Here is a 72,089-nt window from a genome sequence, read left to right on the forward strand (position 1 = left end):
CTGGTTTCGGCGCGCGGATGAGACGTGGGACGCTGCCCACGTTCACCTCCAGCGCGCCGTGCATCGTCAGAAGGCCAACGCTGACCGTCACCGCAGTGAGGCTCCGGTCTTCATACCGGGGGATCGGGTCTGGCTCTCTACCCGGAATCTGCCCCTCCGCCTGCCCTGCCGGAAGCTGAGCCCACGGTTTGTGGGGCCGTTCAAAGCCGTTAACCGACTCGTTTCATGTGTCTCTCCTCAGGCCGGTGGTGGTTTGTCCGCTCCAGGAGTCTGAGGTGCGGGAGGTTCCTCCACCTCCTCTGGACATCGAGGGGGCCCCAGCGTACTCTGTCCGTTCCATCCTGGATTCGAGGCGTCGGGTGGGGGGCCTTCAGTACCTCGTGGAGTGGGAGGGATACGGTCCGGAGGAACGGTGCTGGATCCCGTTGAGGGATATCCTCAATCCCTCCCTGTTTTGCGGGATTTCCACCGTCGCCATCCGGCTCGCCCTGCTCCACGTCCTCCTGGCTGTCCCTGAGGCTGGGGTTGGCGCGCTGCTGGAGCTGCGCGTCAAGGGGGTACTGTCACGACTTCCGCCGAGGCTGCCTCCCCTCCTTGTTCGGGCAGGCTTCGGCGTTCGTCATCACCGGCTTATTAGCCACTTCCGCTCCATCATTCATCATTCCATTTGTCTTGTCTTGTCAATTACACACACCTGGTTCTTATCCCCTCATTAGTCTGTGTATAAGTGTTCCCTCTGCCCCCCTTGTCCTTGTGGGTGATTATTTATTGTGAGAGTAGTGTAGCTCGGTGGAGCTACTCGTACCTTGTTATTGCCGGGGTAGATATTTCCCCTGTGCCTGTTTCGTTTGTCGCTATCCAGCGCTATTTGTGTACAACAGAATAAACTCTGTATTCAGTGATTACCCTCCTGCGCCTGTCTCCTTCTATCACAGATGTGTTAACTCTAGTGCTGCTCTACACACACAGCTAGCTAATATTTGCTCTGGTCCAACGTTAAACCAACTCGGAAGTTCAAAGACATTCAAAGTTCCTCCATAGAAGCCGCTCCTCCGTAGGTATAATTCTGTGGGCCTAATTCAGATGATTCATCATAACAAGATGCCCAGCACTTCAAGGCAAGCTTCCTCCATCCTCTCTTGCTCTCCCCTCACCCTAAAATTCTTAGTTGCATCTCGCGCCCTACACTGTAACTGGCAAAACAGTGTGTGTGTTTGTCTTTCATTATGATTAAATCATGCTGTTACGGCAAAATACAATTTGCTCAACGACTTTCCTATATAGATTAAATCACTTACCCGCTCCACAGCAAGCTGCTCTATCCACACTGATTGGTGAAGTAATTTAATGTCGAGCTTTATATATATATATATATATACACACATACACAGTTGAAGTCAGAATTTTCATACACTTAGGTTGGAGTCATTAAAACTTGTTTTTCAACCACTCTACAAATGTATTGTTAACAAACTATAGTTTTGGCAAGTCAGTTAGGACATCTACTTTGCGCATGACACAAGTAATTTTTCCAACAATTGTTTACAGACAGATTATTTCACTTATAATTCACTGTATCACAATTCCAGTGGGTCAGAAGTTTACATACACTATGTTGACTGTGCCTTTAAACAGCTTGGAAAATTCCAGAAAATGATGTCATGGCTTTAGAAGCTTCTGATAGGTTATTTCAAGGCCTACCTTCAAACTCAGTGCCTCATTGCTTGACATCATGGGAAAATCAAAAGAAATCAGCCAAGACCTCAGAAAGAAAATTGTAGACCTCCACAAGTTTGGTTCATCCTTGGGAGCAATTTCCAAACGCCTGAAGGTACCACGTTCATCTGTACAAACAATAGTACGCAAGTATAAACACCATGGGACCACGCAGCCCTCATACTGCTCAGGAAGGAGACGCGTTCTGTCTCCTAGAGATGAACGTACTTTGGTGTGAAAAGTGCAAATCAATCCCAGAACAACAGCAAAGGACTTTGTGAAGATGCTGGAGGAAACAGGTACAAAAGTATCTATATCCACAGTAAAACGAGTCCTATATCGACATAACCTGAAAGGCCGCTCAGCAAGGAAGAAGCCACTGCTCCAAAACCGCCATAAAAAAGCCAGACTACGGTTTGCAACTGCACATGGGGACAAAGATCTTACTTTTTGGAGAAATGTCCTCTGGTCTGATGAAACAAAAATAGAACTGTTTGGCCATAATTACCATTGTTATGTTTGGAGGGGGCTTGCAAGCCGAAGAACACCATCCCAACTGTGAAGCATGGGGGTGGCAGCATCATGCTGTGGGGGTGCTTTGCTGCAGGAGGGACTGGTGCACTTCACAAAATAGATGGCATCATGAGGAAGGAAAATTATGTGGATATATTGAAGCAACATCTCAAGGCATCAGTCAGGAAGTTAAAGCTTGGTCGCAAATGGGTCTTCCAAATGACCCCAAGCATACTTTCAAAGTTGTGGCAAAATGGCTTAAGGACAACAAAGTCAAGGTATTGGAGTCGCCATCACAAAGCCCTGACCTCAATCCTATAGAAAATGTGTGGACAGACCTGAAAAAGCGTGTGTGAGCAAGGAGGCCTACAAACCTGACTCAGTTACACCAGCTCTGTCAGGAGGAATGGGCCAAAATTCACCCAACTTATTGTGGGAAGCTTGTGAAAGGCTACCCGAAACGTTTGACCCAAGTTAAACAATTTAAAGGCAATGCTACCAAATACTAATTGAGTGTATGTAAACTTCTGACCTACTGGGAATGTGATGAAAGAAATAAAAGCTGAAAGAAATAATTCTCTCTACTATTATTCTGACATTTCACATTCTTAAAATAAAGTGGCGATCCTAACTGACCTAAGACAGGGAACATTTACTAGGATTAAATGTCAGGAATTGTGAAAAACTAAGTTTAAATGTATTTGGCTAAGGTGTATGTAAACTTCCGACTTCAACTGTGTGTGTATATATATAGTGAGGGAAAAAGGTATTTGATCCCCTGCTGATTTTGTACGTTTGCCCACTGACAAAGAAATGATCAGTCTATAATTTTAATGGTAGGTTTATTTGAACAGTGAGAGACAGAATAACAACAAAAAAAATCCAGAAAAACTCATGTCAAAAATGTTATAAATTGATTTGCATTTTAATGAGGGAAATAAGTATTTGACCCCCTCTCAATCAGAAAGATTTCTGGCTCCCAGGTGTCTTTTATACAGGTAACGAGCTGAGATTAGGAGCACACTCTTAAAGGGAGTGCTCCTAATCTCAGCTTGTTACCTGTATAAAAGACACCTGTCCACAGAAGCAATCAATCAATCAGATTCCAAACTCTCCACCATGGCCAAGACCAAAGAGCTCTCCAAGGATGTCAGGGACAAGATTGTAGACCTACACAAGGCTGGAATGGGCTACAAGACCATCGCCAAGCAGCTTGGTGAGAAGGTGACAACAGTTGGTGCGATTATTCGCAAATGGAAGAAACACAAAATAACTGTCAATCTCCCTCGGCCTGGGGCTCCATGCAAGATCTCACCTCGTGGAGTTGCAATGATCATGAGAACGGTGAGGAATCAGCCCAGAACTACATGGGAGGATATTGTCAATGATCTCAAGGCAGCTGGGACCATAGTCACCAAGAAAACAATTGGTAACACACTACGCCGTGAAGGACTGAAATCCTGCAGCGCCCGCAAGGTCCCCCTGCTCAAGAAAGCACATATACAGGGCCGTCTGAAGTTTGCCAATGAACATCTGAATGATTCAGAGGAGAACTGGGTGAAAGTGTTGTGGTCAGATGAGACCAAAATCGAGCTCTTTGGCATCAACTGAACTCGCCGTGTTTGGAGGAGGAGGAATGCTGCCTATGACCCCAATAATATCATCCCCACCGTCAAACATGGAGGTGGAAACATTATGCTTTGGGGGTGTTTTTCTGCTAAGGGGACAGGACAACTTCACCGCATCAAAGGGATGATGGACGGGGCCATGTACCGTGAAATCTTGGGTGAGAACCTCCTTCCCTCAGCCAGGGCATTGAAAATGGGTCGTGGATGGGTTTTCCAGCATGACAATGACCCAAATCACACGGCCAAGGCAACAAAGGAGTGGCTCAAGAAGAAGCACATTAAGGTCTTGGGGTGGCCTAGCCAGTCTCCAGACCTTAATCCCATAGAAAATCTGTGGAGGGAGCTGAAGGTTCGAGTTGCCAAACGTCAGCCTTGAAACCTTAATGACTTGGAGAAGATCTGCAAAGAGGAGTGGAACAAAATCCCTCCTGAGATGTGTACAAACCTGGTGGCCAACTACAAGAAACGTCTGACCTCTGATTGCCAACAAAGATTTTGCCACCAAGTACTAAGTCATGTTTTGCAGAGGGGTCAAATACTTATTTCCCTCATTAAAATGCAAATCAATTTATAACATTTTTGACATGCGTTTTTCAGGATTTTTTTGTTGTTATTCTGTCTCTCACTGTTCAAATAAACCTACCATTAAAATGATAGACTGATCATGTCTTTGTCAATGGGCAAACATACAAAATCAGCAGGGGATCAAATACTTTTTTCCCTCACTGTATATATATATATATATACACAGTGGGGAGAACAAGTATTTGATACACTGCCGAATTTGCAGGTTTTCCTACTTACAAAGCATGTAGAGGTCTGTAATTTTTATCATAGGTACACTTCAACTGTGAGAGACGGAATCTAAAACAAAAATCCAGAAAATCACATTGTATGACTTTTTAAATAATTAATTTGCTTTTTATTGCATGACATAAGTATTTGAAACATCAGAAAAGCAGAACTTAATATTTGGTACAAAAACCTGTGTTTGCAATTACAGAGATCATACATTTCCTGTAGGTCTTGACCAGCTTTGCACACACTGCAGCAGGGATTTTGGCCCACGCCTCCATACAGACCTTCTCCAGATCCTTCAGGTTTCGGGGCTGTCGCTGGGCAATACGGACTTTCAGCTCCCTCCAAAGATTTTCTATTGGGTTCAGTTCTGGAGACTGGCTAGGCCACTCCAGGACCTTGAGATGCCTCTTACGGAGCCACTCCTTAGTTGCCCTGGCTGTGTGTTTCGGGTCGTTGTCATACTGGAAGACCCAGCCATGAAACCATCTTCAATGCACTTACTGAGGGAAGAAGGTTGTTGGCCAAGATCTCGCGATACATGGCCCCATCCATCCTCCCCTCAATACGGTGCAGTCGTCCTGTCCCCTTTGCAGAAAAGCATCCCCAAAGAATGATGTTTCCACTTCCATGCTTCACGGTTGGGATGGTGCTCTTGGGGTTGTACTCATCCTTCTTCTTCCTCCAAACACGGCGAGTGGAGTTTAGACCAAAAAGCTATATTTTTGTCTCATCAGACCACATGACCTTCTCCCATTCCTCCTCTGGATCATCCAGATGGTCATTGGCAAACTTCAGATGGGCCTGGACATGCGCTGGCTTGAGCAGGGGGACCTTGCGTGCGCTGCAGGAATTTAATCCATGACGGGGTAGTGTGTTACTAATGGTTTTCTTTGAGACTGTGGTCCCAGCTCTCTTCAGGTCATTGACCAGGTCCTGACGTGTAGTTCTGGGCTGATCCCTCACCTTCCTCATGATCATTGATGCCCCACGAGGTGAGATCTTGCATGGAGCCCCAGACTGAGGGTGATTGACCGTCATCTTTAACTTCTTTCATTTTCTAATAATTGCGCCAACAGTTGATACCTTCTCACCAAGCTGCTTGCCTATTGTCCTGTAGCCCATCCCAGCCTTGTGCAGGTCTACAATTTTATCCCTGATGTCCTTACACAGCTCTCTGGTCTTGGCCATTGTGAAGAGGTTGGAGTCTGTTTGATTGAGTGTGTGGACAGGTGTCTTTTATACAGGTAACGAGTTCAAACAGGTGCAGTTAATACAGGTAATGAGTGGAGAACAGGAGGGCTTCTTAAAGAAAAACTAACAGGTCTGTGAGAGCCGGAATTCTTACTGGTTGGTAGGTGATCAAATACTTATGTCTTGCAATAAAATGCAAATTAATTACTTAAAAATCATACAATGTGATTTTCTGGATTTTTGTTTTTGATTCCGTCTCTTACAGTTGAAGTGTACCTATGATAAAAATTAAAGACCTCTACATGCTTTGTAAGTAGGAAAACCTGCAAAATCGGCAGTGTATCAAATACTTGTTCTCCCCACTGTATATATACATATATATTATATATATATATATTTTTTTAAAGGAACAGAAAGGAACTGTCACGCCCTGACCTTAGCTATCCCTTTTATTCTCTATTTGGTTAGGTCAGGGTGTGATTTGGGTGGGCATTCTAGTTTTTCTATTTCTTTTTTGGCCGGGTATGGTTCCCAATCAGAGGCAGCTGTCTATCGTTGTCTCTGATTGGGGATCATACTTTTCCCACCTTAGTTTGTGGGATCTTGTTTTTGTATGGTTGGTTTGTAGCCTGCAGAACTTTACGTTTGTGTGTATTTTATTGTTTTGTCTGTGTTTCATTTAATAAATTAATATGTTCGCCTACCACGCTGCACCTTGGTCCGATCCTTCAATCAACGAACGTGACAGAAGATCCCACCACAAACGGACCAAGCAGCGTGGCCGGGAGGAGCAGACGTTTTGGACATGGGAGGATCAACGGCGACTCCAAAGTTCACGACCACGACAGAAGTCCGAGAGGCAGCGCCAAACATTTTTTTGGGGGGGCACACGGGGTGGTTGGTTTCAGACCGGTTTCAGACCAGAGCCAACTCCCCGCACTCGCTTTGGGGAGCGTGTGACTGTTCAGGCATCATGTTATGCGGTGATGCGCATTGTGTCTCCAGTGCGTTTTCATAGCCCAGTGCGTCCGGTGCCAGCGCCCCGCACTTGTGAAGCCTTCGGTGATGATCCATGGCACGAAGCCTCCAGTGATGATCCATGGCACGAAGCCTCCGGTTATGATCCATGGCACGAAGCCTCCGGTGATGATCCATGGCCCGAAGCCTCCGGTGATGATCCATGGCCCGAAGCCTCCGGTGATGATCCATGGCCCGACGCCTCCGGTGATGATCCATGGCCCGACGCCTCCGGTGATGATCCATGGCCCGACGCCTCCGGTGATGATCCATGGCATGAAGCCTCCTGCGATGGTCTGCAGCCCAGAGCCTCCCGCGACGGTTTGCAGCCCAGAGCCTCCTGCGACAGTCTGCAGCCCAGAGCCTCCTGCGACAGTCTGCAGCCCAGAGCCTCCCGCGACGGTCTGCAGCCCAGAGCCTCCCGCGACGGTCTGCAGCCCAGAGCCTCCCGCGACGGTCTGCAGCCCAGAGCCTCCCGCGACGGTCTGCAGCCCAGAGCCTCCCGCGACGGTCTGCAGTCCAGAGTCTCCAGCGACGGTCTGCAGTCCAGAGTCTCCAGCGACGGTCTGCAGTCCAGAGTCTCCAGCAACGGTCGGCAGTTCAGAGCCTCCGGCGATGATCCACGGTCCGGTTCCTCCGGTGACGATCCACGTTCCGGAGCTTCCGGTGACGATCCACGGTCCGGAGCTTCCGGCGACGATCCACGGTCCGGAGCTTCCGGCGACGATCCCCGCACCAGAGTCGCCACCGAAGATGGCGGATCCGCGAGCGGAGCGGGGTCTACGTCCCACACCGGAGCCGCCACCGAGGCTGGATGCCCACCCGGACCCTACCCTAATGAGTCAGGTTTTGCGGCCGGAGTCCGCACCTTTGGGGGAGTACTGTCACGCCCTGACCTTAGATATCCATTTTATTCTCTATTTGGTTAGGTCAGGGTGTGATTTGGGTGGGCATTCTAGTTTTTCTATTTCTTTGTTGGCCGGGTATGGTTCCCAATCAGAGGCAGCTGTCTATCGTGGTCTCTGATTGGGGATCATACTTAGGCAGCCTTTTTCCCACCTTAGTTTGTGGGATCTTGTTTTTGTATGGTTGCTTTGTAGCCTGCAGAACTTTACGTTCGTGTGTGTTTTGTTGTTTTGTCTGTTTCATTTAATAAATTAATATGTTCGCCTACCACGCTGCACCTTGGTCCGAGCTTTCAATCAACGAACGTGACAGGAACGATATAAACCTATACTTTATTTGTTTCGAACAGGTTCAGAACTTTATTTTGCTGGTCGGAACGATTATATATATTTTTTAATGGTTCGGTTCAGAACGAAACGATTGGAAAATAATTTCGGTTCCAACCCCTGGTATCTAGACAATACACAAACTTGTTTGAGCTATGACCTAACTAAGTTGTATTGAGGTAGCTAGCTATCTCGCTAAGCTAACGTTAGATAGCTTGCCTCGTTTTATCAAAAGATAGCTACCTACATAACCAGCAATAACATTGCTGAGATGTCATTATATTCTAGTGTCTCTGGTTATATCCCAGATAACACATTTTGATTCTGGGAATGTTCTGGGAACGTTCCCTGAACGTTGCACCAATGTTCCCTAAAGGTTCAAACGGATGGTTTTCTTAAAGTTCTTTGACCGTTCTCTTTTGGTTGTATGAAGGTTACAAAGTTGGGAACACATACACTCCCAGGATTACACAATTAAATATGAATAATTAACACAATTATAATTTGAGTTATCAATTTGTTCTGAGAAATCTGCAATCTGATTGGCACACACACACACACACAGGCTGGCACAATTAAAGAAAGAACTGAAGATATATAAAAAAAAAAAAAGTATACTGACTTTATATGGGCAAATAAAACTCATAGAATAAAAAGGAAAGTTAAGTCTTTCAAGACTTAAAAATAACTGATATTGGCACAAGATGGAGGGAATGTTGGAAGATCATTAACGAAATTAGTTAACAAAAATGTACACTTAATCCAGTATAAACGAATGTATAAAATGTATTATACAAGAGAAATATCACAAATTCTACAGCACAACGGCAGAGTCATGTCTTAAGTGTAAAACAATGGGTGCGTTCATAAATTCACTCTCGTCAGTGTGCCAGAGTGCAGAATAACTGAGGGATTTACGAATGCGCAACACCTGTTGAATATGACCGGTATCAGTAAAGTTGGCATAATTAAATTGTTGCCAGCAGCACAGTTAGTCACCAACACTCTAGATAACATGAAAACAGCCCAACCAGCTCTGCTAGGGCAAGTAAAATGGTCATAGTGAAGTGTTCTCTCATTTGTGTCTGGAAGTAGCAAGCAAGCAAGCCAATTATTTGCCAGTTAGCTTGGGTGCTTGACTGCTGTTGTGTGGTCAGAATGCTCGGATCAACCCTACTCCTCGGCCAGAGCGTCCAGTGTGCGCTCTTAATGTGCCAACAGCGAAACGCTCTGAATTTACAAACGGACAATCTGACAACGCTCTGAAATTATGAACGCCCAGAGCGCACTCTGACATTCCAGAGTGAATTTACGAACACACCCAATGACTCAATCCATGCCTTCTGCGAATGCTATAAAGTCAAAAAGTTATGGGTGGCATTAGAAAGTTGTCTGTCAGAGGTATCACAATGTACATTTATTTTTTAATCCGTCTGTCTGCATATTTCAAGACATGGCATATGAATGAGCAGTGAGATACCCGACTGGTTGGATGATACTTTTTTCATCAATCATCTTAACTGGAAATCAACCAATCCTCCATCGCAAACACAATAGAAAGGTCAAATACTTTATTATCTAAATGTTGAAAGTGCATGGGTGACGGAGAGAAACAAAATGGTGCAGTTTAAGGCCATGTGGCGGAGATTGATGCTGGCGCTGGAGATGGATGAAGGTGTGAGCAGGTAGGTCTGGCCAGGTGTGATGTCGTTGAGGTTTGTGTATGCTGTATGCTGTTGTTTGTATGTGCATGTTTTGTATTGTTTGAAAAAATGTTAACCTTACCAAAAAAATAATATTAACAGTTAACACATTTATAATTTTAGTTAACAATTCCCGAAATCTGCAATCTGATTGGCACACACACAATTGTCTTGTCTGAACACTGTCTATGGTACAGGGGAGTCAAGGGCTCACTCCTCCACAACCTCCTCTGCAACCCTCTCTGCAACCTGTAAAACAAAGAGTTCTTAATTAGTTAAATATTATTATCAGGGTTCTTAAGGATATTGTGTCCTTCGCAAAAGTTTAACATTGTGCATTGGTAGTTCATTGGTATTTAACTTATGTTTTTAAAAAATGTCAGTGCTTTGACCAGAAAAATCTGAAATCATATGCATTTGCTGGGTTTTAAATCCAAACCAGAATGGAAAAATAAAACATGACTCAATCCAATGCTTTAATGAGGGGTGCCATTGGTGCACACACAGGGAGGGAGAGCAGGGTTTCTTAAACTATGGGTCAGGACCCAAAGTGGGCGCTGCGTATGTGAGAGGTGGGTCGCAAGTTAAAACATTTATAAATCACATATAATATTATTTATTCTTAATTTGGGTTGTTGGAGGACAGTTAATTCCTAATTTTGGTCTCGAGCTGATCCCCTGAGGTAGAAAATCAGGACATAACACAAATCATGTCACATACAAACAAAGGTGAACAGAGAGAGAATGCTGTATTGGTCACAAAGCAGACTAGGAGCAGGACCTCAGCAGAACCCTGACCCGGGAAAGACAGTCACCACCTGGGCCAAATGATTGTCACTGACTGTTTGTGTACTTTGTAAGAGCCATTTTGCCAGTCTGTGGTCAGGATTCCAGAAAACTGCACAGCGCTGAAAGCGCACTGAGGATGATTACTTTCTGTGTAGCAGTGACATTGTGATGTAAGTGCGTCAAATTCTGCAATCAAAGGATCAAGGAGGGGCAGCCTTTATCCTGCATCATCAAAAGTCTCTGCACTCACAATGACTAATGCAGGGATGGCAACTCTTGCTGTACATGCTCCTGCTCTTGAAGAGAAACTTGTGTTGAAGGAATAAGAGAGAAAACAGAAGGAAAAGTAGGCAGCTTGAACTGGACATCAAATATCTAGCAACACTAGTGCCCTCAATGTTTAGTCTCCCGAGTGGCGCAGTGGTCTAAGGCACTGCATCGCAGTGCTAGCTGTGCCACTAGAGATCCTGGTTCGAATCCAGGCTCTGTCGTAGCCGGCCGTGACCGGGAGACCCATGGGGCGGCGCACAATTGGCCCAGCGTCGTCTAGGGTAGGGGAGGGAATGGCCGGCAGGGGATGTAGCTCAGTTTGTAGAGCATGGCGTTTGCAATGCCAGGGTTGTGGGTTCGATTCCCAAGGGGGGTATGGAAAATAAAAAATAAAATAAAATGTATGCACTAACTGTAAGTCGCTCTGGATAAGAGCGTCTGCTAAATGACTTAAATGTAAATGTAAAATGAGAGGAGCGACATGAGGGACGACATGAAAGCTCCCACTAGGATCGACTCACAACAAAAAACCTCATTGCTCAATGGCTAACACTGACAAAAAATTAAACTCATTCCATGTCACACGCTCAGATTGTGCAGCCTAAGGATAGGATATACACACAGGAGGACCAAGGACAATATTAATCCTCCTCCAGACCCCCTGACTCTCTTAGACCTCCGGCCCATGTCTCAATCAGGCCTCAGACCCATGTCTCAATCAGACACCCAGAAATGTTTGGGCTCAACCATGTATCTGTCAGAGCCCTTGATTCCACCAGTAGACTCAGGGCTCTCTTAGACCCCATAAGTCAAACTCAACTAACACTAACTGAAAATACACCCCATGTATCTAGTTTGATCTGTGATGATGGTCACTCAGTGGAGCAGTGTACGAAATAAAATAAATGCAAAAGGAGAAGATCACCATTCTACAGGAAGAGGGATCTATTCTGGCAGCTCATTGGAACCTTTGCTGCCTGCCTCTCAACCAAACCAATAGCCAATAACCCTTGCTAACCATCAAACATCTGGTCATGTTGGGGCCAGGAAGCAAGTGTAAGAATTGGACACACGCACTGAGGAAGGCGCAAGCTGAAACATATCCATGTGGTGTATTAAGATATTTTGCTACTACAAATGTAAGAAAATAAACACGCTTTAACTGCAAATCATATCAATTGAGTGCTGGTCCTTAATTCTTATCTGAACCATCTGAATCTAAGTTACATTACAAAAATGGGCTTTAATCTATATCTATATTTTATCAAATACATTTTACATATTTCTTTACACCTAAAGGGCTCCTAAAATTCCAAATCCAATTTTTGCCAGTTAGCTTGGGTGCTTGACTGCTGTTGTGTGGTCAGAATGCTTGACTCAACCCTACTCCTCGGCCAGAGCGTCCAGTGTGCGTTCTTAACGTGCCAACAGCGAAACGCTCTGAAATTATGAACGCCCAGAGCGCACTCTGACACTCCAGAGTGAATTTACGAACTTTGACAATGCCCCCGTGCAGGCCAGTCAACTTCTTCCACACCAATCTCGACAAACCATTTCTGTATGGACCTCGCTTTGTGCACAGGGGCATTGTCATGCTGAAACAGGAAAGGGCCTTCCCCAAACTGTTGCCACAAAGTTGGAAGCACATAATCGTCTAGAATGTCATTATATGCTGTAGCGTTAAGATTTTCCTTCCCTGGAACTAAGGGGCCTAGCCCGAACCAAGAAAAACAGCCCCAGATCATTATTCCTCCTCCACCAAATTTACAGTTGGCACTATGCATTCGGGCAGGTAGCGTTCTCTTGGTATCCGCCAAACCCAGATTCGTCAGAATGCCAGATGGGTGATTCATCACTTCAGATAACGCGTTTCCACTACTCCAGAGTCCAATGATGCTGAGCTTTACACCACTCCAGCCGATGCTTGGCATTGCGCATGGTGATCTTAGGCTTGTGTGTGGCTGCTCGGCCATGGAAACCCATTTGATGAAGCTCCAGACAAACAGTTCTTGTGCTGATGTTGCTTCCAGTGGCAGTTTGGAACTCGATAGTGAGTGTTGAAAGCTAGGACAGATGATTTTTACACACTTCAGAACTCGGTGGTCCCGTTCTGTGAGCTTGTGTGGCCTACCACTTTGCGGCTGAGCTGTTGTTGCTCCTAGACGTTTCGCTTCACAATAACAGCACTTACAGTTGACCGGGGCAACTCTAGCAGGGCAGAAATTTGATGAATCAAATCACATTTTATTTACCACATGTGCCGAATACAACAGGTGTAGACATTACAGTGAAATGCTTACTTACAAGCCCTTAACCAACAATGCATTTTTTAAAGAAAAATTGTTGGAAAACTGTTAAGTAAAAAAAATAAAAGCAAATAACTAAAGAGCAGCAGTAAAATAAAATAACAGTAGGGAGGCTATATACAGGGGGGTACCGGTGCAGAGTCAATGTGCGGGGGCACCGGCTAGTCGAGGTAATTGAGGTAATATGTACATGTGGGTAGAGTTAAAGTGACTATGCATAAAAAAATAGACAGAGTAGCAGCAGCGTAAAAGAGGGGGGTGGGGGTGGGGGGGGCAGTGCAAATAGTCCGGGTAGCAATGATTAGCTGTTCAGGAGTCTTATGGCTTGGGGGTAGAAGCTGTTGAGAAGCCTTTTGGACCTAGACTTGGCGCTCCGGTACCGCTTGCCGTGCGGTAGCAGAGAGAACAATCTATGACTAGGGTGGCTGGAGTCTTTGACAATTTTGAGGGCCTTCCTCTGACACCGCCTGGTATAGAGGTCCTGGATGGCAGGAAGCTTGGCCCCAGTGATGTACTGGGCCATACGCACTACCCTCTGTAGTACCTTGCAGTCGGAGGCCAAGCAGTTGCCATACCAGGCGGTGATGCAACCAGTCAGGATGCTCTCGATGGTGCAGCTGTATAACTTTTTGAGGATCTGAGGACCCATGCCAAATCTTTTCAGTCTCCTGAGGGGGAATAGGCTTTGTCGTGCCCTCTTCACGACGGTCTTGGTGTGTTTGGACCATGATAGTTCGTTGGTGATGTGGACACCAAGGAACTTGAAGCTCTCAACCTGTTCCACTACAGCCCCGTCGATGAGAATGTGTGCGTGCTCAGTCATCTTTTATTTCCTGTATCATCTCCTTTGTCTTGATCACGTTGAGGGAGAGGTTGTTATCCTGGCACCACACGGCCAGGTCTCGGACCTCCTCCATATAGGCTGTCTCATCATTGTCGGTGATCAGGCCTACCACTGTTGTGTCGTCAGCAAACTTAATGATGGTGTTGGAGTCGTGCCTGGCCATGCAGTAATGGGTGAACAGCGAGTACAGGAGGGGAGTTGTTGAAAAGGTTGCATCCTATGACGTTGCCACGTTGAAAGTCACTGAGCTCTTCAGTAAGGCCATTCTACTGCCAATGTTTGTCTATGGAGATTGCATGGCTGTGTGCTAGACTTTATACACCTGTCAGCAACGGTTGTGGCTGAAGTAGCCGACTCCACTAATTTGAAGGGGTGTCCACATACTTTTGTATATATAGTGTAAAGTTAATAGTCAAATTCATTTACATGTTTTTCTACACTTAGTTAATAATAATAATAATAATAATAATAATAATCTCACCATAACATCCTCACATCCTTGTCAAAATACACTAAGAAAGTTAGCTGTGATCTGTGATTATCCAAATTAAATAGTGTCCATGATACTTTTATGCAGTAGGTCTTAACCTAAAAACACGCTGCAACTCTTAAGATTAAAGATAGAATCGTTAGTTGCTACATCAATTTTTGGACTTATGAATGAATGATGTATACCCATTGATTCTTGAAGAATATACCTTATAAATGCCTCATGAGCTTAGTTCAACTGTTGTACCACATCAGAACCCAAAATATACGCTTATTTTACTAAAATGTTTGTAAACAACGTAAATCTAAAGAAACACTGTATAGCCTCAAGGCATGGTGAAACAATTTTGATATCATGGATCAGTCCTTGCATCCATAGCTCTGTCTATGAATTTGAGTGGTTACATTTCTCCAGGCACATCCCTCAGCTTTTCACCAAAACGGAGGCAGGGTGACCGCTTTGTTATTGTTTCTATTAAGGATTCTAGCTTTAATCTAACAAGGAACATTATAATTTTACTCAATATGTATGCTACAGTGTTTATTTACTGTCACAGAGGACATGTCCTCCTCTTAGGGATGGAGAGACTGCGGGATGAGTGAAGAGACTTTGGTACTGTGTTACAGTACGGTTGGGTGGAGAGATGTTAATCAAAATTAATCACATGTTAACATTAGACTTCTAATGTATGTCAGACTTCATTTGAAAGTTCAGGCTCCAAAGTATGACACTACAAAATAAGGTCCTTGTTTCAATGTTACTGTAGGCCATTTACCTCTGCTCTGTGACACTTCCAAGTGAGCTTGTTGGAGAAACTTCTGTGAAACAAAATGAATCACATGTTAACAATAACAGACATCTAATGTACGTCAGACTTAATTTGAAAGTTCTTATTCCAAAAGTATGGCCCAATCCCTAGACCCCGCCCCTCTAATCAGAGACTGATTTAGACCTGGGAAACCAGGTGTGTACAATTAATTATCAGGTAGAGCAGAAAACCAGCAGGCTCCGACCCTCGTAGGGTAAGAGTTGAATACCCCTGCCCTAGACCCTACTCCCAATGCACTTGAGGAGATCTGAGAGGATTTGACAGGTGTAACCAATTTGGTAATAATTCAAATGAGCCCTCTGATAGGCTAGGTGGAAGTTCCAACATATTGTTTAGACCATCAAATCATTTCAGATCTCCACAAGTGCATAGGGTTCCATTTGGGATTGGGCCTATGACAACAAAATAAGGTCCATTGTTTCGATGTGAATGCTTGTTACAATTGTAAAAAGTTTGGACATGTGGCAAGTGTTTGTCGCAGTTATAAATATGTAGTAGTTGAAGAGTCAGATGAAGCATGTTGTTGTAATTGTGATGGAAATCATGTTCCAGAGTGCCCTGTATGGATGATGGAGGTCGCAGTAGCTAGGGTCAGGGCTATCCAGCAGGTCTCCTATGTGGAGGCAGTGAAAATAGCTGAAGGAGTGAGTAGAGATGAGATGGTAGTGGATTTCCCACAGTCGGCAGTGAATGCAGGAGAAGGATCCCGACACACTAACAGTGAAGAAGGTGGACTTTGTTGTGTTTATAGCGCAAGTGATAAATTGCACTAGTCAAACTAATAAAAAATCTAATAAACTAGACATCATTGTGAAGGCGGCAAATAGATTTCTGGATTTCCAGGGCTTTACAGCCAAAATGTTACAGGGAGTACTGCATGAAGAGGTTCCCCCTTCCCAGGTTCCTGAGCCTGTGTAGGGATCTGAATAGAGACATTTAAATCCAACTGAAGGAGTACAATTTTTTATTTATTATTCTGGGTAGTAGTGTGAATAGGGCTGTGGCGGTCACAAAATTTCGTCAGCCGGTGATTGTCAAGCAAATAACTGCTGTTCTCACGGTAACTGGCCGTTAATTAACATCAACGCATTTAGCATCTTCTGGCTTCCACAGATAGCCTACAAGCCACTGATGCAGACCTTTGGAACATCTACATTTAAAAAAAGTCTAATACATCCATGTAATATAGCCTACACCTTCACAATAAATCCATTATTTATTTTAGACAGGTCTAAAGAAACATGATATAAAGAAAATGTAGTCTATTTCAGAAGAACAGAATAGCATACACTGAGTTGTCCTTATGCCAGGTCCTGATCTGGCTATGCCATATGGCTGTGGGCCACACTAGTTCATTTAGCAGACAAGATTTGCTTAGAATTCCATGGCATTATTTTATAGTATGATGAATACAATTGAACAAAGCTGAATAAAATAGAAAGGATATTTCCCCAAACGATTTGAGGTAGTGTGCATTCTGTGTTGAGCGGTTAACAAAGAAACAGGTACTCCTGTATGCTTAATTTAGAGTTATTTATGTATCTTTAGTTGTGATACAAACATTGGGCTATATGTTTAGATGTTTAATACATTCTAAGGCTGCATGATGCGACTCTAATGATGATTTGAAAAAGTACCATGAAAGGCTGTGCAGACTTCATCAGTCTCTCATTCACAATTTGACAAGCACTTGATAATGCATCAATTTCCCGGCGGCATCCCCTTTGTGTCCGTAATGCCCCCTAAAAAAATCCATGCCCTTTGCAGCCAGTGGCTGTTGTGCCCTTGGGCTGAATGTAATAATTATAATTCCCTTCTCCCTGCGTGCTCCGAAGCACCTCTCACTCACATGGCTGTCCGTCATGTGATCGGATCTTTCTCACAGGCTACAAGTGAAGATGGACACGTCGGGAACGCAACTGCGCACGTCCTTATCCAATTCCGAGGCGCATATTGAAGATATTGGAAGAACTGTCCACATTTACTTTTCATCTGCCAACAAGATGAGTAGGCCTAACGAAAAGCAAAAGCACTAGCCTATGTCAATCTACTATCCCCCATAGTGCAAAAGTTGACCTATTCTATTCTGTGCAAAAAATAAATATTCCAAACATAGTCTGGGACAGTTGTGGGATGCGACAGATCCCAAATTAATACAACCACTAGCATCAAAAAACATTTTTTACGCAATGAGGCTGACGCAACAGATCAGAATGTTTAGCTTAAAATGTTGATCAACTATTAGCCTATTTCTTCACATTTTAGGGGCAGTCGCTCTTCAATGCTCCACAGAATTGATGGCTCTTTTTAGCAACGTTTCGATTTCAAAAGACATTCATCGGTTTAAATCAAACATGAAATCTAAAACTCATTATTATCATCCTACCTCTGTAACACTTCAATTTAGACAAAGGTTTTTCTATCATTAAGACATTAGGCCTAAGTATAATGCCAGAACATCTACATAATTCTTTATTCCACCGTAATTGCAGTATACATTCTGCATAATAGTGTACAGTGCACATGACATTTCTACATAGATTCTAGACAATTCCATATGGTGAAGCATTAGTGTCTTCTAAGGTGTCTTACCATTGTGTTGTGTGTCGGCAGGTGAGGGTTGTGTGTGTGTGTGTAGCTCAGCTGGTAGAGCACGGCGCTTGTAACGCCAAGGTAGTGGGTTCGATCCCCGGGACCACCCATACACAAAAAATTTATGCACGCATGACTGTAAGTCGCTTTGGATAAAAGCGTCTGCTAAATGGCATATTATTATTATTATTATAAAAGGGAAGAGCTCATCACAGCCTTTTAATACCGAGCAAACACAGTGACCTTTTTTTAATCATCACAAAATAATGCCTGGATCAAAGTCAAATGGTTTAACATTGACAGGAATGCAATGATCTAGGTTATATTGGTGGAGGTTAGATATTAGTCAAAACAAATCTCTGGCTTCGCACCACATCTGGTGATTTCCATGACACAGATTCTAGATCAGATTTAACTCAAACAATTCAGCAGAATAGCATCAAGGTCCATTTAAAATTCCACTTTGTCATTTCTAGTTTTCAGCTACTCCCATTAAGCCACAAAAAGATAAAACGGATGTAATTTTGTCCCAGATAACTATAAACCACATGGTGAGTCAAGGTCACAACTTCTTGATACATTTATTTAAAAAAAAATACAGAATTACAGGGCAATCATTCTGGAGTACGCCTCCAAAATCCATAGAATAAACAGTCAAACTTGCTACCATATACAGTCAACCCAAAATAACATTATGCTGTATTCATCTTACATTTATGTGCATACATTGACATTACTTCAATTTAAGCATTATACAATAAAACAACACTACAATAGATGAAAGTTATAATTCAGTGTATGAAGCTGGTGAGATCATGTGAAGAGGTGTTTGTGTCGGCAAACTGTGTCTTTGACTGTACAGAGGCTGAGATGGCCAAACTGGTAGCGCACAGTTGCAAACAGACTACTAGCACCAACCCCTGGGCCCATATGGTTCTGGTCAAAAGTAGTTCACTATGTAGGGAATAGGGTAACATTTGGGACACACCCTTAGCCTATACTGGAGATCTAAAAAGTCTCAACTTGCCCTCTGATAGGCAGGGTGGAATGTCAGCCATATTGCTTGGATTGATTGCATATTGCAGAGCTCCCTGCCATCCAAGACCTCTATACCAGGCGGTGTCAGAGGAAGGCTAAACATTGTCAAAGACTCCAGTCACCCAAGTCATAGACTGTTCTCTCTGGAACCAACAGGACCCCGAACAGCTTCTACCCCCAAGCCATAAGACTGCTGTACAGTTTGTTAAATAGTTAACCAATAGCTACCCGGACTATCTGCGTTGACCCTTGCTGCACTAACTCTTTTGACTCATCACATACGCTACTGTTTATCTAGCCTGTTGCCTAGACACTTTATCCCTACCTATATGTACATACATTGCCTTCAGAAAGTATTCATGCCCTTAGACTTTTTCCACATTTTGTTGTGTTACAGCCCGAATTAAAATTAATACAATTTAGATTTGTTGTCACTGGCCTACACACACACACACACACACACAATACCCCATAATGTCAAAGTGGAATTATGTTTTTCAAAATGTATTTTAAATGAAAAGCTGAAATGAGTCAATAAGTATTCAACCCCTTCGTTATGGCAAGCCTAAATAAGTTGAGTAAAAATGTGCTTAACAAGCCACATAATAAATTGCATGGACTAGTGTCTAACATGATTTTTGAATGACTACCTCATCTCTGTAACCCACACATACAATTATATGTAAGGTCCCTCTTGTCGAGCACTAAATTTCAAACACAGATTCAACCAGGGAGGTTTCCCAATGCCTCGCAAAGATGGGCACCTATTGGTAGATGGGTAAAACAAAGCAGACATTGAATATTCCTTTGAGCATGGTAATTATACTTTGGGTGTATTGATACACCATCCAATCACTACAAAGATACAGGCGTCCTTCCCAACTTAGTTGCCGGAGAGGAAGGAAATCACTCAGGGATTTCACCATGAGGTCAATGGTGACTTCAAAACAGTTAGAGTTTAATGGCTGTGATAGGAGAAAACTGAGGATGGATCAACAATATTGTAGTTACTGGAGCTAAGCACAGGCAAAATCCTAGAGGCAAACCTGGTTTAGTCTGCTTTCCACCAGACACTGGGAGATGAACTCACCTTTCTGCAGGACAATAACCTAAAACACAAGGGCAAATCTACACTGGAATAGCTTACCAAGAAGACGGTGAATGTTCTTGAGTGGCCGAGTTAGTTTTGATTTAAACCTGCTTAAAAATCTATGGCAAGACCTGAAAATGGTTGTCTAGCAATGATCATCAACCAATTTGACAGAGCTTAAAGAATATTTGAAAATAATAATGGGCAAATGTTGCACAATCTAGGTGTGGAAAGCTCTTAAGAGACTTACCCAGAAAGGTAATTCTAACATGTATTGACTCACTGTGTTGAATACTTCTCTAAATCAAGATAGTGTTTTTTTTATTACAAATGTTAGAACTTTTCTTCCACTTTGACAGAGTATTTTGTATAGATTGTTGACAAAAAAATACAATTAAATCCATTTTAATCCCACTGTGGAAAAAGTCAAGGGGTGTGAATACTTTCTGAAGGCACTGTATCTACCTCTATTACCTCGTACACTGCACATCGACTCGGTACTGGTACCCAGTGTAAATAGCCAAGTTATCGTTACTCATTGTGTATTTATTCCTTGTGTTATTATTTTTCTAAACTCAGCAAAAAAAGAAACGTCCTTTCACTGTCAACTGTGTTTATTTTCAGCAAACTTAACATGTGTAAATATTTGTATGAACATAACAAGATTTAACAACTGAGACATAAACTGAACAAGTTCCACAGACATGTGACTAACAGATATTGAATAATGTGTCCCTGAACAAAAGGGGGGGAGGGGTCAAAATCAAAAGTAACAGTCAGTATCTGGTGTGGCCACCAGCTGCATTAAGTACTGCAGTGCATCTCCTCCTCATGGACTGCACCAGATTTGCCAGTTCTTTCTGTGAGATGTTACCCCACTCTTCCACCAAGGCACCTGCAAGTTCCCGGACATTTCTGGGGGGAATGGCCATAGCCCTCACCCTCCGATCCAACATGTCCCAGACGTGCTCAATGGGATTGAGATTCGGGCTCTTCACTGGCCATGGCAGAACACTGACATTCCTGTCTTGCAGAAAATCACGCACAAAACGAGCAGTATGGCTGGTGGCATTGTCATGCTTTAGTGTCATGTCAGGATGAGCCTGCAGGAAGGGTACCACATGAGGAAGGAGGATGTCTTCCCTGTAACGCACAGCGTTGAGATTGCCTGCAATGACAACAAGCTCAGTCCGATGATGCTGTGACACACCGCCCCAGACCATGACGGACCCTCCACCTCCAAATCGATCCCGCTCCAGAGTACAGTCCTCGGTGTAACGCTCAATCCTTCGACGATAACCATGAATCCGACCACCACCCCTTGTGAGACAACACCGCGACTCGTCAGTGAAGAGCACTTTTTGCCAGTCCTGTCTGGTCCAGCGATGGTGGGTTTGTGCCCATAGGCGACATTGTTGCCGGTGATGTCTGGTGAGGACCTGCCTTACAACAGGCCTACAAGCCCTCAGTCCAGCCTCTCTCAGCCTATTGTGGACAGTCTGAGCACTGATGGAGGGATTGTGCGTTCCTGGTGTAACTCGGGCAGTTGTTGTTGTCATCCTGTACCTGTCCCGCAGGTGTGATATTCAGATGTACCGATCCTGTGCAGGTCTTGTTACACTTGGTCTTCCACTGCGAGGACGATCAGCTGTCCGTCCCGTCTCCCTGTAGCGCCGACTTAGGCGTCTCACAGTACGGACATTGCAATTTATTGCCCTGGCCACATCTGCAGTCCTCATGCCTCCCTGCAGCATGCCTAAGGCATGTTCACACAGATGAGCAGGGACCCTGGGCATCTTTCTTTTGGTGTTTTTCAGAGTCAGTAGAAAGACCTCTTTAGTGTCGTAAGTTTTCATAACTGTGACCTTAATTGCCTACCGTCTGTAAGATGTTAGTGTCTTAACGACCGTTCCACAGGTGCATGTTCATTAATTGTTTATGGTTTAAACTGTGTTTAAACCCTTTACAATGAAGATCTGTGAAGTTATTTGGATTTTTACGAATGATCTTTGAAAGACAGGGTCCTGAAAAAGGGACATTTCTTTTTTTGCTGAGTTTATTATTTCTATTTTTTCCCCCTGCATTGTTGGGAGGGCCCATAAGTAAGCATTTCACTGTTAGTCTACACCGACTGTTTACGAAGCATGTGACAAATACAATTTGATTGGACATAATATTCTCAGACATACATTAGTGAGTAGATAGATAACACAAAACAGAATGAGATGCGTTCTTCCTTATTGCAATGTTAAGAGAACCATGATTACTTTGGCTGGGTGTTTCTCATCAGAAGATAACATGAAGCAGTTTCTGGGGAAGCCATGTCATTGGTCGAATCGTATTGATTCAAGGACCAATCACTGGTTAGCTCTAATATCTACTACTGGATTATTGCTGAAGAAATACAGCATGTATGAATGAATGAGAGAGAGAAACTCAATGCGTTATTTACAACAGTCGGAGAAAGAGACCCTACTGATGTAGACCATCTCTCAGGGAACAGTCCATGAAGACCAATCAAGACCAACTCATCATGTGTAGCTGCACTCACTGCATTGTAACATATACCAAATCCTTCCCAGCAAAAGACTTCAGCAAAACACTTCATGTTTGGTTTGGTGTCATACTTGAGCCTGGATGCTACATAAGAGTAGATGAGTGAGGGGAGGGTGAGTTCAGGGGAGTCAAGGGAAAGGGAAGTGATTCAGCTGGATGGAATAAAATATAAATAGTGAAGAGCAGCTGAGGAATGGAGAGGTAATTAAGTCAGACTCTTCTCTCTGACCAGAAGTAGACAGAGAGGGAGAGCGAGAGGGGCGAGAGAGGAAGATAGAGCTGTAAAAGGGTGAGAGACGGTAAAAGGGTGAGAGACAGGGCTAATAAGCTGCTCCTCCATATTTACCAGGGTGGAGGTGATCGAGTGGGTGGCCTCCTCTCTCACACACACACACACACACACACACCTGGTGGATAGAAGGAGAGGAGAGGGAATATTAGTCATCCAAGTCAACAAAATAATGTTCCATCTAACAGGATTAGGGTCTGTGCAGGATCTTCACAATGTGACATCAACAACAGCCAAATGACAACACCAGCAACGGCACAACATGGCTGCGGTCTGTGTAAACACCCAGAAACACTCCAAACACCCAGGACACCTGAGAACTCCCTGACTGGGTCTCTCACTCCTGCCTCACATGCACCAGAGAATGTACATTCATATAGAGAGGAGGCCATGATGCAGGAGCACCAGCAGTCAGAGCAGAGAGCAGTTTAAAAGTAGGGCAGTTAAGGACAGGGTGCAAAGCACTTGGCCACTAGATCCGGCCCACAGCTAACCAGTGGCTAAGGCACGCATCATGGTTACACCATTACCACCCTTAGCGGAGTTGCAAACAACCGGATGTATCCCTTTAACATTGAAGGGGGGATTGTTATTTCTTTACCTAATAGCAGGAACAGCACCATCTAGTGGTCAGAACCTGGTAATATCAGAACGTAGGATGAGACATAAACCTAACAACTTCAGACTAATTTCTCTGAACAGGGAAAAAAAAAAAAAAAAAATCACCAAATTCACTGAGAATGCATTACATAGGATGAAGAAACAATACTCCGAGCCGCAGCTCCATACTACTTGTCAAACATATACAACTGATACTATATACCTGTTGTTGGGTTGAGATTGGCGTGGGGTGTTGGGGGTCCATGGGTGGCTTTTGACCATTTCTTTGGAATCCTCATGTCTAACGCATTGTTAGAATTTTGGGGGATCCAAATCGGATTTTGGGGGGTCCAAATCGGAATGACCCGCCTGCTACGTTAGGTTACACCATTACTACAGCTGGTGTCACTCAGGGGTTTAACCTGGACAAACATTAAATGATGCTCCTCAGACTGGTGCTTTGTCTACACCTACACACAGACATTACAGTTTGTGTGTGTGTGCGTGTGTCAGTTACGCCTGTAACAAAACAGTACAGCAGGAATGAGCAACCAGTCTTGGACATTCACTGTCTTGTGATCTCTATCAGAAAGACAAAAAGCTATTCTACTTCTTCCATCTCTGGGACTGAACTATAAAACCTGCCCTGCCATCTCCTGTTTTCCCTCCAACCACTGCAAACCTGTTGCAACCATGGCTGTTGCACAACTATTTAGACAGTTACTATAAGGAATCAACTCTCCACATTGACATGAAGATGATCACCATCAGGTCTCAGAGTCATAGATAACGGGAGATCACGTTTAACACATTAAAATGTTATAAAATGAATGAACTACATGTTTGATGTCAGCGTAGCTGTAAAGTTGTTGGGTAACCTAATTTGGAATGAAAACCATGCCTCCTGTCTTTGGTTAAAACATAATCAATGTTAATTATTATTGAGCATACAGCCATCTGTAGAAAACTGGAATTATTCCTCAAGATCCGCAATAACACATACAGGGTGACTATATTTCAGTGAGAAATAAAAAAGACAAACCATTCCATTTTGTGAACCTTACATAGAGTACCACAGTATGAGTCATAATACCCATAAAACCTAGCGGTCAAACAAGGAAATTGTTCCAAATGTTTTTCCACCATTAATTTTAGAAACACTTAAAATAAGGGCTGTGTTTTGTGTAGGCTTACCTTGGCGTGACGTTTTGATAACCGTGTAAATCGCTCTAGGACAAGGTGACTTTTATCAATAAATTAACCTGTATTTACCCCCCCAAAATGAAATGCTAATTAGCTGCTAATGTGGCTATCATAAAGAACTACAAATGCCATGATGATGTGGTCGAGGCTGCTGAATCAAGGCAAAGGTAGGAGTCTCTGGATTGACTATCTCATGTTAGCTAAATTTAGTAATGAATAAATTGGCTACATTTCTTTAAATTGACAATTCTGTGAACTGTCTTGTGCAAATTTTAAATTGATAATACCTGTTAGCAAAGGTGTCAGCTAGAGATGACGTGCAGGAGCTTACAGGGATTTGTAGTCTTGCATGATGTCTACTTTGATGCTAATTAGCATTTTCGAATGAGAGTAAATAGAGCTGAATATATTGATAAAAGTCACCTTGTCCGAGAGAGATTTACATGGTTATCAAAACGTCACACCAGGGTAAGCCTACACGAAACACAGCCCTTATTTTAAGTGTTTCTAAAATTCCCTATGGGAAAAAGGAAGGGTGGAAAAACGATTGGAACCATTTCCATGTTTGACCGCTAGGTTCTATGGGTATTATGACACCTCAACTGTGAGGCTCTATACCTTACAAATCTAAAATAAGTCCTCACAGACACCATCATCAATTCATAAGTTTTAACCTATAGCATTCATTCTCCCCTTTGAGAACACAGCACTCAGACACGCAAACAGACACACACTTTCTCTCGCTCCCGCTCTCTTTTATCGCAGTATGGAGGAGCACCCTGCTCCTAGGTACTTCTGATTGCAATTACATATGGATGGATGGTTGGTGGCAGGCTTTGTTGTAGTTGTTTGTCTTGAACAGGCAATGATGAGTGACCAGTGTCAGTATGGGGCAGGATCAGTCAATGTTTCAAACATATTGGGCCAGGGCCACTGTCTCCCACCTACCACACCCTTCCAACCCCTCCTTAACCCTTCTCCCTCACCCCTGGATGAGCCCCAGCAGCCCCTGCAGGCCCAGCGATGATACCCAGAGCATCTCCACCAGGTTGTACTGGCAGTAGCCCATCAGAAAGCCAAACAGCACATCGGTCACGTTGTGTCTCCCCAGCAGCACCCGGCTCAGCCCCACCAGAACAGACCACAGGAACACCAGCACCCGCAGAGGGGCGGCCAGCACCAAGTGGGCCAGCAGGAAACGGGCACACATGGCGGCGCGGGTGGCGTGCCCCGAGGGGAAGGAGTAGCGGTCCACGGAGAAGGTGGCGAACATGTCCATGCGGTTGTGGGACGGGCGGCGCCGACGGACGACCGCTTTCACGATGCCGACCAGGATCAGGTCTAGAATGAGAGCTGAGGGGAGGGGTGGGGAGAGGATGCAGAGTGGGGAGAGAGATATGAGAGAGATGAGAGCAATTACACAGTTGGAAAACAGACCAGTCAGCAAACAGTATACAGCACTAAAACAAACAAATGTATGCACACACTAACAAATACACTAACACCCAACATATAGTATTAGCAGAAATACACATTGCACCCACACAAACGTATAATGTTATCACAGTATATGAGATAACATTAAACTCTACGCTTGTTTGAGCCGAACCTCCCCACAAACACACACCGTCACACGCGCTCAGTGACAGCTTTGGATTTTTGCCAGGGAGGGAAAGAGAGACAGAAGATGTGAGGAAAGAGAAAGAAACAAAGAGAAGAGAGAGAGCTGCAGTCTTTTCATCCAAGCAGTGTTTTTATCTGGGCTGTAAAGGAGCAGCGGTCATTGGCTCCTCCAGTCCTTCTGGCTGCATCACACACAAACACAACAGGGACCGCCTCTCCCCTGTCTGCCTGCATCACACAGCAACAGACTTCTGCCGACTGAGTGGTATCGGCACACTCTGCTAGTGTACTGTAGATTCTAGCTCGGGCTGAACCTTGTGAATACTTATACTGCACACTGTGCAGAGGACCCCTCGCTCTCTGTAACTCTGTTTATTTTTTCTGTCTGTCTGAATGTCTGCCTGTCTCACACTCTCCTTCACCCCCACTACACAACAACAGGGGACATTCTCGGTCTCTTCTAGAGTGCCTGACTGTTCATATCATTGGAAGACTTGAGACGACAACAGATGGCACTCTCTGCCTGCTCCCCCCTGGATGTGTATGCATATTTCTAGCATCAGCATTGTAAGTGTGTGTGTGTGTGTGTGAGAATCTGGCATCAGCATCAGAAGAGCGTGTGTGCGTGTTTACTAGTGATGCGCGGGTCAGCTGTTTGTTCACACGCATTTGCTAATAACCCATCCGCAACCGCCCGACTATGTGATAAAGTGAAAATCTCCTGCACCCGACCCTTTCATCTTCGCTTCTCTCGTGCAGCAGCCGTTTAGGGACCGGGGAGAAAATGCAATAACTAAAAACAAAAAATACCAGAAAGATTTTCCGTGCAAAATGTTCTAATGACATCAGTTTGACCAGTTAAGGAAATTAAAAGCAGTGACAACGACTCAACATGTTTATGATAAGATTTCAGTTCGGCTAGAATGCATATTTTGTGGTAGAAATACTAAATCAGCTTTTATGTCGCTGATAAAGATAGCACCTTTACAGACTGTCCCTAATCGCACATTCATTCTCTAAAGATGCTGAAATAAATAATATTTCTCCACTTGTTCCCGAGTCAAAATTTACATTTGGTGTATAATTTTACTGCTAGAAATGTATAATTCTTTAGGAGTTTATATTATATTAGGCTGTGAGAGTTTATAGTCAGTGTCCAGATTTCTGTTACTATTCAATTTAACCTATCTGAACAGTAGGCAACAGTTCCCTTGAAGTGCCATATTTGAAGTCCCCGTCTTGTCTCTCGAATTTGCACCTCACAATCACACATAACATAACTTTGGTGAAGTGGTATCATCATCTTTTACCACTTCAACAAATCTTTCCCAAACATTACTGTTCTGGCCCTCCCTTCTCTTTATTTTCAACTCTCTATTTCGCAGCTTTTCTCTTATTGAATTAAACTCCGACATTTTTCTGCCAAAGTTCCCAAAAGCATTTGGTCATTGGTGTGTATTTAGCGTGCGTACAGTTAGGCCCTAAAGCTTAGGCTTATGCACTTATTGAAGATAAAAAATTATGAAAGAAAAACCTCAATGTAGCCTATAGACATGAATTGCAAAATAATTATCCATTTGTGGATTTTTAATGCATTGTTTTCTCTTTATTCAACCCACCCGCCCTTCATATTTTATGACCCTAAACACGCCCGCCCCGTGGATATAACTGCAGGGACTGCGGGTTATGAGTCAACCCGCACTGTAGAATTCAAGATACCGTTTTTTGGGTGAATTTTGGCCCACTCCCGAGTGGCGCAGTGGTCTAAGGCACTGCATCGCAGTGCTAGCTGTGCCACTAGATATCCTGGTTCGAATCCAGGCTCTGTCGTAGCCGGCCGCGACCGGGAGACCCATGGGGCGGCGCACAATTGTCCCAGCGTCGTCCAGGGTAGGGGAGGGAATGGCCGGCAGGGATGTAGCTCAGTTGGTAGAGCATGGCGTTTGCAATGCCAGGGTTGTGGGTTTGATTCCCATGGGGGGCCAGTATGAAAAAAATAAAATAATAAAATAATGTATGCACTCACTAACTGTAAGTCGCTCTGGATAAGAGCGTCTGCTAAATGACTAAAAAAAACAACAACAAAAAACAAAGTTGGACGTTTACATACACCTTAGCCAAATACATTTAAACTCAGTTTTTCACAATTCCTGACATTTAATCCTAGTAAAAATTCCCTGTCTTAGGTCAGTTAGGATCACCACTTTAATTTAAGAATGTGAAATGTCAGAATAATAGTAGAGAGAATGATTTATTTCAGCTTTTATTTATTTCATCACATTCCCAGTGGGTCAGAAGTTTACATACATTCAATTAGTATTTGGTTGCATTGCCTTTAAATTGTTTAACTTGGGTCAAACGTTTTGGGTAGCCTTCCACAAGCTTCCCACAATAAGTTGGGTGAATTTTGGCCCATTCCTTCTGACAGAGCTGGTGTAACTGAGTCAGGTTTGTAGGCCTCCTTGCTCGCACACGCTTTTTCAGTTCTATAGGGTTGAGGTCAGGGCTTTGTGATGGCCACTCCATTACCTTGACTTTGTTGTCCTTAAGCCATTTTGCCACAACTTTGGAAGTATGCTTGGGGTCATTGTCCATTTGGAAGACCCATTTGCGACCAAGCTTTAACTTCCTGACTGATGCCTTGAGATGTTGCTTCAATATATTCACATCCATTTCCTTCCTCATGCTGCCATCTATTTTGTGAAGTGCACCAGTCCCTCCAGCAGCAAAGCACCCCCACAGCATGATGCTGCCACCCCCGTGCTTCACGGTTGGGATGGTTTCTTCGGCTTGCAAGGAACCCCCTTTTTCCTCCATACATAACGATGGTCATTATTGCCAAACAGTTCTATTTTTGTTTCATCAGACCAGAGGACATTCCTCCAAAAAGTACGATCTTTGTCCCCATGTGCAGTTGCAAACCGTAGTCTGGCTTTTTTATGGCGGTTTTGGAGCAGTGGCTTCTTCCTTGCTGAGCGGTCGATATAAGACTTGTTTTACTGTGGATATAGATACTTTTGTACCCGTTTCCTCCAGCATCTTCACAAGGTACTTTGCTGTTGTTCTGGGATTGATTTGCACTTTTCACACCAAAGTACGTTCATCTCTAGGAGACAGAACGCGTCTCCTTCCTGAGCGGTATGACGGCTGCGTGTTTATACTTGCGTACTATTGTTTGTACAGATGAACGTGGTACCTTCAGGCATTTGGAAATTGCTCCCAAGGATGAACCAGACTGGTGGAGGTCTACAAAAACAATTCCGTGGTCTTGGCTGATTTCTTTTGATTTTCCCATGATGTCAAGCAAAAAGGCACTGAGTTTGAAGGTAGGCCTTGAAATAAATCCACAGGTACACCTCCAATTGACTCAAATGATGTCAATTAGCCAATCAGAAGCTTCTAAAGCCATGACATCATTTTCTGGAATTTTCCAAGCTGTTTAAAGGCACAGTCAACTTAGTGTATGTAAACTTCTGACCCACTGGAATTGTGATACAGTGAATTATAAGTGAAATAATCTGTCAGTAAACAATTGTTGGAAAAATTACTTGTGTCATGCACAAAGTAGATGTCCTAACCGACTTGCCAAAACTATAGTTTGTTAACAAGACATTTGTGGAGTGGTTGAAAAACTAGTTTTAATGACTCCAACCTAAGTGTATGTAAACTTCCAACTTCAACTGTAGGCTTAATTCCAAGCATCTCCAAAATATTGCCTTATGTGTGTTAGATACACTAGGGCGCATAATCATAAGGAATTATGATACTGTACTATGTGTCACCTTGCCTGAACTGTTGTGAAGAGTGGAGCAGAGAGACAGATCTGCTGGATGAGGGGATGGAGAGGGAGGGCGTCTGGACAGTAGTGAAGGAGAGAAACAGATGGATCGTAGGATGAACGGAGGGATGACAGTTACAAGTAAGGAGCTGGCACCAAAGGAAGTAAAGGAAAAAACAGGGAGAGAAAAGAGAAAGAAAATATTGTGAAGGGAGGGGTGAAATAGTGTGTGTGTCTGCTGTAAGGCAAGGTGCCAAATCCTTTCCTCCTCTCATCTCAGACTAATCTGTACTGATACTGATCTGAAAGCACAAGATGGGTGAAAAACAATAGGGTGGGTGGATTCCTACCAAGGATGTGCTTTCATCTTCTACCTCTTCTAACATCATTGCAAATGGAGGAGAAGGGTTAAAGGAGCCACTACAGACTATAAATATGTAGGCTACCTACTGATCTAATAAAAACACCAACATAGACATTCATTATTAAGCATGGCATCCTCCTGGCGGTGTGTGCAGTGCTTGACTTGGACTGAAATAGGTGCCGGTACTCATTTTGGGTGCCGGTACCGTTCATATTTAGGTGCAGCAACTCCTCAATACTGTTCAGCTAATATTCTATATGAGGTGCAGGAACTCAAGCAGAATAATATTTGAGGTGCCGATACTCAGTTCTGGTGAGCTCCTGCCCAAGTCAAGCTCTCTCTGTGTGTGTGTGTGTCTGCTGTAAAAAGGCTGGGGATAGGGATGAGTGGTGGGATGCATGACAATTAGAATAGGTGGTGTGGTGGCAACCTTAACATTTGAATTATATTTCTATGGAAGAAATCTAATAGGAGCCTTCCGGCTGTCTATGCGGGAGGCTGCTATCAGCATTACTATGAATAAACACATTAATATGATCATATTTACCCATGAAGAGATTGAGCATAATTTCCTGTCCTGCGGCACTGTCAGCCTTGTACAGGCAGTAGGCTGTCCAGACCAGCCATGGTATTCCATGTCCAGAAATCTCTATCAGTTTCATCAATGGTCGAATGCTGCCCCAGGAGGAATCTTCACAGGCACACACCCCCAGCCGCTTGGAGAGCCACAGGTCTATGGCGAGGAGGGAGCTAAGGGCTATCCCGATAAAGGAAGGGTTGAGCCGCATACAGTCCTCTTCGGGCATGCCTGTGTTGGAAGAGGTGGAGGACCCGGAGCCTCTTCGCCGGGTAGGGCTCTCTGAGGCCCGCAATCTGGCTGCAGCGGTTGGGTCGGAGCCCTGCCGCTGGAGGAGCGTGGGTGGAGGGGTTCGGTTCAGCGACATGAACTCGTAGCGTCCGTTGCCGTTGGTGCTGCCACTGAGACCTGGGCTCCCACCTCCGCTGCGATTGGCGCTGTTTTTGGCTTTAGGAGAAGGCATTTTGTTTAGTTTCTGTGTTTGAAAGTAGATATAATCCTTTTAAATCGAAGGGGCCGGTTGTCAGTTGTGAAAATGCGGGTTTTCGTGCTTCTCAATTCATCGCTTCACAGGTGACAATTTCCCTTACGTCCTCGACCACTTTCCTGAAACGCCATTTTTGTTTTTTCTAGCGCAATGCACACTGGGAGATTTGCTCTCGTTGAAAACTGTACAAGTGGAGATCACATGATTGAGAGTGAAGCAAATAAAACAAGAAAGGGCATGAGAATTAGTTTGTAGGTAAACTAAATCATTACCTGACTATTGTAAATGTGTATAATTATGAACAAAACACGGTTATTGAATATTACTGAATATGCATATTGCATATTATAGCCAGACGTTGGTTTTGGTATACTGCTGTCATTATACTCAGAGCCAATAGGCGTCGCAGCGGGAAAAGGTTTGGGAGTGGAGGTGCAGCGATTTATTTTATTCGCCGACGGGGGGGCACAATTGTTTTCCCCTCGGCGTAAAATAAAATAGGCTCTGACTCATAGAGATAGATAGAGGACCCATCTTTGTATCTGTGCCATTATAGCATCAGTGACAGCATGGGCAGCACCATTGAGGCAATCTCCATTTTGAAGTAGTCCATTTCCTTCTTCACAATTGGCTGATCCCTTCTGATGACCCGGTTGGACATGGCTCACTAGGAGTTGGTAGTCCCATCCAGTTGACTACATAAAAATGGTGAACGCCCTAAATGGTGATGCCCATGCTAATACGGCCTTTTGTCTCTATGTCTATACACATGGCCCTGAATGAATGGACAACAGAGAGGTTTACATGTATGAAAAATCCCCCACCAATCAGAGCAGCTATCACACTGAGGCAAAGGTGACTAGTGTAAAGTTTATAATGTATTTTCCTTGCTTCCTTTTAATATAATGACATTTTGATTAAGATTACTAGCTTGCCCTAATAGAAAAATGTATTGCAGTCAATGCACCAAGCTTAGCCTATTGGCATAGCCGTGGGAAGTAGGGGTGCTGAGGGTGCTGCAGCACACCCTGAAAAACAGAATAAAATAAAATATGAATAATTAAAATAAAATGTAATTTTTTCCCCAACAAAAGCAGTGCACTGGGCCTTTACTAGTCCTGTATTAGCGACCAATATAGCCGTCCGTAGCGAGCCTGCTACATTAGGTTACCTAGCCTATAACCCGGTCGTCAATAGTTATTACAGCCACAAAGTCATTTAACCCCGCCCATTTCTACAATTTATTTGATTAAAATGTGATTTTAACATAACCCTTAGCTTATCCCTAACCACACTGCTAACCCTAACCTCACATTAAGACCAAAATGTTTTTTTTAAATCATGCATTTTTACGATATAGCCAATTTTGACTTTGTGGCTGTTGTAACTAGTGGAAACCCTATAACCCCCACTATCCCCACTGACTTCTTCTCCTTCACATCATCTTGCCGCGGAGAGAGGACATATGCCTGGGATACTGCTAGGAGACGTGTTCCCCAACTTCGAAGCCGAGACAACCATCGGGAAGATCAAATTCCATGACTTCTTAGGAAACTTGTAAGTGCTACCTGTTGTAGGCCAAACAAGTCGGTGTGATGATCTGCGATAGCCTACCTGTACCTCAACTGTTATTTTGTATCTGCAGCAGACAGTCATCAATTGCATAATCAGTAGCCTAATTGACTGATGGTGTGTTTGTGTAACATTCGACATACAGACAATAAGCAAATATACTTGGCTGCATGCCCATTGCCACGACATCGGCGTGAAATTGGTATTCCAAGGAAGCAAGTGTCATATCATGATGGTAGCCTAATCATAGACACTAAGCACCGGCCCAGGACCAGTTTCGGTTTTTAACATGTAAACCTGTGGTTCGGGGTCATATGGAAAGCGGAGAACTCTGATCCCAGATCAGATCCTAAAACCGGGGAGGCTAGAGGTCACGCGACACAGTCTGATCAACTGTTTGCAAAAAATGTTGACCCTCAATCCCCATTGAAATTTCAGACAATCGTGAATTAGATTTAATTGATTTTGATATAAATACTTCCTGTTTCGAACGTATACACTCTTGACCTGAGCCTTTACAGAAGGTTGTCCTTAGGAGAGACATTAAACTGAACTGTCACACAAAAGAGTGAAACATTGACAGCTGTACATACTACATTTTTTCATTTGATTTATTCCTTATTTTACCAGGTAGGTTGACTGAGAACACATTCTCATTTATAGCAACCTGGGGATTAGTTACAGGGGAGAGGAGGGGGATGAATGAGCCTGTTGTAAGCTGGGGCTGATTAGGTGGCCATGATGGTATGAGTTCCAGATTGGGAATTTAGCCAGGACACTGGGGTTAATGCCCCTAAGATCCATGGGATCTTTAATGACCACAGTCAGGACACCCGTTTAACATCCCATCCGAAAGACTGCACCCTACGATAATTTTTTTTTAGACCAGAGGAAAGAGTGCCTCCTATTGCTCCTGTAAGTCGCTCTGGATAATAGCATCTGCTAAATGACTAAACATTTACAAATGTAAACAATGTTAGCCAGCATCATACCACCCTGCCTCCTATAATAATAATAAATACCACTTCCAGCAGCATCTGGTCTCCCATCCAGGGACAACCTTCAGAGGCAAGCCAGCATTGGAATAGGCTGCTGGCTAACATTGTTTACATTTGTAAATGTTTAGTCATTTAGCAGACACTATTATCCAGAGGGATTTACAAGAGCAATTAGGGTTAAGTGCTTTGCTCAAGGGCACATCAACAGATTTTTCACTTAGTCGGCTCAAGGATTCAAACAAGCGATCTTTCGATTACTGGCCCACCGCTCTTAACCGTTTAGGCTACCTGCCGCCCCATGCATACATTTATATTCTGTAAAATTAAAGGCTTTTTTCTAGGCTAGCCTTATACATTTATATTATTTCTGCAACAGTCTGAACTTCAACATCCCATTTTAAAATTCAGTCGTTGTGACGTGAGTATGTAGATGTGTGTGCAGCTATATCCAGCTGCCCCTCCTTCATTTATAGGTACAAATGTTTAGAGGACAACAATAGCACCAGTGTGTTAAACCAGCCTGCAGTGAGAGTGTGTGACTGAGTAGACAAGGCTGCCAATGTTTAGGGGAGTGTGTCTCAGGGCTCCAATCCGCTTTTGGCTGCGAGTCTGCTGACCATCCAATTTATTTATTTTTTTTAGTTGATTAATTCGACCATTTAAAAAAAACAAGCACACACAACTTGAAAAAGCTTCAAAGTAAAATCATCAAGGATAACACAATAAAGTCTGGGATTTATTTCCATTGTGGTCCTCTTGAAACAAGATGGCTAGGCAAGATCGAACACGGTTGAACACAGTATGACAGCGAGATAATAAAACATAAAAACAAAGAAGAACATCTATCTCATCATTGCAGTTACATCGTAGGGTACATTCATATGGGCACAGAAGACATCAAACTGTTTTTTACTTTATTTTTAAAGCTTCCCAGAGAGGATGTCGTTTTTATGGGCAGAGGCGACTCATTCCACTCTGAGGCTCCAGTATTCAAGAAAGTACCTTCCCAGCATTACTCCTGAACCTGTATAAGCACACATTAGCAACACCTGATCTGGTGCTGTGATTGTGTGCATCCTTAACATGGGGAAAGTCATCAGTTAGATATCTGGGTGCAGAACCATAAATACTCCTGTAAACAAAACCCAGTCTAATCTGGGACACCCTCAACAGGCAGCCAGTTGAGTTCCTGAAAGCAGCTCCTGCCTATGTGAGGATGTGGACTCACCTTCAATACTACCCTGATCAGGTTATTCTGGGCTATCTCGAGCTTCCCCTTCAGAAGCTTAGATTAGCCCCCATACCAGGAACTACTAGCATAGTCAAAATGGCATTGAATGAGGGCAGTATCTAGCAGTCCTTATCAAGCAGCTTGGACTTTCTAGCCAAAAACGTAGTCCTGGCATTAACCTTCCCGTCATTGTAAATAGGCCGTCATTGTAAATAAGAATTTGTTCTTAACTGACTTGCCTAGTTAAATAAAGGTTAAATCAATAAAATAAAATAAATTCCCTAGCAATTTAGTGGCAATGCTCACACCTCCCAAGCTTCCATCAAGGATGCATCCCAGGTAGGTAACATAGGTTTAAGTAGTCAGCACCTCATCCCCTAACTCCACTCTGATTTCAGAGGACCTACACAATTTAGGTCTGGACCCAAAAATAATTGCCTCAGTTTTACCTAAGTGCAGAGATAGCTTATTATCTCCATTTGATAATGTTAGTAAACTCTGTGCTAAGTATGCTCTCCAACATAGTTTTACTTTTGTGAGACACCAGAAGTGTAGAGTAATCCACATAAAGGAAAAGATGGCAAGAACACACATCTTTCAAATTGTTTATATACAGTAAAAACAGTAGAGATCCAAGCACGCTCCCCTGCGGAACGCAACAACTCATTGGTTTTGCCTGAGACAGTGAACCATTAACATCTACCACTTGCTCCCTACCTGACAAATATGACTTTACCCAGCCTAGAGGGATACTACTTAACCCCAGTGCCTCCAGTTTGGAGATTAGGAGACAGTGGTTAACCTTCTGTAGGTCAAGCAGTACAATTCCACAGAGGTTTCCCTCATCAATCTCTTTCCTGATGAAGTCAGTCAAGTAAAGTAGACAATCTTTGGAGTATGTTTTTGGAAAACCAGACTAAAAATCATACATTTGACTTTGTGAGTTGACATTCATAAATTTGCAAATGTACAACTCTCTCCAGGATCTTTGATGTTATACTGAGGATAGATACAGGCCTATAATTCCCAGGGTCAGACTTTATCCCTTTCTTATACAGAGGTATAACTTTTGCTTGTTTCATGTCCCTGGGAAAGATGCCTTGTTCAAGAGAGAGATTAACGATATGCTTAATACAAGGGGCAATTTGCTCAGCAGAATCTCTGAGAAATCTTGCAGGACTATTATCCAGGCCTATGGCTTTGGAGCATTTAAGCTCTGCTAGCATACTGGCTACTTTGGCTGTGGCTATCTTTGCAAATGAAAAAGAGTTCAGTCCAATACTGTTTAGTTTGTTTTTGGTAGTACTACTACAGCCTAGTTCCTTAAATTATTTCCAAAGCTTTTTAGGGTCACTTCTGTTCTCAATGATTTTATCAGCAAAGTAACCCCTTTTAGCTTCATCCATCCATCAAGCCATTGAGGGCTTCCACCATTTTAATGTAGTCAACTGGGTGGGACTTCCAACTTCATTGGCTGATCCCTCCTGATGACCCGGTTGGAGTCATGTCCCACTGGGTCATCAGGAGGGATCAGCCAATCGTGAAGAAGTAAATTGACTACTTTAAAATGGAGATGGCCTCAATGGTGCTGCCCATGCAGGGGAGAGGCGTTGTGACGTGAGGTGTTGTTACGGATACAGGTATCCTGTGTTTTTGTGTGTTTCTACTCTTTCTGCCCTAATCACAGGTGTCCTGTATGTTCCTGATTGGTGGTCGTTGAGGTGTCTGCTGATTGGACCAATCAGTGAACATTCCTGTGAATAGCACCACCTGTTACTCGTTTGTTGAATCACACAGCCCATTGTATAAAACCAGACTTGTGTTTGTTGCAAGAGAGAGAGACTTTTTGCCATATGTGAGTATGGACACGGTGGTGTCCTGTGTGTTGTGTACGCACTAAGTTGTTGGTTACCCTATTGGTAACTTGGTTAGAGAGAGACTTTTTGCCATATGTGAGTATGGACACGGTGGTGTCCTGTGTGTTGTGTACGCACTAAATTGCTGATTACCCTGTTTAGTAGCTTTGTGTGTTTTTGGGAAAAGGGGAGTTTAAGCTAGTTGCCCTTGGGCGTACATTACCCGTAGGAAGAAATCTGTCTATAAACACCAGTTAGACCTGAGCGGACCACCCACTGTATTTTTGTATGACTAGCAGTAGCCTAGCGGTTCTTCAGGCAGGCTAGATCAGTTTAGGGGGTTTTACACTATTGTTTCATTTCTTGGGTCCTGCTCAGCCCTTTTTCCCAAACCCTTACCGTGTGTTCATAAATAAACCATGTGTGTTTGACGGTAGTTCATGGTAGTTGTGTCCTATTTGTTCTCACTGTTCCATACTACACTTATAATTTGCATGAATTTATGTTACGGGTCTCATGTCCGTCACCCTAGACGTTTAAAAGCCACGGGGTTCGTAACAGGTGTTATAATTTAAACAAAAGTAGATTTTGCTGTTTTATTGGGTAATTTGAGATGGAAGGGCGTTCCATGTAACCATGGCTCTATACAATACTGTGCATTGCCTTAAATTTGTTTTGGACTTGGGGATTGCGACGAGACCACTGGTGGCATTTCTGGTGGGGTACATATGTCTGTCAGAACTGTGTGTTATTTGATTATACAGACAATTTTGAATTTTCATCACAGTAATATTTCTCATAAAAACAAGAAGTGATGCAGTCAAGCCTTCTACTTTAAGCCAAGTGAGACGAGCATGTGTCTTGTTGATATTAACCCTTCTGTTTACAATGAAGGGCAAGACGTGCTGCTCTGTTCTGGGCCAAATACCGCTTTCCTAGGTCCCTTTCTCAGCTCCTCACCATATAACCAGGCAATAGTCAAGATGTAATAAAACCAGAGCTTGCAGGACTTGTTTGGTCGAATGTGGTGTTAATAAAGCAGAGCATCTCTTTATCACAGACAGACTTCTCTCTATCTTTACAATAATATAATCAATATGCCTCGACCATGACAGTTTACACTCTATTAGATTGTAAATTGTCAAGGAATATTGATTATATTCTTGTAAAGATGGAGAGAGAAAATCAACAAATCAAATGTTATTTGTCAATAGCTTCGTAAAGAACAGGTGTAGACTAACTGTATAATGCCTACTTACAGGCCCTTCCCAACAATACAGAGAGAAAGAAAATATAAAAGTAATAATAAATACACAATGTGTAACAATAATTTGGCTATATATTCAGGGTACCAGTATCTAGTCGATGTGCAGGGGTACGAGGTAATTGAGGTAGATATGTATACTGAACAAAAATATAAACGCAACATGCAACAATTCCAAAGATTTTACTGTGTTACAGTTCATGTGAGGAAATCAGTCAACTGAAACAAATTCATTAGGCCCTATTCTATGGATTTCACATGACTGGGAATACAGATATGCATCTGTTGGTCACAGATACCTTTAAAAAAATGGGCCTCACAATGGGCCTCAGGATCTCATCACGGTATTTCTGTGCATTCAAATTGCCATCGATAAAATGCAATTGTATTCGTTGTCCATAGTTTATGCCTGCCCATAAATAACTCCACCGCCACCATGGGCACTATGTTCACAACGTTCAAATCAGCAAACCGCTCGCCCACACGACGCCATACACGTGGTCTGCGGTTGTGAAGCCAGTTGGACGTACTGCCAAATTCTCTAAAACGACACTGGAGGCGGCTTATGGTAAAGAAATGAACATTCAATTATCTGGAAACAGCTCTGGTGGACATTCCTGCTGTCAGTATGCCAATTGCACACTCCGTCAAAACTTGAGACATCTGTGGCATTGTGTTGTGACAAAACTGCACATTTTAGAGTGGCCTTTTATTGTCCCCAGCTCAAGGTGCACCTGTGTAATGATCATACTGTTTAATCAGCTTCTTGATATGCCACACCTGTTAGGTGGATAGATTGTCTTGGCAAAGGAGAAATGCTCACTAACAGGGATGTAAACAAATTTGTGCACAACATTTTAGAGAAAAGCTTTTTGTGCGTATAGAAAATGTCACTGACCTGATGGTGTGGCAGGAAGGTCAGTTTGCTGACAACCAAGAGGTTGAGGCCAGGTGAAGCGGACTCCCAAGTGTGCTCACCACAAAGAATGCTTAGTAGTTGTCAACTAATGTTAAGCCATCTTGTTTTCAGAAAAGTTCAGTGAAAGTACAGTACATTACTGGCAGCTAGTTGCAAGTAAGATACTAGCAGTTAATGGCTTTTAATTACAATATTTTACTGACAGCTAGTTGCCAGTTAGGTAACACAAAATTCACAGCAACTTCCAGGCAACTAAATGGTCACACATATCACCTTCACCACTGACAAAGAACCCCTCAAGAACCTTTTTATTTTTAGTGTGTAGTCAGAATGTGTAATTTAGCCTATTAAACACAGTGAGAATTGGGCAGGTCTGTTGCAAAAAAGAAAGGAAATTCTTGCCTAAAAAGTAGCATGTAGTGCCAGTAGTTAGCTACACCGCTACATGGCAAAAAAGCAATTAACTACTGAAAACACTACCAAGATTTGATTTAATTCAACTACCACCAAGTTACTGCAAAATGTAGTTCACTACTCCCCAACACTGAATACAGAATGATGTGCAAATTGTGGTACTTCAGTAAAAACCTCAGACAGTGGCCACAATTACTGTCTTGACTTGTATTGTCCTACTTTGAACTATTTTTCTAACCTCCATACTGTCCCAGTCTGACACAATGAGTGGTGAATGGATGGGAGGAGAGCAATGTTTAGAGAGCTTGCTTTTGTAGTCAATGACCCCGTCTCTATTGTTTTGATGTAATATGATACTAAAAAGGTGTAGTTCTACAAAGCATCTGTTACCAGTACCACAAGTTTTCCTGTTATTTTCTTCACACTTACACACTCCACACACTGTTGCATCATTGGTCAACCACACATTCCAGAGACTAATCACATGATTTTCAGTCTTTCCTTCCACCTTCCCTCACGTAGTCCGATGGTCACGCTGTGCCTCTCATTGACTAAGTGTTAACGGCTAAAGTGAAACACAAACATTGTGTAATGTTTTAGGCCAGAGTCTGTTCCCACTTCTAGCCACTTGTTGCTCTCTGGCTGCAGAGCATTTGGACTGGTATTTCCTCTACTCTGTCTTGAGACCTACTGATAGCTCCTCTCCTCCATCTCTCCTCTCCTCCAGATGGGGTGTCCTGTTCTCCCACCCCCGGGACTTTACTCAAGTGTGTACCACAGAGTTGGCCTGTGCTGCCAAGATCAGCGATGAGTTTAAGAAACGCAACGTCAAGATGATCGCTCTGTCCATCGACAGCGTGGCCGACCATCTCGCCTGGAGCATGGTCTGTCTCTACCTGTCTCTCTGCATCCATTGCCTAAGTGGTTAAAATGTAGAGAACATTCCCTCACATTGCATAACTACAATATGGACAGCCTCTCTCTCACAGATTTACTACCATATTTAAACACTGTCAGCCATGTCTAAATCAATATTACATGCACACACCCTGTGTAATCCCCCTGAGACTGGTTTAGTCTGCACAGCTGTTACTCTGGCTCAACTGCATTCACAGATGGCCATTTCTCTACAGAAATATATTGTGTAGAACAGATATGTTTGTTTATCAAGTAGAACAGGAAATAATGTTAGCTCTATTCATTACATTTCTATCTGCAAGGTCCTAAACATTTCACCTCCTCCCGCCAAAGCCTCTCTCAGGTTCAACAGGGAAAGAGTTCCTCTGGCCTGCCAAGTTATCAAATCTTACACTGGGGTATCGGTGATGGGACAGATAGTTAGGTTGCTAGGCTACAGCAGCAACAGCAATGTCCTCCAAAGTTCACAACAACACGTTTTTTGGATGAAAAGTTAACTACGTAGTGAAAATCTGTCCTGTGAAAATCACTTTCACTGAATAAAGTATTCAGTTTTGGTCTTTCTAAGCCTCGCCCTAACCCCCTCTCCCTACACACACATCTCTGGCTGAAACTGTGTGACTAATGGCAGCCTTCCTTCCCACAATGAGGAGCAGTATTAATTTTGTCTGATATCCAGTTGTTGATTAGAACAGCCATTCTACTGCTATTTATACTGCTGCTGTGAACATAGGAACTTTCTCCACCATTTTAACACTTGAAAATAAAAACATGCACTCTTGCCACAACCTGCTCTAACCCAGTCACCCTGATGTTAATGTGACTGAAAGAGCTGAGTCACTCCGATCGGAGTCCAATGTCTTCAAAGGGTCAGGGTCTATAGTTCACACTTCAGACTAGTTCTCAGGTCTGTAGATTATACTACATATACAGTCACAGGTTCTGCTGTTCCCACCATGATTACTTTAGTGAGTTACTGAGAAAAGAAAGGACACTTTTACTCTACTAGCAGTGGTGAAGTCTGTAAAGACTTAAATGATCTAAATTGGAGCCAGTAAAGGTGATACGGTCCCCTGCCCTTCCCCATCATTGCTAACCCCTGAACTCTAACCTCTCTCTCTCTGTCTGTAGGATGTAATGGCGTTTAACAGTGAGAGTGCAGGCTCTCCCCTGCCCTTCCCCATCATCGCTGATGATAAGAGGGAGCTGTCAGTTCAGCTGGGCATGCTGGACCCTGATGAGATCGACAAGGATGGCATGCCCCTCACCGCACGCTGTGTGAGAGAGGTCACACACACATCCATGAGATGTAAAGGGCAACATAGTTTTGCTGAAGAAAATTAAGATCCAATTGGTGTTTATGTGACACTTCCCCTTTGGTCCCTCCCACAGGTGTTTATGGTTGGTCCAGATAAGAAGATGAAGCTGTCCATCTTGTACCCGGCCACCACTGGGAGGAACTTTGACGAGCTGCTCCGTGTCATCGATTCTCTGCAGCTCACTGCTCTCATAGGTGGCCACACCTGTTGACTGGAAGGTACTCACACACACGCACATGTCGACTGGAAGATAAACACTCAATCTCATTTCGATATTGGACCACTTGAAAAGGCATGACAAATTATTATTTTGAAGTTAACTTTATAGGTGCCACAACAGCCTTTCATTGAATAAATGAAATGCGGCACAGATAGGCCCACTGTGAGAGTATCAACTGCTACTAATCCAGTTATTTTGTGACTTTTCATTGTTGACAATCTTGTATGTTTAAATACTTTAAATAGTGCATCTCACTAATACTTACATCTCGACTAAGCATCCATTAATAGTATTGTCTTCTGTGGAGCAGGGCTTTGATATGTCCGTATCATTGTACAGTGCCTAACTACCCCAATAAACACACTTTTGTAATGACCACTGTGGGGTGTGTGTGTGTTTTTGGTGGTGATGAAGTTGGAAAGCCAAGCCATGTTGAACTGGGTAAAATACAGGTCTGCTTCAATATTTAGTTAAATTACTCCAAAGAGAAGCCATGTGGATGTATACATTTAATTCTGTATCCCCACACGGTTTAAACAAAGAACTAGATTTCACCTTCTTCCTATAGGCCAAATTTAGACTGTTATACAAGGACACTATCCATATCAGATTTTGCGTATTGTTTGAGTTAGCCCCACATATTTATGGAAGGCTGAGCCTGATGTCCTTTGTGGTAAGCTATCTCATTAATTGATGTAATGTATCCAAGTGAGCAGACACCTAAGGCAATTGATTCATGAATGGTTCACGCCTGATGCCCTCAATTGCCCTTCGTGCCCGCTCCCATACCCTATAATTAAGTATTTCTTTGTGACTAACTTGTATACAGGTAGACCAGAGAAGCCACATCCCTGATTGGCAGATGAGTGGCAACCATGATTAGAAGCACCTGCTGCTCACATGTGTTCCCTACAAATGCTGTTTTGAATTTAAAATATTTGTACCTACACACTAAAAAAGGCTGCAAAGCTGAAACGTCTGTGTACACTATCCCTGATGCAGTGAAAATAAATACAATTGAAGTAAGCTTTATGCAACATCTTTGAGTGCGGCACCATCACACCTTTTGTTTGTCTGCTTCAATACTTGCGAAAGGCATCCTTCTTTCCGGTAACTGAATAGTACCTTTGCTTTCACTTTTTTGAGTAAAAAAATAAACGTGTCTAATCTCCTACAGATCAGTGATGACCTCAAGGAAGGAAGGATCCATTTGACCAGTATACAAACAGGCGGGGTCCTTTACCCTGAATTACCTCCAGTAATGATTCTGTGTTATCAGATGGAGTACCGAGGTCTTAGAAAATAACATAATAACAGACAGTCCATTAACAAGTGTTTTTGACAGAGGCTAGATAAGATTGAACACACCACCCACCCACAGGCCAAAGTCCTGTTGTAGTGTATAGTCTGTGGGCTATTACTCCTGTAGAGCACTGGTGCCTAAATGGTGGGTCGGGTCCCTTTACTGGGTCCTCCTGGGTCGCAGCTCAATACTGAGTTATGCATGGAAACATATATTTGGTTTAATACTTGAGTCACAATATAAGACCATAAGCTTTAGTTGGGTCCAATTACCCCAAAAGATAGGAAACCACTGTTCTAGAGCTGTTGCTGACACACTGTGCTGAAACCCTCCAATGCTTTACTGTTTTACCAGCAGATGGCAGTACATCCACTAATGTAAAGGAGGACTACAGAGCCATAGATGGCTACAGTAAACTCGAGAGTTTGGCTCTGTTTTTAGTTTGATATGAAACATTGTAATAGTACTAAAAACATAGTTTAGAACTCACTGACTGGTATTACTTTGTTTCCTGGACCCAGATGGAGAATATAGAATAGGGAATAACCATTTGAAATTATGAGTTATTATATACTGTATGCAAGTCCAGGAAAATAATGACTGGGAAAGTAGCTTTCGGTGTTGGATGAGAGGAACTCTAGTTAATAATTGACATGTGAACCTGATCAAGTGTTTTAACTACCATGGTGTGTGTTACCTAACAAAGGTATTCAACCCACAGAGCATAATACTGTAAAGGACCCAGAGGCCTGAACACGCACGCACGGACGCGCATCCATAGAGGACATAGAATGTGTCTGGAATGTCTTTGAAGACTTAGGCCATGCTCCCTGACCCATTCTGTTGCCGGGACACTGCGAATCAGAGAGCATGGCATTCTTTTCACAGTTCTACTCCACTAATCTCCACTGTCATACCCACAAAGTTTAAGTGCAATACAGTTAACCAGTCCCTTATATTACAATATTTTTTACTTGCTCCTGATAACTACATGCTCTGGTTTAGTGCACACTGTCACAATAGTCCCAAGTACCGGTAGACGCATGGAATCGCCTGTCTTTGTATTACTAAAGTCTTCTAGATCCAGACTGTTCTGAGAGGGGGTGTGTATGGACAGTAAGCCTTTCCTTACATGGTGTATCCTCTAGATGGCAATGGTGCAACAGCTGACTCACTGGGGAAACAGTACATGCAAACTAATAATTTGAAATTAAACTGATTATGGTAGTAGGCAGAGTATGGCATAAGGTCATAATCGTTGTAAGCATACACTGTTCAGAAACCAGGTGTTTTAAGCGATCTTTCGAATTATTAGGACAAGCAAACAGCTTAAAGAGATTCTACGGTAATTTTGTATTCTTAGCCAGTAGTTCTGAAAGTAGCTCTCACTGGCCAAAAATTGTCCACCACATCATTGCTATCGTTCTCTGCTCATAGATTATGCATGAACTACACATTGACACATCCAGCCCAAAGTGGGAGGTTTAAAAAATATTTAGTAGTTGCCAAAGTTCTGGAGCATTTCTTTAATCGGAGATCCAGCAGTGTATTTGATCTGTGCATGTGCCAGCACCAGCAGTGCAAGCCTCCCTCTTAAGCCAACTTTTGCTTACTCTGGCAAATCGAGCTCCTTACCGCATCCCTGTGTGCCTCCCACATTCTTTTCAATGCGGAGGGCTCCGTATAGCTCTGTATAGCTCTGCATTGACATGATTGGTTGACGGTAGGTGGGAGCATGGAAGCATGGAGAGGTCAGAGATAGCCAGACTTGTAAATTGGGCTAAGGAACCGAAGTTGGGTTTTGGAGAAACGCCATCACACATCTGCCAGCAATCCAGTGGATGAAGGCATGACAAGAGCGTGGTGAACAGATAGATGTGGTTATGGACAGCGAGGAAGAAGGAGAAGAGCCGAGTGTAGTGGGAAGATGTGTATTGAGGAAGACGTCATGTTAGGATATATCAGTTATCCTGTTAGAGCTTTTGTTCAGAATCCACTGTGCTGTTTCAGGTGCAACGTTTATGGTCATGTTGCAGTAAAGTGTAGGAGGGAGATTCCAAGATGTGGGAAGTGTGCAGGAGGGCATTGGACAGAGGATTGTGTACAGTCGTGGTCAAAAGTTTTGAGAATGACACAAATATTAATTTTCACAAAGTCTGCTGCCTCAGTTTTTATGATGGCAATTTGCATATACTCCAGAATGTCATGAAGAGTGATCAGATGAATTGCAATTAATTGCAAAGTCCCTCTTTGCCATGAAAATGAACTTAATCCCCCCAAAAACATTTCCACTAAATTTCAGCCCTGCCACAAAAGGACCAGCTGCCATCATGTCAGTGATTCTCTCGTTAACACAGGTGAGAGTGTTGACGAGGACAAGGCTGGAGATCCCTCTGTCATGCTGATTGAGTTAGAATAACTGGAAGCTTTAAAAGGAGGGTTGTTCTTGAAATCATTGTTCTTCCTCTGTTAACCATGGTTACCTGCAAGGAAACACGTGCCGTCATCATTGCTTTGCACAAAAATAGCTTCACAGGCAAGGATATTGCTGCTAGTAAGATTGCACCTAAATCAATAATTTATCGGATCATCAAGAACTTCAAGGAGAGAGGTTCAATTGTTGTGAAGAAGGCTTCAGGGCGCCCAAGAAAGTCCAGCAAGCGCCAGGACCGTCTCCAAAGTTGATTCAGCTGCGGGATCGGGGCACCACCAGTGCAGAGCTTGCTCAGGAATGGCAGCAGGCAGGTGTGAGTGCATCTGCACGCACAGTGAGGCGAAGACTTTTGGAGGATGGCCTGTTGTCAAGAAGGGCAGCGAGGAAGCCACTTCTCTCCAGGAATAACATGATATTCTGCAAAAAGGTACAGGGATTGGACTGCTGAGGACTGGGGTAAAGTCATTTTCTCGGATAAATCCCCTTTCCGATTGTTTGGGGCATCCAGAAAAAAGCTTGTACGGAGAAGACAAAGTGAGCGGTACCATCAGTCCTGTGTCATGCCAACAGTAAAGCATCCTTAGACCATTCATGTATGGGGTTGCTTCTCACTCACAATTTTGCCTAAGAACACAGCCATGAATAAAGAATGGTACCAACACATCCTCCGAGAGCAACTTCTCCCAACCATCCAAGAACAGTTTGGTGACGAACAATGCCTTTTCCAGCATGATGGAGCACCTTGCCATAAGGCAAAAGTGATAACTAAGTGGCTCGGGGAACAAAACATCGAAATTTTGGGTCAATGGCCAGGAAACTCCCCAGACCTTAATCCCATTGAGAACTTGTGGTCAATCCTCAAGAGGCGGGTGGACAAACAAAACCCCACAAATTCTGACAAACTCCAAGCATTGATTATGCAAGAATGGGCTGCCATCAGTCAGGATGTGGCCCAGAAGTTAATTGACAGCATGCCAGGGCGGATTGCAGAGGTCTTGAAAAAGAAGGGTCAACACTGCAAATATTGACTCTTTGCATAAACTTAATGTAATTGTCAATAGAAGCCTTTGACACTTATGGAATGCTTGTAATTATACTTCAGTATACCATAGTAACATCTGACAAAAATATCTAAAAACACTGAAGCAGCAAACTTTGTGAAGACCAATACTTGTGTCATTCTCAAAACGTTTGACCACGACTGTATATTGTAAATCGCCCATAAGTTTGGAAAAATCTTGATATGATTTTTAGGTAATATCGCCCTCTGGGCAACATTGTGCAGTTAGGCTACTTTTCAGGGCAATATCATGCTCAATGAAAGACGTGTAAAAATGTAAAATGTGGCCTTGGTCAATGTTTTTGCAAACATATCCTCTGATATTCACAGGCAATGGACACAGGAACATTCTATTGGCAAAAGTAGCCTAACAGAGTAGTTAGGATCATACCCTCTGATAGTGAGGAGAGTGTACTTTAGGACAGCAGTGAAATACTAGTTTATGCCCAACTTGTATTTTCATATGAAAAGAGTGTTCTGAAAATATCACATTTTCCTTGGTGTTTCAGTACCCTTATAGCACAGCGTTGCCATGAAGCAACAAAACATTTTCTCGGTGGGGGTAAAAGTGATTTTTTTGTTATTATTGACACATTTTCAGAAAGCCTAAATCTTTTTTAAAAAACAGGATGGAATATTTTATTTTAATGAAAAACCAAAATGTGTGCAGTAGAGTGTTAAAATAGTTTTCACATACACATTTTATATGTCTGAACTCATAACATGGTTATTCCTGACTATGGTAGAACGTTTATTCTGATTGACGGTTTTCTGCATTTATAGCTCAGTTGGTAGAGCATGGCACTTGCAACGCCAGGGTTGTGGGTTCGATTCCCACGGGGGGACAGTATGAAAATGTATGCACTCACTAACTGTAAGTCGCTCTGGATAAGAGCGTCTGCTAAATGACAAAAAATGTCCCATCAGGTAGCCAAAGTCCCATCAGGTAGCCTGATTTCAGATGTGTCCATGTAAACAGGATTATTAGGGAAATCGTTTTTCTTGCAAAGCAAGTAAACGTTTAAATCAAACTATTATATTATATTACCGTAGACAACCCTAGGTGCTTAGTGAAAGGTAGTCTAACAAGTTTGGAATAATCATCCCTTTACTGAGACGAATGAAGAAGAGACAAGAATTTACAGTGAGAGGCACTTCATATTGTCAATGTACAGAGCAGATACACACACACACGGCAGTGGAGCTGCAATACACAGACAATACCCATATTCCCAGCCCCAACAACACCACTACCCCAATCAACAGCAGCAGATGTGTGTGTAATATAACCCTTCTCCTGGGCATGTCACACTGGGCAACAAACCCAGCATCAACAGCTGCTAGTAACACACGCACAAACGCACAAACGCACACACGCACGCACACACACAGGCATGCACACAGTCACACACGCACGCGCACACGCGCACATAATTAATATCTTAATGCTGATTATCACAACATAGAGGGCAACTAACAAGAGTTATTGCTGCTGGAGCGGGGTGTGTGTGCGTGTGCGCGCGTTTGCGTTCGTGTGTGTGTAGGAGGTTGTTATTCCCATGTTGAGTGCCAGGCATTGACTTCATCACCTGGAGCTGCCAGTGACCTACAGGTTAACAAGCCAGAGACTGGGAGGGAAAACACACACACACACACATGCACACACACACACAAACAAACACACTGCCCTGATGCTTTCCAGACCATCTCTCCCTTTCTCCTCCATTCCCCATCGCACTCTCCCACTCTTATCTTCCTCCCCCTCCCCTCTCCCCCCTCTGTGGTCTCTCGCATAACAAAAATACACAAGTTCAATCAGCTCTTTCTCACTACCACTCTTTCTTTCTTCTTTCTTTTTGATATCAACTGGATCCAACTGCATCCAGCTTGCAGACAGACTGCAGGGCTCCCACTAGACTAATGATTGTGTCCGATGCCCATTTAGTAAGAGCTGTAAGTTAGTGCTGCTAGAACCATGTGATAAATGTCCACATAAAAGTGCTATCATTCTCTGCCACCCCCCTCTCTCTCTCCACCCCTCCTCTATAACTAGAACACATACATCATCAGTAGTGGCGAATCACCTGAGTAGTGTCTTATCTGTGTGTGTGTGTGTGTGTGTGTGTGTGTGTGTGTGTGTGTGCGAGCACTGCTGTCTGATCATAATAAAGGGAGAAAGAGAGCGACTATGTCTGGAATACAGATATACACATAAGTAAAATATGTATGCATTCAAATACATATTGTATAGCCAGATAAAGAGAGAGACAGAGGGACAGAGTGTGTAGTTAGGACAGATAGGAGAGTGTTGTTGGGTTGCTATGGTAACTGTTTGGGTGTAGCTCGGTTTCTATGGTAACTGTTTGGGGTTTTGGCTCCAGTTCCAAACCATAAAGAACCGTTTTGGTCCGTAATGAAACCAGCATGGCTTTCTTGGCTCTCACACTATGGGTCACGTGCAGAGGCCACACATGCACATGCACATGCACATGCACGCACTCGCGCGCACACACACAGCTGGAGGAGAGAGAAGCACATGTTTGCTTTAGTAGTTGTTTATGTTCATGCAGCGATGTGGGAGGAGGTTGACAGGGAACCATCAATTAAAACAATGATCATAAAACACACACTGGTAAACAAACATCGCAAAGTTCACAGAGAGAAAGAGACAGACATAGAGAGACAGACAGACAGAGAGAGAGAGAGATGGGGAGAGAGAGAGGGGGAAAGAGAGGAATGCTATAAAAGGAAATACTTCTTTATTGAATACAGGATAAAGTCTCTGCTGTCTCAGCCAGGTCACCCATGATACAAGTCAGTATTCGACGTCCATCCATGTCTGAGGATGTCAGGAGATTACATTTACATTTTACATTTTAGTCATTTAGCAGACGCTCTTATCCAGAGCGACTTACAGTTAGCACATACATTATTTTATCGAACCCACAACCCTGGCGTTGCAAACGCCATGCTCTACCAACTGAGCTACATCCCCTGCCGGCCATTCCCTCCCCTACCCTGGACGACGCTGGGCCAATTGTGCGATCACATGGAAACTGGCCACTAGGGGCAACAGTGAGCGCTGTTACCTTCAAGTAGGTTTCGGTTTTGCTAGGGTGTTGGGGATGGCGGATGGCCATAAACATCTGCCTCTGGTGCTAAAGATTGCAAGTTCAAATCCAACGATAGATGTTTTTAAGATTTCTGTTTTAAGCCTATCCCAAACCTTAACCCTTACCTTAACCATTCAGAGTTAATGCCTAAACATAACTCTAATCTTAAAAATTCAGAGTTAATGCCTAAACTTAACCTTATACCCTGATGAAGACAGCTTGTCTGTCGAAACGTTGGTTATTAAGATATTCAATTATTGCATCTGAGCTCCTAGAGTGTGCGTTTTTCCTTTTTTGTTTTTGAAGTGTTTTACGCCGTCAGCCAGCACCTTGCCTAAATAGGTGTGCGTTTCTTTCGCTTTTATCTTAAACTTAACCTTAAACACTTTGAAATTTGACGTTTGGAACAACCTCGAAATTTGACGTTTGAGAAACATGGATGAACATCTAATTCTGACGTGAGACTCTGAGAGCCTGCTGGCTGTCTAGTTCAAGTCCTGAGAACTCAAAACATACCAGGGGCCTTTTGGGGTCCAGGGCTAAAGGTCATAGGCCCTCACTACCAAAAGTGTGGGCAGCCACCTCTCCCTTCCCCTCCCTCCCTTCATCCCTCTCTCTCTCCTCAAACTTGGCCCTATTAACCCCACTTCCATTCACATGTTTATTTAGGTAGGTTGGTTTGTAGTTAGAGAGGGGGAGGGAGGAGAGGAGAGGGCGATGAGGGGAAGGGAGAGGTGAGGTATCTGCCTCTACACATGTTTATTTATGTAGGGTTGGTTTGCAGTCAGAAGAAGGGGTGGTGGAGGAGGTGAGGAGCGGGAGGAGGAGGTGAGGAGGGATAGGGGAGAGTAAGCTGATGTTTACGTAGGAGTAGTTAGTGAGTTGATGGTGAAGAGGGTGGTGAGGACAGGTGAGGAGGGGTGAGGAGTGTGTGGGGAGAGAGTATATTGGTGTCACTGTGCTGAGAAATACGCCGACACACACATCACATGCGCACACATGCATACTGATGCCACACACACACTCACACCACACACACACTTTCACACTCACCACATACACTGCTGCTACAGCTCAGTCTAATATCTATCCTAACTTAGTCACTTTACCCCTACTTATATGTACATAGCTACCTCAATTACCTTGTACCCCTGTACATCGACTTGGTACTGGTACTCACTGAATATTGCCATGTTATTTTTAATCGTTATTGTTATTCGTTATTCATTGTGTATTTATTCCTTGTGTCACTATTTCTATTTTTATTTTATATTTGTTATCTTTATCTTTATCTTGAACTCTTTATTGTTGGAAAAGGACCCGTAAGTAAGCATTTCACTGTTAGTCTACACCTGTTCTTTACAAAGGATGTGAAAATTTTTTAAACATTTGATTTATAAACACACAAAGCTCAGGTCCCAGGCTCCAAGCCCCCCTAATGATGTCTGTCAAGCATACTGTACACTATTAAAAAAATGGGATCCAAAATGATTTTTCGGCTGTGTATACTGTTGGTCAGTGCTTTCACACCTCAGTCCTCACCTCTGCTGGCCAATACAACCAGAGGCCAGCATGGAGCTCTCACACACAGGGACACAGAGGACAGTATACCCCCATAGTGAGCCCTCAGACCAGGCAGGACTCAGCGCTCTGTGACCCCTCACACCTTGCTTTCATTGGGACTACAACCAGGGGTCAGAGGTCAAGAGTTAGGACCTGACCTTTACTAAAAGTTCACAAACATGTGTACTCACGCACATATCACCTCATATTGTGGTGTTAGTCTATGATTTAATGTACAGGGGACTGATATGTGTCATTTGAGTAATTTAGGAGACGCTTTTATCCAGAGTGACTTACAGTAGTGAGTGCATACATTTTTGTACTTTTTCGTACTGTTCCTTCATGGGAATTTTACCCACAACCCTGGAGTTGCATGCACCTTGCTCTACCAACTTAGTAACACGGGACCTCTGGAAGCTGACAGAATGTAACTGAGAGAGAAAGAGAATGCCACAAATACCTCAGGAGATTGTGCATTTCTGCCGTCATTTCCGCCGTTATTTTAGAGAAAAGTCTTAAACTGATTAAAATGACTTAAACTGATTAGAGCTATGATGTGGTTCATGTTTATTCTCAAATCTGGGAAAACACACAGTTAACAAATCGGTTTCAGTCTCATGGAAACGCGCGCAATGAGGCCCCCGCTTCTCTGTGACTGACTCCAATATCTGAGTGTGTGTGTGTGTGTGTGAGAGAGAGAGAGAGAGAGAGAGAGAGAGAGAGAGAGAGAGAGAGAGAGAGAGAGAGAGAGAGAGAGAGAGAGAGAGAGAGAGAGAGAGAGAGAGAGAGAGAGAGAGAGAGAGAGAGAGAGAGAGAGAGAGGTTATTTCTATCTGACATTTCCCCCTAGCCAAATACCAGAGCTTTGGCCCTGGAGCCTGTCTCACACTCAACCTTTCACCTGTCGCCCTCTCACCCCCCTGTCCCACCCCCTGTCTGCTCTCTAGGGGTCTCTAAGCCACTATGACCTCTCTGTCAGGCTTACAGTATATGTCAATGCTTCCACACCTCAGCTCTACTGGACAATACACCCCCCTGTGTATCATCCTCAACCTTTTCACCTAATATTCTGTCTGCTGTGTCACCTAAAGCTCTCTAGAAACATCTAAGTCAAAACTCTCATCCTCACTCAACTCACTATTTGACGCTTTTCTCGACACTTTACAGGTTCATCAACAAGGAGTAAAGATAATCTCTGAATAAACCCAGGATGTTGGCTTTGCATTGATAAATCAATAATAATCATATTATGTTATGTATCAATTTGTCAATATGTCAGAGTTGATCTATTCATTGTGTTCTGTGTTCTGTGTTCTGGCAACAGTCCGGTCAGTGGCATGGGGACAGTGGGGTGATGAGGGTGCTGGGTAATGGAGAAAGGGAGGGGAATTCCTGTAGATTCCTGTGGGGCAATTGCAGAAGCAGCACACCACTCAGAGCTCAGAGAGATCGACTAAGAATAGAAGCAGGGTGATTCAGCAGGGATTTCCCCCTTGCTGACTCCCTCCCCTCCCTCACCCCTGCCTCCACCTCCCTCACCCCTGTCCACATTGCCTGATCCCTCTCCTCCCTCACCCCTGTCTCTCTCCCTCATCCCTGCCTACCCCTCTTTCACCCCTGTCCCATTCCGTCCTCCATAACTCACCTGTCTTCTTTCCGTCTCCTCCTCCCCTCCCTCCCTCTCTGTCTTATTTATGGAGGGATTAGAGATGTGGTTCCACATCACAGACTTGTTCCACTGAGGAATGCCAGGGGGAATTTTCACACTAAATCCTGTCACTGCTAAACCTGTGGCCATGCACATTCTCTCTCTCCCTTCTCTCCACCTCCACCCCTCTCTCTCTCTTTCTCTCTCACTCTCTTTCAATCTCTCTCTCCCTCTGTCTCTCTCCTGAGCCTCTATAACTCACCCACAGGACTCCTGTTGTAAAGGCTAACTGGCACCAGACAGTGAGCTATTTCTGAGGTGCCAATTTCAATGTTCACCAACAGCCCTCGCTCTCTCTGAGTTCCTCTTTGTTTGGTACAGAGCAACAGAGCTGGTAGAGCTGGCTGCCAAGAAAAATATTTATGACAGAGAACGCGAGGAGGGAGAAGGGGAGAGACAGAAGGAAAGGTTTAAAGTAGTCTGTATAATCACACAGGTCTTTTTAACTGGTGCCCACTAACATTATGAGCTCCAAACCCCTTCCCAGTCTTTGATTTCCAGTGCATGCTCAGCACACATGCCCATGCCCATGCCCATGCCGAATAGACCCATTCACCCAATAGAGGTGCCACTGGTTTTTGCTCTGTAGTTAAACTGGAACCGGAGGGACTCGGAAAAACAGAACAGTTCTGAGCCTCACATCATTATCCAGTAAACTGATTCTCAGTGGTATTTTTAGTTTCTTGTATGTTTTCAGTTTAAGTTAGCTATTTCCAATGTGAAGCTACACCAGGAATGTGATTGCGGGTGAGGGAGTGTACTTATTTGTAACTAGGCCAGCACAGTACAGCACAGTACAGCTCTGGTGCGGGAACTTCCAGATGTAATGACCCCTGACCCCTAACTCCTCTCTCTTTCTTAAATGGCACGTTATGTAAATTACAGGTTAGAAGCCGGGAGGCACCGGGGCGTTTTAGTACAACTTAACCAAACCCCTCGCTATCCTCCCTCTCTCCCCTTCTTCTCCTCTGGAGACAGAGATAAGGAGACGCACTCATACACACAGACACACACACAGGGCCGTTTTGAGGGGTTAGTGACAGATAGAGAGATCCTTTATCTTTATGATGTCTGAGCAGGAAACTCTAAATTACAGGTCTCTTTCTTCCTCTTTCTCTCTCTCTCTCTCTCTCTCTCTCTGTCCCTGACTGTCTGCAACCAAAACAATTCTGCTTTTTAACTCTCTTGTTGCACAACAATACCTGGCTGAGAGGCTTTTCTTTGACAGTTTATGATACACATACATACATACATACACACACACACACACACACACACACACACACACACACACACACACACACATACACACATACACACACACACACACACAAAATAGACATAGACACACAAATGCACACATGAACTATGAACAAACGTACACACACACACACACCAGGCTTGTTATAAGATATGTTTTTTTAAAAGGTATTTTAACAAACAGGTAGCATGCAGCTGTAAGGGAACTTTGCCACTTGGCATACTGCTATTTTCCATTTAACATCCCTGTGTTCTCCTCCTCCCCTCTCCTCCTCCTCCTCCTCCTCACTTCTCCTCTCCTCTATGGGTGTGTGTGTGTGTGTGTGTGTGTGTGAGGTGCCCGTATGTTGTTCCTGTGTGGTCAGGTTTTAGAGCTATAAGACTAAGCTGCTGTCCAGTAATCATCACATCAGAAATGAGAGGTATCCTCCTGGAGACACCATTATCTACAGGATATCACAGAGGACAGAACAGAGTGCTGGTGTGTGTGTGTGTGTGTGTGTTTATCTGTGTGATAAAAATGGTAGACAACCATCAGCAGAACAAACACAATTTATACTAGACTCCGTGTCAGACAGGCAGAAGACGGAACGGGAGGGAGAGAGGGAAGGAGGGAGGGATGGGAGAAGGGTGGGAGGGATGGGAGGAGGGCGGGACAAAGGTAAGTGGAGGACTCTGGAAAAACTGACTGACCCAGCTGCAGCCTGTCCGGAACTGGCAAGAACTCTGGAATTGGCAAGAGCTCTGATGTATACCACCTGGTCTCTCTCTCGCTCTCGCTCTCTCTATCGCTCTCTCTCGCTCTCTCCGATCATGGTGTTGTGTAGTACCTGCCCAGTGGACCCCAGCCAGTCTAAACAGCCTTCATGGGATAGGGTTAAAACCAAGGGTTGCACCCAGTTTAGGGAACAGAACAGAAAACTGAAAAAGAACAAAACATTTTGAAGAATAGAATCAGAACCTGAAACGAAAGTGATCTATACTGTTCCGGAAAATACACTTTTTAAAATGTTATTTTAAATAATATATATTTTTTAAATAGACTCACACAAACAACGATAGTTTATATTTTTTTCTAAGAGATTGTCAGTCGGATACGCTCTCTGCAAGGTTTTTTATATCTTACCTATCATATGAACATCCTTTTCTGACTCAAATAAATTCCCTCAAGGTTGCTCTGATGTCCAAAATATTTAAAATTGAAATTTCGGGATGTGTAACTTTTAAGTTGCATGTATTTGAAAATGTCTACATTGGTCAGTCCAAAATTGCTGTTTAATTCTGTCATGGAAATGAATGTACAGTGAGGGAATTTTAATGGTAGGTTTATTTGAACAGTGAGAGACAGAATAACAACATCAAAATCCAGAAAAACGCATGTCAAAAATGTTATAAATTGATTTGCATTTTAATGAGGGAAATAAGTATTTGACCCCCTCTCAATCAGAAAGATTTCTGGCTCCCAGGTGTCTTTTATACAGGTAACGAGCTGAGATTAGGAGCACACTCTTAAAGGGAGTGCTCCTAATCTCAGTTTGTTACCTGTATAAAAGACACCTGTCCACAGAAGCAATCAATCAATCAGATTCCAAACACTCCACCAAGACCAAAGAGCTCTCCAAGGATGTCAGGGACAAGATTGTAGACCTACACAAGGCTGGAATGGGCTACAAGACCATCGCCAAGCAGCTTGGTGAGAAGGTGACAACAGTTGGTGCGATTATTTGCAAATGGAAGAAACACAAAAGAACTGTCAATCTTCCTCTGCCTGGGGCTCCATGCAAGATCTCACCTCGTGGAGTTGCAATGATCATGAGAACGGAGAGGAATCAGCCCAGAACTACACGGGAGGATATTGTCAATGATCTCAAGGCAGCTGGGACCATAGTCACCAAGAAAACAATTGGTAACACACTACGCCGTGAAGGACTGAAATCCTGCAGCGCCCGCAAGGTCCCCCTGCTCAAGAAAGCACATACAGTGGGGAGAACAAGTATTTGATACACTGCCGATTTTTCAGGTTTTCCTACTTACAAAGCATGTAGAGGTCTGTAATTTTTTATAATAGGTACACTTCAACTGTGAGAGACGGAATCTAAAACAAAAATCCAGAAAATCACATTGTATGATTTTTAAGTAATTAATTTGCATTTTATTGCATGACATAAGTATTTGATACATCAGAAAAGCAGAACTTAATATTTGGTACAGAAACCTTTGTTTGCAATTACAGAGATCATACGTTTCCTGTAGGTCTTGACCAGGTTTGCACACACTGCAGCAGGGATTTTGGCCCACTCCTCCATACAGACCTTCTCCAGATCCTTCAGGTTTCGGGACTGTCGCTGGGCAATACGGACTTTCAGCTCCAACCAAAGATTTTCTATTGGGTTCAGGTCTGGAGACTGGCTAGGCCACTCCAGGACCTTGATATGCTTCTTACGGAGCCACTCCTTAGTTGCCCTGGCTGTGTGTTTCGGGTCGTTGTCATGCTGGAAGACCCAGCCACGACCCATCTTCAATGCTCTTACTGAGGGAAGGAGGTTGTTGGCCAAGATCTCGCGATACATGGCCCCATCCATCCTCCCCTCAATACGGTGCAGTCGTCCTCTCCCCTTTGCAGAAAAGCATCCCCAAATAATGATGTTTCCACCCTCCATGCTTCACGGTTGGGATGGTGTTCTTGGGGTTGTACTCAACCACCTTCTTCCTCCAAACACGGCGAGTGGAGTTTAGACCAAAAAGCTATATTTTTGTCTCATCAGACCACATTACCTTCTCCCATTCCTCCTCTGGGTCATCCAGATGGTCATTGGCAAACTTCAGATGGGCCTGGACATGCGCTGGCTTGAGCAGGGGGACCTTGCGTGCGTTGCAGGATTTTAATCCATGACGGCGTAGTGTGTTACTAATGGTTTTCTTTGAGACTGTGGTCACAGCTCTCTTCAGGTCATTGACCAGGTTCTGCCGTGTAGTTCTGGGCTGATCCCTCACCTTCCTCATGATCATTGATGCCCCACGAGGTGAGATCTTGCATGGAGCCCCAGACCGTGGGTGATTGACCGTCATCTTGAACTTCTTCCATTTTCTAATAATTGCGCCAACAGTTGTTGCCTTCTCACCAAGCTGCTTGCCTATTGTCCTGTAGCCCATCCCAGCCTTGTGCAGGTCTACAATTTTATCCCTGATGTCCTTACACAGCTCTCTGGTCTTGGCCATTGTGGAGAGGTTGGAGTCTGTTTGATTGAGTGTGTGGACAGGTGTCTTTTATACAGGTAACGAGTTCAAACAGGTGCAGTTAATACAGGTAATGAGTGGAGAACAGGAGGGCTTCTTAAAGAAAAACTATCAGGTCTGTGAGAGCCGGAATTCTTACTGGTTGGTAGGTGATCAAATACTTATGTCATGCAATAAAATGCAAATTAATTACTTAAAAATCATACAATGTGATTTTCTAGATTTTGTCTCTCACAGTTGAAATGTACCTATGATAAAAAGTACAGACCTCTACATGCTTTGTAAGTAGGAAAACCTGCAAAATCGGCAGTGTATCAAATACTTGTTCTCCCCACTGTATACAGGCCCGTCTGAAGTTTGCCAATGAACATCTGAATGATTCAGAGGAGAACTGGGTGAAAGTGTTGTGGTCAGATGAGACCAAAATCGAGCTCTTTGGCATCAACTCAACTCGCCGTGTTTGGAGGAGGAGGAATGCTGCCTATGACCCTAAGAACACCATCCCCACCGTCAAACATGGAGGTGGAAACATTATGCTTTGGGGGTGTTTTTCTGCTAAGGGGACAGGACAACTTCACCGCATAAAAGGGACGATGGATGGGGCCATGTACCGTCAAATCTTGGGTGAGAACCTCCTTCCCTCAGTCAGGGCATTGAAAATGGGTCGTGGATGGGTATTCCAGCATGACAATGACCCAAAACACACGGCCAAGGCATCAAAGGAGTGGCTCAAGAAGAAGCACATTAAGGTCCTGGAGTGGCCTAGCCAGTCTCCAGACCTTAATCCCATAGAAAATCTGTGTGGAGGGAGCTGAAGGTTCGAGTTGCCAAACGTCAGCCTCGAAACCTTAATGACTTGGAGAAGATCTGCAAAGAGGAGTGGGACAAAATTCCTTCTGAGATGTGTGCAAACCTGGTGGCCAACTACAAGAAATGTCTGACCTCTGTGATTGCCAACAAGGGTTTTGCCACCAAGTACTAAGTCATGTTTTGCAGAGGAGTCAAATACTTATTTCCCTCATTAAAATGCAAATCAATTCATAACATTTTTGACATGCGTTTTCTGGATTTTTTTGTTGTTACTCTGTCTCTCACTGTTCAAATAAATCTACCATTAAAATTATAGACTGATCATGTCTTTGTCAGTGGGCAAACATACAAAATCAGCAGGGGATCAAATACTTTTTTCCCTCACTGTATTTCCTTTTACAAAGTCATTTATGGTTTCTATGCCTTTAGTTTTCCATGTGGACCAATTTATCAGTGAATTCTGAAAAGCTATCCAAGGATTGTTCCATAGGTTTGTGTTTTTAGGGAGTGTTATTGGTTCTTGTAGAATACGTTTAATTTTCTTCCATATTGTTATAGTGTTCTTAACTATGAAGTTGTTAATGTTCTTAGCTTTATCTTTAGAAAATAGACACGTTAAAAGATTCTGGGGATGAGCATGCGCATCTTCAATATGTACCCAATGTTCCTCTTTCGTGAATTTAACTATACGTCGCAAGTAAAAGCCTTGGGTAGCGAGTTGATACAATTCTAAGTCTGGAAGGTTAAAACCACCCTCAGACATAGGAAGATGGAAAACGTTCCTTTTTATTCTATGACTTTTATTTGCCCATATTAAGTCTGTTGTGACTGAGTATACTTTTTAAAAGAATGTCTTCGGTGGAGTAATTGGTATTACCGAAAATAAATACAAAAACTTTAGGAGCCATGCCATTCTGAAGAGATGTATTCTACATGTAAGATTTATGGGAAGATTGTTCCATTGAATTAGATCTGTTTTCATATTGTTGAGTAATGGAATAAAGTTAGATTTATATATTTGTTGTTTGTTGTCACTTATTAAGCATCCGAAGGATTTAATATTTTTTGTGGTCCACTTATAGGATTGCTGTAGGTCGTGAGTTATTATTTTTAATATTGTCATTATTTTGGGGGTTTTCCATGTGAATTTTATATTCTGAGATATTAAGAGTATCCTGAAAATGTTTTTAGCAAGGGGGCATTCAATATTGGTCAGGTATTACATTTACGTCATTTAGCAGACGCTCTTATCCAGAGCGACTTACAGTTAGTGAGTGCATACATGTTTTTTTGTTTTTTTCATACTGGCCCCCCGTGGGAATCGAACCCACAACCCTGGCGTTGCAAGCGCCATGCTCTACCAACTGAGCTACACAGGGTATATCAGGAGATCGTCTGCAAATAAGTGTAGTTTATATTCATGTTTACCAATACTGATACCTGTTACGTTTGGGTCCTATCTAATTATTTCTGCAAGTGGTTACATTTCCACTGCAAACAGGAGGGGGGAGAGGGGACATCCCTGCCTTGTGCCCCTTTCTAAAGCAATTTCATCACATAATGTATTATTTGTGTATATTTTTGCTTCAGGACATTTATATAATATTTTTTATAAAATGCATTATTTCAGCTGGAAAGTTGAAAGCTTCCAAAGTTTTGAACAGAAAATGCCATTCAAGATGGTCTAAAGTGTTTTCGGCATCAACAGCCATTATTGACAAATCTATATTTTGTTTTTTTGCATATTGTATTAACCTGAAACATGTTCTTGTATTTGTTTGTAAGTGTATATTTTTTATGAGCCCTGTTTGATATGTATCAAGTCTGGTAAGACTTTTGCCATTCTATTGCCTATAAGCTTTGTTATTATTTTATTGTCACAATTTATTAAACTTATGGGTCTATAATCAGCAGGGGACTCTCCAGATTTTCCTGGTTTTAATATAACTGAAATAACTGTTTGATAAATGGAACTAGGAAGTACTGAATTGAGTGACGTGTGTTGTCATTTGTGTAAATAGGGGCACCAATCTGTCCCAAAATGTTGAATATAATTCTATGGGGAAGCCATCCATTCCTGGTGCTTTTCTCTGCGCAAATGTTTTAACAGTATCTAATATTTATTTTTGGGTGATCACTGTTTTTAGTTATTCTTTTTTGTCTGCTGTTAATTGCTTCAAGGCTGTTGAGTCTAAGAAGGCTGTAGTGTGTGTCAAGATTTTGATTGTATTACTTAATTTGCCCTTTTTTATTTTAATTTCTGTTGTTTGATTTCGATTTATATACATTTTCATAGAAGCTTTTAAAATGGTCATTAATCGTATTGTGGTTTCTAATTACCGCAGGTAGCTTAGTGGGTAAGAGCGTTGTGCCAGTAACCGAAAGGTCGCTGGTTCTAATCCCCGAGCCGACTAGGTGAAAAAATTATGTCGATGTGCCCTTGAGCAAGGCACTTAACCCTAATTGCTCCTGTAAGTCGCTCTGGATAAGAGCGTCTGCTAAATGACGTAAATGTATCTTTATCTTTTAAAATTATAACTGGTTTAGTGAGAGCTGCAAGATATTTAGCAGGTTTATTTGAAAGGAAGTAGTATGCTTTATTTGAGTTTAACCTGTAGTTGTTGGCTGTCTTCAAAATAAAAAGATTGTATTCCTGCTTAAGTTTAGAAATGGTATTTTCTTCTTTACCTTGTAAAGATTTTTAAATGAGCTTTTTCTAAAATTGTGATTTATTTTTATTTTATTTTAATTTCTAAATAAGATTGCATTTTTACAGAGTACGAGATTATAATTCCCCTAATTTATGCTTTAAAGGCATCTGAAATTATATTGGGGGTCGGCTTTTCTCTGTCCTCTATGTCTACATTTCTAATGGTAAAGGTTTAAATTTTTTTGGTTACTTATTTAATACATTTTGGGTCCAGAAGATGCGCTCTGTTCATTCTCCAAATTCTGTCACTAAGTATATTTTCTATTGGTGTAATTAAGCATGATACTGGAGAATGATCCGATATCACTATATCATGAATTTTTTTATCCAGTAAATTGTTGAGTGCATTTTTGGAAATAAAGATGTAGTCAATTCTTGAATAGCTTTTCTTACTTTGAGAAAAAAAGGATTTGTATTTTGTAGTTGGGAATAGTAAACTCCAGGTTTCCTGTAAATTATTTGTAGAGATGAAACATTTCAGCCTCTTTGGAGGCTCCCTAAATTTGCCTTTTTTATTACTATGTCAGTAAGTGGCAGCATAGGCCTCTCCAACCCAGTGCCTCTATAAATATTCAATTTCTCATAAAAAAAAAAAAAGTAACTTGCAAGAAAAACATATCTGCTGACAATCTCTTTAAGTGTTCGAGAACCATATGTTTTGGGGGTTTTTCATCATGGAGCCCTTGCACATTCCATGTGATTGGTTGGATTTGGTTGGTCTTTACTTGTATAGAATCAAAGTTAACCTTATCTGTTCCGTCTATCATTGAAGAACCAAATAAAACATTTTAGCAGATAGGACATATGAGGGCAGTGGGCATTCCATAAAATGGGAGGATCATAGTGTAAATACATAGTTATTGTATACATTACATATATAGAGCGTGTGGCATGTGGCCTGAGCAGACATAAAACAATAAACAATTATAAAACAACAAAAAGCAAGGTACGTCTTTGTACTTGAGGTGCGATGCCTTTTTAGGGCTTTTAACTCCAACTCCTAATGTACCAAATAAACAGTGGATTATGTCATTGTACATACATTGGAGAAAGACTGCCAATTATGTACTGTGGTCAGTTTGTATTACCTTATAAATTAAATTATAGTATATATGATGGTGGGGATCTACTTGGGGAGAGTGGGTCCACCGAGAGACTGAAGTGGGATGAATTGAGGCCCTACACACCACAGAGAAGTGTCTGATGCCCTCCCAGTCACCCAATCCCAATCCCCCAGATAAAGCCCTTCTCCATTCTCACCAATAACCACCATTGAATCTTAGTTATAATGACAAACAAAGAATAATAATGATTCGACATCCTTTCCTAATCTGTCCAGAACTCTTCATTTTACAGCGAGTCACAAAAAAAGAAATACAACTACATTGTAGTATAATTAAGTCCTTCCTTCCTTCTCTCTCTCCCAAACCAAATCCAAGCCTCTCCACCACCCCTCCAGTTCTCACCCCTTTGTCCCACCCAAGCCAAGCTTATCCCAACCTCCTGTCTTTTACCCCCTCCCTTCTTCTCAGACACATTTACACCCCTCTATAGATCTACTTACTCATCCATTATCCTTAATTCACACACAACATCTACCCTACAGTGCATTCGGAAAGTATTCAGACCCCTTGACCTTTTCCACATTTTGTTACGTTACAGCCTTATTCTAAAATGGATTAAATAAAACAATATCCTCAGCAATCTACACACAATACCCCATAAGGACAAACTAAGCAATCGGGGGAGAAGGGGCTTTCAGGGAGAAGGACCTCCCTGAAAAGTCAAGGGGTCGGAATACTTCTGAATACTTTCCGAAGACACTGTATGCCTCCACACATCCATTCTCTCCCTCCCTCCCTCCTACGCATGTTCATATTCACCCTCCTTCACTCTCCCATTCATATGCACAGACACATACACACCCATACACCCATTCACCCTCTCGCCCACACACACACACACACACACACAACCATAGAACAATTGACAATTATTATTATTATAAAAATGTTTAAGGGTAGATCAGCTTTAATATTGCAGATAGATTGTGGCTTGTCTGCATCATTGCATCATTTCAAATCCCCCATATATATATTGTTTTGTAAATATATACACTACCAGTCAAAAGTTTGGACACACCTACTCATTCAAGGGTTTTTCTTTATTTGTACTATTTTTTACATTGTAGAATAATAGTGAAGACATTTAGTAACCAAAAAAGTGTTAAACAAATCAAAATATATGTTATATTTCAGATTCTTCAAATAGCCACCCTTTGGCTTGATGACAGCTTTGCACACTCTTGGCATTCTCTCAACCAGCTTCATGAGATGGAATGCATTTCAATTAACAGGTGTGCCTTCTTAAAAGTTAATTTGTGGAATTTCTTTCCTTCTTAATGTGTTTGAGCCAATCAGTTGTGTTGTGACAAGGTAGGGGGGTATACAGAAGATAGCCCTATTTGGTAAAAGACCAAGTCCATATTATGGCAAGAACAGCTCAAATAAGCAAAGAGAAACAACAGTCCAGTATTACTTTAAGACATGAAGGTTAGTCAATCCGGAACATTTCAAGAACTTCGAAAGTTTCTTCAAGTGCAGTCACAAAAACAATCAAGCGCTATGATGGAACTGGCTCTCATGAGGACCGCCACAGGAATGGAAGACCCAGAGTTACCTCTGCTGCAAAGGATAAGTTCATTAGTTACCAGCCTCAGAAATTGCAGCCCAAATAAATGCTTCACAGAGTTCAAGTAACAGACACATCTTAACATCAACTGTTCAGAGGAGACTGTGTGAATCAGGCCTTCATGGTCGAATTGCTGCAAAGAAACCACTACTAAAGGACACCAATAAGAAGAAGAGAATAGCTTGGGCCAAGAAACACGAGCAATGGACATTAGACCGGTGGAAATTTGTCCTTTGGTCTGGAGTCCAAATTTGAGATTTTTTGATCCAACAGCCGTGTCTTTGTGAGACGCGGTGTGGGTGAACGGATGATCTCCGCATGTGTATTTCCCACCGTGAAGCATGGAGGAGGAAGTGCCTTTTTTTGGGGTTTGTATCATTTGATTTACACAACATGCCCTACCACTTTGATGATGAATTTTTTTTTTTCTTATGAAACAAACAAGAAATAAGACAAAAAAACAGAGAACTTGAGCGTGCATAAATATTCACCCCCCCTAAAGTCAATACTTTGTAGAGCCACCTTTTGCAGCAATTACAGCTGCAAGTCTCTTGGGGTATGTCTCTATAAGCTTGGCACATCTAGCCACTGGGATTTTTGCCCATTCTTCAAGGCAAAACTGCTCCATCTCCTTCAAGTTGGATGGGTTCCGCTGTTGTACAGCAATCTTTAAGTCATACCACAGATTCTCAATTGGATTGAGGCCTGGGCTTTGACTAGGCCATTCCAAGACATTTAAATGTTTCCCCTTAAACCACTCAAGTGTTGCTTTAGCAGTATGCTTAAGGTCATTGTCCTGCTGGAAGGTGAACCTCCGTCCCAGCCTCAAATCTCTGGAAGACTGAAACAGGTTTCCCTCAAGGATTTCCCTGTATTTAGCGCCATCCATCATTCCTTCAATTCTGACCAGTTTCCCAGTCCCTGCCGATGAAAAACATTCCCACAGCATGATGCTGCCACCACCATGCTTCACTGTGGGGATGGTGTTCTCGGAGTGATGAGAGGTGTTGGGTTTGCGCCAGACATAGCGTTTTCCTTGATGGCCAAAAAGCTAAATTTCTGTCTCATCTGAGCAGAGTACCTTCTTCCAAATGTTTGGGGAGTCTCCCACATGCCTTTTGGCGAACACCAAACGTGTTTTCTTATTCTTTTCTTTAAGCAATGGCTTTTTTCTGGCCACTGTTCTGTAAAGCCCAGCTCTGTGGAGTGTATGGCTTAAAGTGGTCCTATGAACAGATACTCCAATCTCCGCTGTGGAGCTTTGCAGCTCCTTCAGGGTAACTTTGGTCTGTTTGTTGCCTGTCTGATTAATGCCCTCCTTGCCTGGTCCATGAGTTTTGGTGGGCGGCCCTCTCTTGGCAGGTTTGTTGTGGGCCATATTCTTTCAATTTTTTTTATAATGGATTTAATGGTGCTCCGTGGGATGTTGAAAGTTTCTGATATTGTTTTATAACCCAACCATGATCTGTACTGGTCTTCATGGTGCCGCTTGCTTGGTGGTGCCCCTTGCTTAGTGATGTTGCAGACTCTGGGGCCTTTCAGAACAGGTGTATATATACTGAGATCATGTGACACTTAGATTGCACACAGGTGGACTTTATTTAACTAATTATGTGACTTCTGAAGGTAATTGGTTGCACCAGATCTTATTTAGGGGCTTCATAGCAAAGGGGGTGAATACATATGCATGCGCCACTTTTCCGTTATTTATTTTGTTAAATTTTTTGAAGCACGTTATTTTTTTCATTTCACTTCACCAATTTGGACAATTTTGTGTATGTCCATTACATGAAATCCAAATAAAAATCCATTTAAATTACAGGTTGTAATGCAACAAAATAGGGAAAACGCCAAGGGGGATGAATACTTTTGCAAGGCACTGTATAAGTGTTCCCTCTGCCCCCCTGTCTTTGTGTGTGATTAGTTATTGTGGAGTTGACTCTAGCTTGGTGGAGCTACTTTGTATTTTGTATCACCGGGATATTCACCCTTGTGCCTTGTTTTTCTCCAGTACGCCGTATTTACCGCATTGGAGTGTTTTACGCATTGCTGCGTGCCGCTGTGTTCCTGAATAAACCATATATTCTGTGATTTATCCTCCTGCGCCTGACTCCGTCCAAAATCACCCACTACAGAATCACACACCAGTATCATGGAGTCAGCAGGAGCGGAGAACATGCCTGGATTCCAGCCACCCACACCCCAGCGCCCAGAGGGATTCACCTATCACGACTGAGGGAGTACGACAGGATAGCGGCCCATTGCCAGGGATTCCTCCTGCAGCTGGACCTCTATTTTTCGACCATCAGCCCGGCTCCATCGGAGCGGGAGAAGGTGTCCGCCCTCGTCTCCTGCCTCTCGGGGAAAGCCCTGGAGTGGGCCAACGCGGACTGGAGTGAAGGAGGAGACGCGCTGGACATCTACGGGGCATTCGCTCGCCTCTTCCGGGCAGGACATGGCCATCCGGTTGGACAACCTGCTAGCTTCAAGAGGATGTCCTGGAAGTGGCCTGCCCGTTTCAACCCCCTTCAACCCGGATTCCGTTCCGATGGAGATGGGTGGTGCAGCGATCCGGGAGAACGGAGGATGACAGCTCCATTGTCACTCTTGTGGCAGGAGAGGACATTCTTCTGCACACTGTTGTCAGGGTTCTTCCGGGTCTGGAGGCGGCAGGCAAGGCACTCTCGCGTCACCCCAGGTAGCGCAAACCCACACTCGTTCAGAGCCCTCTGCTGCGCACTGCACCATACACGTCAACTTCCCTGATTACCCGGTAGTTCCCCTGTGTAAGGCACTGGTCGATTCAGGCACAGTTGGAAACTTTATGGACAGAACTTTAGTTAATAGTCTCTGTATTACATTGGTTCCCCTACCCATCCCATTACCCATCAAAGCACTTGACAGTCGACCATTAGTGTCAGGTTTTGTTAGGGAAGTTACAGCACCAGTCATGATGATCATGCAGGAGACCCATAGGGAGCAAGTCACCTTCTATATTATTGTGTCCCCTGATTTCCCTGTTGTGTTGGGTCTTCCCTGGCTCACACAACACGACCCCACCTTTTCATGGCCGCAGAGGGTTCTCACGGGGTGGTCGCAAGAGTGTCAAGGTAGGTGTCTAGCTGTTTCCATTGGTGGAACCATGGTGGAAAGTCCAGACACTACCTCAACCGTGCGCATTCCCCCCAAATACCTCGATTTGGCACACGCGTTCTCCAAAATGCAGTCGACCAAATTACCACCCCATCGGGTGGGGGATTGCACGATAAACCTCCGGGTAGACGCTGTGCCTCCCAGGAGTAATGTATATCACCTGTCGCAGGCTGAAACGGAGGCTATGGAGACATACGTCTCTGAGTCCCTGCGCCAGGGGTTCATACGTCCCTCCTCTTCGCCCGCCTCCTCGAGTTTCTTTTTCGTGAAGAAGAAAGACGGAGGTCTGCGCCCTTTCATTGATTACCGGGCACTTAATCAAAACACCATTCGCTATAGCTACCCTCTACCCCTCATCTCCTCTGTTATCGAATCAATGCATGAGGCGCGCTTCTTCACGAAATTAGATCTCCAGAGTGCGTACAACCTGGTGCGTGTTCGGGAAGGGGACGAGTGGAAGACAGCATTCAGTACAACTACGGGGCATTATGAATACCTGGTGATGCCGTATGGGTTGATGAATGCTCCATCAGTCTTCCAGTCCTTTGTGAACGAGGTGTTTCGGGACATGCTGGGTCAAGGTGTGGTGGTCTACATCAATGACATTCTGGTGTATTCCGCTAAGCGCGTCGAGCATGTGTCCCTGGTTCGCAAAGTGCTGGGCCGACTGTTGGATAATTACCTATATGCCAAGGCAGAAAAGTGTCTGTTCTTACAACAGTCCATCTCTATCTTCAGATATCACATCACCACCTCAGGTGTGGAGATGGAGGGAGACCGCATTTCCGCCGTGCGGAATTGGCCGACCCCAACCATGGTGAAGGAGGTGCAGTGCTTCATTGGCCTTGCCAATTACTATCGGAGGTTTATCCGGGGCTTTGGCAAGGTCGCAGCTCCCATCACCTCTCTGTTGAAGGGTGGGCCGTCCCGGCTCCGCTGATCTGCTGAGGCTGACAGGGCTATCAGTAACCTGAAGGTTCTGTTCACCTCAGCCCCGGTACTGGACCATCCCGATCCATAATTGCCGTTTGTAGTGGAGGTGGATGCGTCCGAGGTGGGGGTAGGCGCTGTCCTTCTTCTCGAAGAAGCTCAGCCCGGTGGAGCAGAACTACGACGTTGCTGATTGGGAGCTGTTGGCTGTGGTCAGAGCCCTGACCGCGTGGAGGCACTGGCTCGAGGGGGCGAAACACCCTTTCCTTGTCTGGACTGACCACCGTAACCTGGAGTACATCAGGGCAGCGAGGAGGCTGAACCCTTCACCCGGTTTGATTTCACGTTGTCATACATACCAGGTACTAAGAACGTGAAGGCAGACGTGCTGTCACAGCTGTACGACACAGAGGAGAGGCCCATAGACAACACCCCCATACTCCCGGCCTCCCGCAGTGGTGGACACGGGCATAGAGTGGGCGTTACGCACAGAGCCATCTCCACCTCGGTGCCCAGCTGGCCTGCGGTACGTGCCGTATCTTGTCCATGACCGTCTTATCTATTGGGCACACACGTCTCCCTCCTCTGGTCATCCAGGTATTGGTCATACAGGTCGCTGTCTGACCAGGAAGTACTGGTGGCCTACCTTGGCTAAGGACGTGAGGGTGTATGTCTCCTCCTGTTCGGTGTGCGCCCAGAGTAAGGCCTTCAGTACCTCATGGAGTGGGAGGTGTACGGTCCGGAGTAGCGGTGCTGGGTCCCGGTGAGGGATATCCTCGATCCCTCCCTGTTGCGGGATTTCCACCATCGCCACCCGGCTTGCCCTACTCCGCGTCCTCCTGGCCGTCCCCGAGGCCGGTGTCGGCGCGCTGCTGGAGCTGCGCGTCAAGGGGGGGTATTGTCACGACATCCTCCGAAGCTGCCTCCTCTCCTTGTTCGGGCAGGCTTCGGCGTTCGTCGTCACCGGCCTTCTAGCCATGTGCCTTGTTTTTCTCCAGTGCTCTGTATTTACAGCACTGGAGTGTTTTACGCATTGCTGCGTACCGCTGTGTTCCTGAATAAACCATATATTCTGTGATTTACCCTCCTGTGCCTGACTCCGTCCAAAATCACCCACTACACAAGTTGATTGTTGATCATTGCTACAATTTTTTTTTTGTCTTGCCATAGATTTTCAAGCCAATTTAAGTCAAAACTTTAACTAGGCCAATCTCAGGAACATTCGATGTCATCTTGGTAAGCAACTCCAGTGTATATTTGGCCTTGTGTTTTAGGTTATTGTCCTGCTGAAAGGTGAATTTGTCTCCCAGTGGATGTTGGAAAGCAGACTGAACCAGGTTTTCCTCTAGGATTTAGCCTGTGCTTAAAGCTGTATTCCATAAATTTTTATCCTAAAGAAATCTCCGTAGTCATTGCCGATGACAATCATACCCATAACATGATGCAGACACCACCATGCTTGAAAATATGACGAGTGGTACTCAGTGATGTGTTGTGTTGGATTTGCCCCAAACATAATGCTTTGTATTCAGGACAAAAAGTTAATTTATTTGCCACATTTTTTTTGCAGTATTCCTTAAGTGCCTTGTTGCAAACAGGATGCATGTTTTGGAGAATTTTTATTCTATACAGGCTTCCTTCTTTTCACTCTGTCATTTAGGTTAGTATTGTGGAGTAACTACAATGTTGTTGATCCATCCTCAGTTTTCTCATATCACAACCATTAAACTCTGTAACTGTTTTAAAGTCACCATTGGCCTCATGGTGAAATCCCTGAGCAGTTTCCTTCCTCTCCGGCAACTGAGTTAGGAAGGACGTCTGTATCTTTGTAGTGACGATACACCATCCATAGCCTAATTAATAACTTCACCATGCTCAAATGGATATTCAGCGTTTGCTTTTTTCTATTTTTACACATCTACCAATCTGTGCTCTTCTTTGTGAGGCATTGAAAAACCTCCCTGGTCTTTGTGGTTGAATCTGTACTTGAAATTCACTACCCGATTGAGGGACCTTACAGATAATTGTATGTGTGGGGACAGAGATGGGGTAGTTATTCAAAAATCATGTTAACCACTATTATTGAACATGGAATGAGTCCATGCAACTTATTACACTGTTTGTTAAGCATATTCTTACTCCTGAACTTATTTAGGTTGAATACTTATTGATTCAAGACATTTCAGCTTTTAATTATGTATTAATTTTAAAAAAATGTGGGGGGGGGGGTGGGTTAAGGGGGTGGGTAGAAGGATTACTTTATCCTATCCCAGGTATTCCTTAAAGAGGTGGGGTTTCAAGTGTCTCCGGAAGGTGGTGAGTGACTCCGCTGTCCTGGCGTCGTGAGGGAGCTTGTTCCACCATTGGGGTGCCAGAGCAGTGAACAGTTTTGACTGGGCTGAGCGGGAACTGTGCTTCCGCAGAGGTAGGGGGGCCAGCAGGCCAGAGGTGGATGAACGCAATGCCCTCGTTTGGGTGTAGGGACTGATCAGAGCCTGAAGGTACGGAGGTGCCGTTCCCCTCACAGCTCCGTAGGCAAGCACCATGGTCTTGTAGCAGATGCGAGCTTCAACTGGAAGCCAGTAGAGTGTGCGGAGGAGCGGGTTGATGTGAGAGAACTTGAAAAGGTTGAACACCAGATGGGCTGCGGCATTCTGGATGAGATGTAGGGGTTTAATGGCACAGGCAGGGAGCCCAGCCAACAGCGAGTTGCAGTAATCCAGACAGGAGATGACAAGTGCCTGGATTAGGATCTGTGCCGCTTCCTGTGTAAGGCAGGGTCGTACTCCCTGAATGTTGTAGAGCATGAACCTACAGGATCGGGTCACCGCCTTAATGTTAGCGGAGAACGACAGGGTGTTGTCCAGGGTCACGCCAAGGCTTTTTGCACTCTGGGAGGAGGACACAACGGAGTTGTCAACCGTGATGGTGAGATCATGGAACGGGCAGTCCTTCCCCAGGAGGAAGAACAGCTCCGTCTTGCCGAGGTTCAGCTTGAGGTGGTGATCCGTCATCCACACTGATATGTCTGCCAGACATGCAGAGATGCGATTCGCCACCTGGTTATCAGAAGGGGGAAAGGAGAAGATGAGTTGTGTGTCGTCTGCATAGCAATGATAGGAGAGGCCATGTGAGGATATGACAGAGCCAAGTGACTTGGTGTATAGCGAGAATAGGAGAGGGCCTAGAACTGAGCCCTGGGGGACACCAGTGGTGAGAGCACGTGGTGCGGAGACAGTTTCTCGTCACGCCACTTGGTAGGAGAGACCTGTCAGGTAGGACTCAATCCAGGAGTGAGCCGCACCGGAGATGCCCAACTCGGAGAGGGTGGAGAGGAGGATCTGATGGTTCACAGTATCAAAGGCAGCAGACAAGTCTAGAAGGACAAGTGCAGAGGAGAGAGAGTTAGCTTTAGCAGTGCGGAGAGCCTCCGTGACACAGAGAAGAGCAGTCTCAGTTGAATGACCAGTCTTGAAACCTGACTGGTTTGGATCAAGAAGGTCATTCTGAGAGAGCTAGCAAGAGAGTTGGCTAAAGACGGCACGCTCAAGAGTTTTGGAGAGAAAAGAAAGAAGGGATACTGGTCTGTAGTTGTTGACATCAGAGGTTTTTTGAGAAGGGGTGCAACTCTCGCTCTCTTGAAGACGAAAGGGACATAGCCAGCGGTCAAGGATGAGTTGATGAGCGAGGTGAGGTAAGGGAGAAGGTCTCCGGAAATGGTCTGGAGAAGAGAGGAGGGGATAGGGTCAAGCGGGCAGGTTGTTGGGCGGCCGGCCGTCACAAGTCGCAAGATTTCATCTGGAGAGAGAGGGGAGAAAGAAGTCAAAGCATAGGGTAGGGCAGTGTGAGCAGGACCAGCAGTGTCATTTGACTTAACAAAC

General features: G+C 43.7%; 1 protein-coding gene across 1 annotated transcript; it reads right to left on the minus strand.

The window, feature by feature from the left end:
• Positions 1 to 25,240: 25,240 nt before the first annotated feature.
• Positions 25,241 to 31,717, minus strand: LOC121532678 (phospholipid phosphatase 6-like). Its single transcript, XM_041838460.2, has 2 exons — positions 31,010 to 31,717; positions 25,241 to 26,050 (listed from the first exon to the last, which is right to left on the minus strand). The coding sequence occupies exons 1-2, from the start codon at positions 31,500 to 31,502 to the stop codon at positions 25,680 to 25,682; spliced, it is 864 nt and encodes a 287-aa protein (XP_041694394.1). The 5' UTR covers positions 31,503 to 31,717; the 3' UTR covers positions 25,241 to 25,679.
• Positions 31,718 to 72,089: the final 40,372 nt, after the last annotated feature.

This window comes from Coregonus clupeaformis, chromosome 20 (assembly GCF_020615455.1).
Source record: "Coregonus clupeaformis isolate EN_2021a chromosome 20, ASM2061545v1, whole genome shotgun sequence".
Lineage (NCBI taxonomy): Eukaryota > Metazoa > Chordata > Actinopteri > Salmoniformes > Salmonidae > Coregonus > Coregonus clupeaformis.

Excerpts from the sequence above, each read along its gene's own strand:
- LOC121532678 (XM_041838460.2), bottom strand. The coding sequence starts at position 31,502 with ATGCCTTCTCCTAAAGCCAAAAACAGCGCCAATCGCAGCGGAGGTGGG. Across the intron at positions 26,051-31,009 it reads TATGCTCAATCTCTTCATGG|CTCTCATTCTAGACCTGATC; the intron begins GTAAATATGATC and ends CCCTCCCCTCAG.